Below are 51,780 nucleotides of genomic sequence, written 5' to 3' on the forward strand. Positions count from 1 at the left end.
TTTTATTTATTTATTTGACAGACAGAGATCACAAGTAGGCAGAGAGTCAGGCAGAGAGAGAGGAAGGGAAGCAGGCTCCCTGCTGAGCAGAGAGCCCGATGCAGGGCTTGATCCCAGGACCCTGGGATCATGACCTGAGCTGAAGGCAGTTTCTTAACCCACTGAGCCACCCAGGTGCCCCTGATTTTCATATGTTGAACCATTCTTGCATGCCAGAGATAAATCCCACTTGGTCATGGGGGTAGAATCCTTTTAAATATGCTGCTGAATTCTGTTTGCTTGTGTTTTGTTGAGGATTTTGGCATCAACGTTCATAAGTGATACTACTCTATAGTTTCTTTTCTTGTAGTCTTTGCCTGGCTTTTGCTCAAGGAAATGCTGACCTCATAAAAATGAGTTAATAATTGTTCCCTCATTTTCAATTTTTTGAAAAAGTTTGAAAGTGATTAGTATTAGTACTTTTGATGTTGGGAGAACATTTTTGTAGTTTCCTACAGTTGTAGGTGAAACCATCAGGTGTGGGACTTTTCTTTGTGAAGAGATTGTTTTACTTTTTTATTTTATTATGGATTTTACTTATTTATTTGACAGACAGAGCGAGAGACACAAGCAGGTAGAGCAGCAGAGGGAGAGGGAGAAGCAGGCTCCCCACCAAGCAGGGAGCCCAATGTGGGGCTCGATCCCAGGGCCCTGGGATAATGTCCTGAACTGAAGGCAGTTGCTTAACCAACTGAGCCACCCAGGCGCCCCAGTCAAGAGATTTTTTATTATTCATTCAATTTATTTACTAGTTCTATGTCTACTAAGATTTTCTATTTCTTCATGATTTAGTCTTGGTGGGTTTTGTGTTTCTAAGAATCTGCCCATTTCATCTAGGTTACCCAATTTTTTGATGTACATTTATTCATAGTACTGTCTTATAATCCTTTTTATTTCTGTCACATTTGTTTGAACATTTCCACTTTAATTTCTAATTTTAGTAACCTGTTTTTTTTTTCCTAGCCCATCTAGCTAAAGTTTTGTCAATTACGTTGATTTATCCAAAGAACCAACTTTTGGTTTCACTGATTTCTCTGTTGTTTTTCTCTCCTCTATTTTGTTTTTGTCTGCTCTCATCTTTATTATTTTCTTCCTACTGCTAGCTTTGGGTTTAAGTCTGTTCTTGTTTCTCTGATTCCTTAAGTTGTAAATTTAGGTCATTGACTTGAAATCACTCTTGTTTTTAAATGTTTATTGCTATAAATTTCCTCTAAGACCACTGTCAATGAATTCATTAGTTTTAGTAAGTTGTGCTTTCTTTTTCATTCATCTCTAATTATTTTCTAATTTTCTTCATGATTTTTAACATAGATTCATATTTGATTCATTGGTTGTGTAAAAGTGTGCTGTTTGGACAACAGATTGAGCTTCTGATATTCAAAGTAGGTCCAAAGTTGTTGACCATAATTATAGTCTCTACAAACTTATAGCTTCTAAACATAAAATGAATATTGAAAATATAAACAGAAGAATTCTTTTATAAGCATTCCCTTTATTCTGGAAACACCTGTGAGAAGCAGAGCAGCTTCAAGACTTAAAACAGTTGATTTTTGAGAAGAGAGAACATGGAAGAAATCACAAGCCCCCAGCAAGCTGCTCAGATGGTGATGGTCATGCTTGGTCCTCCTCAGTAAATGTGAACCTTCTAGGTCAGTACAGTAAAAGCAAAGATTAAATATTAAAGCTACATGAATATGTGAAGTGTTTTTAGCTTTCTTTGTACAGCTTCTAAAATCTGAGTTTGTATTAAAATTAAATATATATTTCAATAAAAAATAAAAGTGCATTGTTTGATTTCCACAATTTTGTCAGTTTTCTACTTTTCCTTCCATTATTGATTTCTAGCCATATCCCATTGTGATCAGAGAAGACCTTTTGTATGATATCTTTTTTTTAACTTGGCTTCATGCCTAGTGTGAGGCCCAATGAGGGGTCTGAACTTATGACCCTAAGACCAAGACCTGAGCGAAGATCAAAAGTTGGGCACCCAACTGACTGAACTATCCAGGTATCCCAATATCTATCTTTTAAAATCCCCTGAGACTTGGGGCGCCTGGGTGGCTCAGTGGGTTAAGCCGCTGCCTTCGGCTCAGGTCATGATCTCAGGGTCCTGGGATCGAGTCCCGCATCGGGCTCTCTGCTCAGCAGGGAGCCTGCTTCCCTCTCTCTCTCTCTCTGCCTGCCTCTCCATCTACTTGTGATTTCTCTCTGTCAAATAAATAAATAAATAAAATCTTTAAAAAAAATAAATAAATAAAATAAAATCCCCTGAGACTTAACTAGTAGCCTCAAAGATGGTTCATCCTGGGAAATACCTGGTGTGCACTTGTGAAGAATGTGTGCATGGTTGTTGGTGGATGGGTGTTCTGTATGTCTTTTGGATCTGGTTGGTTTATTGTCTTAAGTCCTGTTTCCTTATTTATCTTTTTTTCTAGTTCTACGTATTATTGTAAGTGAGGTAATCAAATCTCTAAATGTTATTGTAAAACTGGCTATTTCTCCCTTCAATTTTGTCAGTTTTTGCCTTATGTATTTTGATGGTCGTTGTTAACTATGTAAATGTTTATATTTCTTCTAAGTTCTTGCTGTATTAATTTAAAGTCTATTTTGTCTGATATTAGTGTAACCACCCCTATTTCTCCTTTGGTCAGTATTTTCATGGAGTATGTTTTTACATCCCTTCACTTTCAATCTGTTTGTGTTTTTGGATCTCAAGTGAGTCTCTTATAGACAACCTATGGTTAGATTACGTATTTTTCCCATTCTGCCAATCTCTGTTTTTGATTAGAGAGTTTGGTTCATTTATATTTATGATTTTGCTGAAAAGGAAATATTTAGTTCTGTCACTATACTGTTTTCTATGTGCATTATAGTTTTTGGTCATTTGTTCCTGCATTACTGTCTTTTGTGCTTAGTTGATTTTTTATAGTGAAATATTTAAATTCCTTTCCCCTTTCCTTTTGTGTATATTCCATAGCTGTTTTATTTGTGGGACTTATATTTTAAATACCAAAATTTGGGGCACCTGGATGGCTCAGTCATTGGGCATCTGCCTTTGGCTTGGGTCATGGTCCCAGGATCCTAGAATTGATCCCTGTGTTGAGCTCCCTGTTCAGTGGCGAGTCTGCTTCTCCTTCTCCCACTCTCCCTGCTTGTGTTCCCTTTCTTTCTGTCAAATAAATAAATAAAAATCTTTAGAAAAATAATTACCAAAGATACAATAGTCTAATTTGAATTTATATAATTTATATCAGATTAACTTGAAGAACAATAAGACGTCTGTTCCTTTATAGCTCTGTCCCCTTCCCCTTCAATTATCAATGTCACAACATTATACCCTTGTACACTGTGTGCACAGAAACATAAATTAAAATTTCTTTTAAATGAATTATTCTCTTAAATTATGCAGAAAACAAGAATTGGAATTATAAACAAAGTTACAATACTAGCTTTTAAACTAATAATTTCTTAACATGTATTAGTCTCTTAAATCGTGTAGGAAACAAAGTACAATTACAGGGCGCCTGGGTGGCTCAGTGGGTTAAGCCACTGCCTTCAGCTCAGGTCATGATCTCAGGGTCCTGGGATCGAGTCCTGCATCAGGCTCTCTGCTCAGCAGGGAGCCTGCTTCCCTCTCTCTCTCTCTCTCTCTGCCTGCCTCTCCATCTACTTGTGATTTCTCTCTGTCAAATAAATAAATAAAATCTTTAAAAAAAAGTACAATTACAAACCAATGTTACAATACTTTTAAAATTGTTCATGTATTTACTTTTATTGGAGATTTTTTATTTCTCCATATGGCTTCAAGTTACTGTTTAGTGTCCTTTCTTTTCACCCTGCAGGACTCCCTTGAACATTTTCTTCCAGGGCAGGTCTAGGTGGCCATGAAAACTCTTAGCTTTTGTTTATCTGGGAATGTTTTGTTGGATATAGGATTCTTGATTGACAGGGTTGTTCCCCCCTCCCGCCCCACCTCTTAACACTTTGAATATGTTGACCCAATATCTCCTGGCTTCCAAAATTTCTAATGAAAAATCTGCTTATCATCTTATTCAAGAGCTGTGGTTTTTTTTTAAGATTTTATTTATTTATTTGACAGACAGAAATCACAAGTAGAGAGAGAGGCAGGCAGAGAGAGCAGGGGAAGCAGGCTCTCTGCTCAGCAGAGAGCCCAAAGTGGGCTTGATCCCATGACTCCGGGATCATGACCTGAGCCAAAGGCAGAGGCTTTAACCCACTGAGCCACCTGGGACCCTCAAGAGCTGTTTTATGTGATGAGTTGCTTGTCTTTTGCTGCCTTTGAGATTCTCTTTGTCTTTGTCTGCAATGCCCACAATGGGTAGCCTGATCTGCTTGCTATGTCCCATAGGTCCCTTGGGCTCTCTTGGTGTTTTTCATAAAGTTTCTGTTGATACATTTTTTTCCCCTCTAAATGGGCCATACTTTCCAGTTTCTTTGTATGCCTTGAGATTTTCATCTTTTTTTTTTTAAGATTAAGATTTTATTTATTTATTTGACAGAGAGAGATCACAAGTAGGTGGAGAGGCAGGCAGAGAGAGAGAGAGGGGGAAGCAGGCTCCACGCTGAGCAGAGAGCCCGATGTGGGACTCGATCCCAGGACCCTGAGATCATGACCTGAGCTGAAGGCAGCAGCTTAACCCACTGAGCCACCCAGGTGCCCCTGCCTTGAGATTTTCCATTGAACATTGAACCCTGAACATTTGGATTTAATAATGTGGTTTCTCTGGAAATCAAATTCTCCCCCTACCTTAAGGTTTGCTGTTTTTTGTTCTTGTTTTTATTTTGCTTTGATTGTTGTGCTGAGGATCAGTCTGAGGTATAACTTAAGGTCTTCTCAAGTCTTTTTTGAGCCCTTTCCTGGACATGCATGGCCCACTTTCTAATTTTCTCCTCACATGCAGTTGTTCTAAATATCTGGCTCCCAAAAAATGAAAAAGAAAAAGTAAAGTAGTGGGAAGGGAGCTGGCAGTGAATTCCCCTAGAAGTACGTTCAGCCAGAGGGAGAGGGTCTTACTACAATGTGGGTAGGGGCAACAAGCATGGCTGCCTATTTGTCTGAACCTGTGTTATTAGAAGGAGCAATCAGCAGTCAAAGCCCAGATCCCTACTCTTTGCAAGACAGGGTCTTTTTGCCCACACTGGCTTCTGCACACTGTTCGAGAAACAGTTGGACAATTGCCTGTGGTGTGACTGGAGCTGAAAGATGGGTATGGGTAGCTGCTACTGTGCTAAGAGCTGAAGTTGACCTAAAGTAGCTGTAATTTACCTTCCAAGTCTGGAAGTTTCATGCCTCCAAGAGACTCCTGAGTCCAAGATGGTCATTGCATCAGATTGTTTCTGTGACTGCAGCTGTGGTCCAGGTGGGGAGGCAGTTTCTCACTTACATGCACTTCCTACTCTGCTGTCTTCCCAGAATCCTCTCCTTAAAAAGTTTCTTTTTATTTGGGGCTATTTCTTTTGAAGATCCTGTATATAAAATGATGACTCCCTAAAATGTGGGATATATTACCACTTTCAGTGTGGTATTTTTGTTGTAAAGCAGTATTCCTGGAGTGCCTGGGTAGCTCAGTCAGTTTATCATCTGACTCTTGGTTTTGGCTCAAGTCATGATCTCAAGGTTCCAGGATCGAGTCCCACATCAGTCTCTGTGCTCAGCAGAGAGTCTGCTTCTCCCTCTGATAGTGCTCTCTCTCTCTCTCTAATAAATAAAAAAACACAATAACTTTAATAACACAGTTTAGTCACACAGTTAACATGGAACATAGATAATCGATAGCTTTAACACAGAAGGTAGATGGAGCACATCTGAATTTTAATGCTTTCAGTTTCAGTATTTGGTAGCTTCCAGCACTGCCCTAAGACATGTAACTGATTTAACTGTTTGTTTCTTTACCAAAGAAGACACTAGTTGGAACATTTAGATCAAAGAAAATCCATAACAGAAAAAATGTCACTCTTTTTTCTCCAGGCCTTTTAGGAACCAAATCAAATTATAAATCATTCAAAATTCCTATTAAGCAGTGGTGGTTTTTCTGTGTGTAATTGTTTAGAAAACAAACCAAAGAAGAATTCCTTATTACTATGAGAGCATTAACTTGGTACACTTCTATTAGAAATTGGTAGCCTTGAATAGCATTTTGGAGTTCTCTTATACACCCCTGTTTGCCCTGTCTTTTGCCAGCTATTATGGCAAGTGCATTTGGGGGGCCATGCTTGACAACTGAGGCTTAAAGACCCCTTTTAAGAGAGCTCTCTAGCTGAGTAGAGATCCTTCTGTAAAGCTGTCTGTGACTTGAAGCTATACTACAAAGTTATAGTAATTTTAAAAAGTGTATTACTGACATAAAAACAGACACATCGGTCAATGGAACAGAATAGAGAGCCTAGAAATAAACCTCACACATATGGTCAACTAATATTTGATAAAGGAGCCAAGAACATCTAGCAGGGAAAGGATAGTCTCTTCAACAGGTGGTGCTGGGAAAACACACAGAAGAATGAAATTGGACCCCCTTCTCACCACTCACAAAAATTAACTCAAAATGCATCAGTCTTAAGCTTAAAACTGAAACCCTAAAGTTCCTAAAAGGACACAGGGAAGAAACTGCTCCATATTGGTCTTGGCAATGATTTTTTTTTATGACACCAAGAGAACAAACAACAAAAGAAAAAAATCAACAAGTGAGACTACATCAATCTTAAAAGCTTCTGCACAGCAAAATAAGCCATCAACAAAATGAAGACAATCTATAAAATGGAAAAAAAAATTATAAACCAAATATTTGTGGTTAATATCTAAAATCTGTCAAGAACTCATAAACTCAACAAGAACAACAGCAAAACCCTCGAACTATCCAGCTTAAAAATGGGCAGAGAACCTAAATAGACCAGAACTGAATTTTCCCAAAGAAGACACCCAAATAACCAACAGGTCCATGAGTGGGTGCTCAATATCACTAATCACCAGGGAAATGCAAATCAAAAGCATGATGAGATATTGCCTTACACCTGTAAGAATAGCTAAGTATCAGAAAGACAAGAGATGGGGTCCCTGCGTGGCTCAGTGGGTTAAAGCCTCTGTCTTTAGCTCAGTTCATGATCTCAGGGTCCTGGGATCGAGCCCCACATTGGGCTCTCTGCTCAGCACGGATCCTTCTTCCCCCTCTCTCTCTGCCTGCCTCTCTGCCTACTTGCGATCTCTGCCTGTCAAATAAATAAGTAAAATATTTAAAAAGAAAAAAGACAAGAGATAACAAGTGTTGGTGAGGATGTGGGAAAAGGGTGCCCTTTTGCACAGTTGGTGGGATTGTAAACTGGTTCAACCACCACTGAGAACAATATGGAGGTTCCTCAAAAAGTTAAAAGTAGAACTACTATATGATTCAGCAGTCCCACTTGTGGATATGTATCCAAAAGAAATGAAAACAGGATACCAATGAAGCATATATACTCCTGTGTTTAAGGCAGCATTATTCACGATAGTCAAGTTTTGAAATAACCTGTGTCTTTCAATGGATAGATAGAGAAGATGTGGTGTGTATATACACATATACACAATGGATAACTATTCAGCAATGAGAAAAGAGGAAATTCTGCCATTTGCAACAATGGATGGACCTTGAGGACATTAAGCTGAGTAATGTAAGTCAGACAAAGAGAAATACTTCATGATTCATATATCCTGCATGTGGAACCTAAATGAGCTGAAATCATAAGTGGCAAGTAAAATGATGGTTACCAGGGCTTGCAGGGTGGGAGAATGGGAGAGATATAGTTTATTTATTTATTTTTTTAAAAGATTTTATTTATTTATTTGACAGAGAGAGATCACAAGTAGGCAGAGAGGCAGGGAGAGAGAGAGGGGGAAGCAGGCTCCCTGCTGAGCAGAGAGCCCGATGCGGGAGTCGATCCCAGGACCCTGAGATCATGACCTGAGCCAAAGGCAGAGGCTTAACCCACTGAGCCACCCAGGAACCCGAGAGATATAGTTTAAAGGTACTTACTGGAACTAGTAAGCCACTTAGTCCCAGAGACCTAGTACACAGTACAGCGATTATAAACAACAAAAATGTATTGAGCATTAAACTTGCTCAGTGATCAGAACTGAATTGTTCTCAACACTAGAAGAAGTGACAGTTTGTGATCCATGGCTGCATGCCCAACTCTATGACAGCAATTATGTTGTAATGTAAATGTATCAAATCAATACATTGTATACCTTAAATTTACACATAGTGTTGTTTGTGGAATATATCTCAATTTTTTAAAAACTTGGCGGGTTCTGTTACCCTAGAGAAGACTTACTGTCTCTTGGAATGATCAAATGGCATTTCCTTTTGGGAAAGAACATAGAGATAATGATTTATCAACAACTTAGAAGGCAATGTATTAACCTTAAAAATAGAACAATTTTGGGGCGCCTGGGTGGCTCAGTGGGTTAGGCCGCTGCCTTCGGCTCAGGTCGTGATCTCAGGGTCCTGGGATCGAGTCCCGCATCGGGCTCTCTGCTTGGCAGGGAGCCTGCTTCCTTCTCTCTCTCTCTCTCTCTCTCTCTGCCTGCCTCTCAGTGTACTTGTAATTTCTCTCTGTCAAATAAATAAATAAAATCTTTAAAAAAAAAAAAAAAAAAAAAAAATAGAACAATTTTGGAGTGCCTGGGTGGCTCAGTGGGTAGAAGCCTCTGCCTTCGGCTCAGGTCATTGCTGGGTCCATGGTGAAAGGAGCAAGACTGATAGAAAGTGAAGGTCAAGCAAAGCTTTATTTCACGCCAAAAGAATAAAACTGACCAGCCAGGGCCATCTCTTGCAGAGAGGGCAACCCCTCCCTGCCTTACAGACTAACATTTATAGAGCAACGGCCATGTGTTTGGGCCTGGCCACACACACAGGTGGCCAATGAGATTGTAACACACAGAGAAAGCTGCATAGTCATGCTAGGTTCCACACAGGTGGCCAATTGAATTACAATTCACCCCATAGTAGCTATTTGAACTAGCCTATCACCTTAGTCAGAATTGGGGCCCAAAAGGCCGGGCCCCCACTTCTTGGTAGCTAGGGAGACATTATGCGTGCTTTACTGATTGGATGTCTCCACCTGACCCAACTCATCCCTGCATTCAGGCTGTTATCTCCACCTGACCTGACCCGCCCTTGTAGTTGGGCTTTGTTACCTGGGACTGGCTTTCTGGACTTCCTTTTAAGTAAGTTCCTCAGGGGCGGGGGGGGGGGGGGTGAGGGGGGTGAGGGTCAATTTAAGTTTTATTGCATAAACAACAAAATGGCGGTTCAACCGGGTGGGGCCACTCTGGCTGAATAGGCCCTTATAGTCATGATCCCAGAGTGCTGGGATGGAGCCCTGTGTTGGGCTTCCTGCTCAGCAGGCTCTCTGCCTACCTTGATCTCTGTCTGTCAAATAAATAGATAAAAATCTTTTTTTTTTCCAAAAAGGACAATTTTTCTTGCTATTTTCCCTATAAAACTGGGTTTTCTCAGGAATAGCAGAGAACTGCAGTGCAGAGCCAACAACCCACGGCAAAACCATAAGCAAGTCAAGACAATAAGGCAGAGGAGGTCCATTTACAGAAGAAAGAGGAGCTGGGAGGGCTGTTGTAAACAGTAAGCCCACTGGGGTATACAGGGAGTTTAAGGGTAGTGGCAGTCTCTCATTGGCTGGGCTGTGACTCTCTCTCCTTGGCTGGACTGTGTAGTCCCTCATTGGCTGGGCTGTCACTGGGGGAGGAGGAAATCTTCCTTCCTCCTGCTGGGATAGTAAAGTGGTAGCTAACAGCGGGTGTAAGGTGCATGTCTTCCTGTTGGGTCCCTGATTGACTTGGAGTGTAGGGCAGGAGTTTCCCCTGCCCGCCTCCAGACTCCGTTCTAAACCACACTTGGTTTCGATTTCCACAGTACTTTAGTTTTTAAACTCCTGCAAATTGAAAACAAGACAATCTAGGTTAAATAATACAGTTCTCCAAAGCTGCATGTGCTCTTTTCAAGTTCAGTTTTTCTCCTTGAAATACAGAAACAATTTGCTAAACTAGACAGGACTACCACTATTCTGATGAACTGTGATTAGATTTGGGATTAATCATAGTTGGTAGCATCCCTTTTTATTCTTGCTAAGGGTTTAAAAAATGCTAAGATGGTGCACTTTTATTTTTTTTCTTTTTTGCTTCAAATTACTGCCTTTGTATTTCCCAATAAGCTCACTACTGTTTAGTATTTTCTGAAGTCTTTTTAAAAATTTGATTTTATTTTAATCCAATTAATTAACATATAGTGTATTACTAGTGTCAAAGGTAGAGTTCAGTGATTCATCAGTTGCATGTAACACCCAGTGCTCATTATATCACGTGCCCTCTTTAATGTGCATCACTCTGTCACCTCATTTCCCTAGCCCCCTCCCCTCCAGCAACCCTCAGTTTGTTCTCTATGATTAAGAGTCTCTTATGGTTCTCCCTCTTTGATTTCATCATTTCATTTTTGCCTCTCTTCTCCATCCACCTCTGTTTTGTTTCTTAAATTCCACATATGAATGAAATCATGTGATAATTGTCTTATATCACTTAGCATAATACTCTCTAGTTCCATCCATGTCATTGCAAATGGCAAGATTTCATTTTTGATGGCTGAGTCATATTCCATTGTCTTTATGTATATTTATATACCACATCTTTTTTATCTGTTCATCTGTCAGTGGACATCTGGGCATTTTCCATAGTTTGGCTATTGTGGACATTGCTGCTATAAACATTTGGTTTTTTTTGGGTGCACGTGCCCCTTCAGATCACTACATTTGTATCTTTGGGGCAAATACCCAGTAGTGCGATTGCTGGGTCATAGGATACCTCTATTTTTAACTTTTTAAGGAACCTCCACACTATTTTCCAGAGTGGCTGTATCAGTTTGCATTCCCACCAGCACTGTAAGAGGGTTCCCCTTTCTCCACATCTTTGCCAACATTTGTTATTTCTTGACTTATTAATTTAGCCATTCTGACTGGTGTGAAGTGTGCTCACTGTGCTTTTGATTTGTATCTCCCTGATGCCAATCGATGTTGAGCATATTTTCATGTGTCTATTGGCCATTTCTGTGTCTTCTTTGGAGAAATGTTTGTTTATGTCTTCTGCCCATTTCTTAACTGGATTATTTGTTCTTTGGTGTTGAGTTTGATAAGTTCTTTATAGATTTTGGATACTAGCCCTTTATCTGATAAGACATTTGCAAATATCTTCTCCCACAGAATACTGCATTTTTCTAGTCTTACACAAATTTTTTTTTAAAGGATTTATTTCAGAGAGAGAGTGTGTGTGCACTTTTGTGCAAGTTGGGGCAGAGGCAGAGGGAGAAAGAAAATCCCATTAAAACTCCCTGATTGAGCCTTAGGCGGAGCTCCATCTAACAATCCTGAGATCACGACCTGAGCGCAAAACCTAGAGTACCACATTTAAGGGACTGAGCCAGCCAGGCGCCCCTAGTCTTACATCAATTTCATTCCCAATGTCTCCTTAGAGGCATACACCCCACACAGGAATCTGTCTTCCTCCTTCTCACTTTCACACTTCATAGGGGTGGACCTGTCGCATCTATTCACCCACTGGGAGAAAGCGTGATTAGTACTGAGCTGTAAGCACTTTCTGATGATCCTGATGAATTCACCCATGCTGTTGCAACCAGTACAAGGACTTCGGCCGGATCCAGGACAGGAAGCTGCCTCTCACCCCGATGTGCTTCTCTCCTCACCTGCATGGCATATGGGCTGGGCAGAGGTGGGGGCAGAGGGTCGTGGCGGTTCCCCCTCCCACAATAGCGGTCCCGCCTTGTATAGTCTTAGTTGTTTCATACTAAGCTTCAGTTTTAAGTAATTGTTTCGGGAATGAGTGAAAAAGATGAGAAACGGTTTAACTTGAAAGTCTTCTAATTGATATAAAACCTAATTTCATTTCTGCTTTAAAAGGGGGTTGTAAGAGGGTTATTTGGAAAGGCTGGATCGTGAAGTGGTTGGCAAGGAACTGGAGCGCCGCGGTGGATACCGGGCCACGTGCCCCTGGTGGGGAGGGCACACTTGGGGCGCTTTCCGGTCATTCAGTTATACCAAGTCCGCCTTTCCTTCCCGGCGGGGCAGCGGCCACCCCGTCCGTGAGAGGGGAAATCCATGCGGCCTGTAGCTCCGTGCCTCTCCGTGCTCAGCCTCCCCGCCCCGGCGGATGCTCGGAACCTTCCGCACATAAACGCCGGAACTGGCCGGAGCAGCCCGGCGCAGGGCCGGTCCTTCCCCGGCCGCTGGTTCCAGGGGGAGCCGCCGAGCCGGGCTTCCCGCTGATTGGCTGAACAAGAGGACGGCCAGAGATGATTGGTCCTTCCGGATGCCTCTCCGCGCACACGCCGCGCCGCGCCTTCTTCCGCCGCCACTGTCTGGTGGGCAGACGCTATTGGGGCAGACGCGTCCGCCCGCCCCAGCCCGCCCCGCCTCGCCGGAGGGCGCTACGTCACTACCCGGCGAGCCGCGCGCGGCGCTTCCCCCACCCGCTAATGTTTTGGCCGATTCAAGATGGCGGTGCAGGAGTCAGCTGCTCAGCTCTCCATGACCCTGAAGGTGCAGGAGTACCCGACCCTCAAGGTGGGGTCTGCGGTCCGGGCTAGCGACCGCGCTTGGCTGGTGCCCGCGGACCGCGGGGGGGTCGGAGGGGAAGGTGGAGGGGCAGGGTGGGGGCCGGGGCGCGGCCTGGGGCACCGGGCGGGGTCGGGGGGGGGGTTTCTGCGGGGCCGAGCTTCCGGGATCCGGGGGGCTCTGTGCAGCGGGCTCCCGGGTGCCCTGGGGTCTGGGAGTCGGGAGGCCCGCGAGGCCCGCGAGGTCCGCGCTTCCCAGGGTCCGGGGGTCTACAGCGCCGGGTTCTCCGAGATCTGGGGGTGTGTAGGGCCGGCCTCCCCGGGGCCTGGGGGTCTGCGAGGCCGATCCCCTGGGCTTCCCGGCGGCGGCGGGGTCTGGGGGCCAGGCTTTCCGGGATTTGGGGTCCTTCAGGCCGGGCGAGTCGTGGTGTGGGGCCGTCCATTGCCGGCTCTACCTTCGACTTCGTGGCAGGGCGTGGAGCGCGTCTGTCTGGCGCCCCGTTTCGCCCTCCCGAGCCCGATTGTGGCCCCTTCGTCCAAAAGAAAAGAAAAAAAAAAAAAAAGGGAAAAAACAAACGTGAACTGCCCCAGTGACATTTTGCGGTAGGCAGGCTTGTGGTACTGGGGGCTGGGATGGAGACCGGGGTCTGCAGGGTGTGGGGTCGCGGGCGCCCGGCAAGAGTGCCTGACGGTTGGTATTCAGCTGTCCTGATATCAGGAGGTGTTGGTGTATTGACTTACAGTCTCTAATTAGGGAACCTGTAAAGAGAGACCTATCGACCTAATGGGAACCCATCTTGTGGGGCGTCATCAAACCTGAAATACAGCCCTTGCCACTAGGTTCCCAGTTGGGTGACCTTGGATGGCCATTTACCCAAGTCGCCTTCCCTGAGCATGAAGTCTGTGTCTCTAGTAGGAGGGGCCACACTTGCTGCCTACCTAGTTAGCAGAGTATTTGATGGCGATGAGAACAAAGCACCTGGAAACGAATTTCTTAGGAGATCAAGGTCATAACATTCCAGGAGAACCGTGGTTGGGCATCTGTGATTCTGGACTCGTTCCCTGAGAGGCCAGGTAGCTTTTCTCTCCTCCTGGGAGACGCCTGCGTCACCATCCACCTCAGCGGTGGCAGGTGGTGGTGGGTGCGCTGTGGCGGGTTTGAATACTGCCCCACTGTGTTCATCACTGTCGGGGAGACCCCAGGTAGGGGACGCACCTGCTCTGAGTTTGCTGACTCCTATCACACGTAGGTAATGATGGCACCAGAGCCACCCCAGGTGAATCAGGGGACTCTGCTGCCAGTCCTCATTAGGAAAGTCAGACTGCCGTATGCAGTCCTCGCTGGAAAGCAGAAGTGAGGCTTTGTTGCTTTTCATTGACTAGTGGTGGAGCAGTGCTGTTTGTCTGCACCTTGTTTGATCAGGAAGCACAGGGGAACTTTGGCTACTGCACAAGACGCCTGTTGTCTAGGCCCTTTCAGAATTAGGTGGTAGGTGTTCTTGTATTCAACTCCTTAAAAACCCTGTGGCTCGGAGAAGCCATGACATCTGCCACCCAAGGCCCCCAAGCAGACATCATTTGGGTTGATTTCCCCCCACACACATACACCACATGAATAAATGAGGCTTTTGTGGGAGCCACTCATTTCTGGCCTATTGTCTCATTCAGCCTACCCCCAGGCCTGGCACTGGAACTGACAGAACTGTGGCAGTTTGGGACTAGCTGGTGAGTGTAGGCAACACCAGACAGGAAGGGATTTCCCCTCCAAGTTCTCTCCCGTGGTTTCATAATCCTGACTGTGGTTGATTTCTAGAGTTATTAAATAGACTTTGATTAAAAATAATCCTGCAGTTACTTATACAGGTAAAAGAGATACTACAGTGTCAAGTGAGCTTGTGTGGTTAAAAGGAGTTTTACTTCTGCTTTAGAATGATTTAAATGAATTTTTGAAATCGGGGAAGCTACTTCCACCATTTTCCCTCATAGTTTGTCTGGATCACCTGTAATCATCATTGTTGAGAGTTGACATTTTTTTCTAGATATTTTCAGGAGTGATTTCTAGTGGATAAGGAGGAAGTTTCCCTGGGAAACAAGGGTCCCTTGATATAGGAGCATAAGTTAATACTGAATCCCCAGGACACTTGGGAGCTATGCCGGTCACAGTCTTGAGCGCGGTCCAGATACATGAGCCTCGGCGTGGAGCTCTGTGCAGACAGCATAAAGAGGGGAGTGAGGGCCGAGGGCTGGAGTTCTACAGGGTGTGTACTATGCTTCTGGGCTTCAAGGGCACGCTCTCCTGCAGGGTAATGGGAGCCAAGTTCTCATTGCTTTCCTGACAGGCAGTGCCTCCTTGGACACGATGGAGGCAAATCCAGGCAGGTTCCTCATAGCCCCAGGGCTGGTGGCAGGCTCCTGGGTGCCTGTGGCACGGGTCTTACCTCCTGGCACAGTGGGAAGAGAATGGCACCGTCGTGACATAACCGCCCTGCCTGGGTTGAGCTGGATGCCTTCTGTTCACTGAGCCCACAGTCTTGGGGTGGGATGGGCTGGTGTGGGCTTTTGGGCCACATGAGTCTTTGTAGTGGGGGATGTGCATTGTAGGATGTGTAGCAGCACCCTTGGTTTCTGCCCATCCACAGAGTGTCTCCAGACGTTGCCACATGTCCCCTGGAGGACAGAATCGCCCTGATAAGAACCACTGGACTGGATTTTGCTTTGGGGAACTTGTTTTTTATGTTTTTAGAACAGCAGGGAGAATGGGATTTCTGGAAAACACGTTTGTGTTTTGGGCCTAGCTGTGAGTCTTTACCTGTGAGCACCTGGAACTGGAGGCCCTCTTTTAATTAGCTTTTAAAAGTGTTCTCTGGGTGCGCCTGGGTGGCTCAGTTGATGAAGCATCTGCCTTCAGTGATCTGGGGGTCCTAGGATCGAGCCCCATGTTGGGCTCCCTGCTCCCAGAAGCAGACTCTGGGAGTCTGCTTTTCCCTCTCCTGCTCCCCTCTCGTGTTCTCTCACTCTCTCTCTTTCTCAAATAAATAAATAGAATCTTAAAAAAAAGTATCTTATCAAAGTAACATGTTTATTTTTCAAATTATTTTGCTAACCATCCTGTTTATATTTTGGAGTCTTGACTTCTGTTTTTTCCCTCTCAGAGAGTTGAAGTAAAATAGTATCTTAGAGACCTTCTTTGCCAGCGCCCAAATCAGGTGGGGGTCTTCACAGCCCAGGAGAGAGGGTCTGGCGTTGGTCCCTGGGAGACCTGGCTCTGGACCTTCCCTCCCCCAACTCCTCACCTTGAGTCTCACCTGTGCCTCTCTCCGTGCTCTCCCGGGGCCTCTTCTTCTTGGTCCTCCCAGCCTGACCCAGCTATGTAGCCCTCCCAGCTGCCCTCTCTTCACACGTGACAGGCTGGGGGAGGGGGAGCGTGGGGCGTTGTTCCCAGCAGTGTCTGTGGGTGAATTCTCCTGTGTCTCTCAATTCTCTACTGGACTGTTGAAATCTTCTGCTTTTAATTTGGTGAAGTCTTTTTGACCAAATACTGGTCTGCAGTTTCAAAGCCGGGGTTTGTGCCTGTTGTAGAAAGTCTGGGTGCCAATTATATGCCTAAAGTTACAGCTTTTCCAGCTTGGTCTTGGCTGGATGTAGGGGATCATATGTTCTCAAGTTTGAGAAACAGTGGTAAGCATGAACATGTGGTCTGAGGGGACAAAATCCTAAATATGCTGAGTCCAGGAGGGAGGCAGTAGTCTAGGTCCTGATTCTTTTTTACTTTAGATCTTGTGGTTTACAGAGTGAGCTGTTCCCTCTCAGAGGTGGTTGTATTCCGTGAATGACACCACTTTTCTCTCTGGCTCCAGGCTTCTGAGTGTGATGCCCTTCCTCTTCTCAGGCTCCAACTTTGTCAGACCTCCAGAGCTCAGTCTGCTCCTACCCCGAGGGACCTCAGACTGCCTTTGTCTTCCAGGACCCTACCAAAGCCAGAGCACAGTTGAAATGCTTTCCTCTTCCCCTTTGCATTCTCCTGACCTTCTACTCTTGTCTCTTGTGCTGCTGCTCAGATCCTGGGCCACAGACAAGCCGTTGGGGTGGGTGGGCCTTTGGGGACAGGGGCTGCTCCATGTCAGGGTGGGTGCCCGAGTGAGTGCAGGCTGTTTGTGGTAGTCTAAACAAGCTTCACGCCAGGAAAGGAAGGGCTTCCAGCGCCCCACTCTCTGTAGCAGTGGGGTAGGCTGGAGCCAGTTTGAGCCCTCGCCCAGGCAAGCAGCTTCAGCATTGGCCAAGGGACAGCCATGCGACAGATGCTAGCGTGAAGTCTGCAGGTGGGGCTCGCTGGTTCTTCTCCCTCCCAGAGCCACTGCGAGGCACCCCAGAGCTGAGGTTCCAGACTCCAAAGGCCTCATGCTCCTTTGGCTTGTGCTCCTTGCTTGAAGAACCTCTGTGTGCTCAGTGGGCACAGCAGGGGACGCTGGGGTGTCACAGAGAAAAAGATAGGGCTTGGCAAGGGGGAGGCATTAAACAAGTAATCTCAAACATCTCCAACCTTGAACAGGTGGAGTCAGGCCTGTGTGGGGCGGGGGCGGTGGGGGCCCCTAGGGGTTTGGGGGGGGTGGTTTTCAGTGGGCCGCCAGGGCACTTGCGCTTTGGGGCTGTGTCAAGGTCTTGGCTGACCCTAGCACCACTGGCACACAGACCTGTCAGAGCCGTAGGGTTCCGGTGTTCCAGGAGCCGCACACAGGTCTTGACAGTGGGGCCTTGAGGGCCAGGGGTGGGAGGGGCAAGCTGGGAGGAGGCCGGCCACTGTGTGCGTGCGTGCGTGTGCCCTGCTTGGTGCGGACCAAGACACAGCAGAGCTCAGAGCGCCTCTGGTCTTTCTAGGTGTATGTTGTTTTAGAATCTGTATCCCTGGGGGCTATTTGTTTGAAAGCTTTCTGAAAAAAGATTTATTCACTGTTTCAGTAATAACTAAGTGATAGAAAAGAGGTATTATTAGTTTAGCAACCCAGCTATTGAGCTGAATGTGGCTGGAGAAAACCCTCCAGCTGTGCTAATGGCCTCACTGACCCATCCTCCCCCACCCCCATCTATGAACAAGAGTATTGCACAGCTCTGCTTCCTGCTCCTCCTAGCCCACATGGCCCCAGCCTGGCCTCCTCACCCACTTTCCACTTGTGACTGCTGCTGCCCTCCTTGGGTCTGCCCTCCCTTGTGGGGGGCTGCCCCTGCAGTGGTCAGCTGTGCCTGGAGCCTGCCCCTTCTTGCCTGTGGCTCCAGCACATGTATCTCTTCCCTCCCAACTCAGTTTCCCCCTTTCAATGGGTTCCATCAGTACCTGGCTCTGATGGCCCCAGGTCCTTCTCCAGCCACTGTCTCCTATTCCTGCCCCCTCCCGTGTGTCTCCCTGGTTCAAGTCAGAAGTCTGGCCCCTGACATTCCTTGAAAATGTGTTTGTCAAGGTCACAGTCCATTTGACGCTCCTAAGTGGCCAGTTGCCAGGCGGTTGCCTTCTTCACTAGGCCCCCCTGCTGCCATTCTCTTGCTTCTCCCGGCTAGTCTTCTGCCTTCAGGTTACCTCCAGCCTGGGGTTCTTGAGTCTCCGTGGCAGCAACCAGCCCTGGAGAGGTCTCAAGTCCTGCCTCCAGGCAGGCCTGACCCTGAACTCCCGCCTGGATGGTGGGCCACCTGCCAGGCCCCCTTACACGACTGAGCAAGGCTCCCTGCCCCAGAATTCGTGCTTCTTGGCACCCAGCCAGCCCATCTTATGTGAAGACTGTCCTCCTGCCCTTTGTGCAGGGTTTGTTCAAAGGCCCTGGGGTGTTCCTGAGGCCTGTGTTTCCTGCAATCTTTCTGTGATCCGTGATCCCCTTGGTCTCCATGGGTTGCAGGGCTCCAGTCTGCTTGTGGGTGGCAGGCAGGAGGGAGGGGAAGGGGGAAGGTGCCTGCTCCTTCCCGGGGGCCTCCCGGAAATGCCATTCATCATTTTGCTTCTGCTCAGAGGCCAGAGCTTATGATTGGCTCTACCCAGCTTTGGGGGGACCTTAGGAAAGCCTGGTGGGGGGCTTATTGCTGCCCTGGCCCTGAGTGCAGCTGGGGTTTGTGGCCCCTGCTGTGCTCTGTCCCTTCCTCTACTTTATGTTCTTTACAGCTTTAGTCAAAGTCTGATGAAATTGTTCCCAGTCTCTCTCCTTGCTTTTCTGTCAGAGCCCTCATTACATACAACTCCCGCTTCTCAGGGCAAGAAGCTGCGTTCTGCTTCCTCACTCCCAGGCTCTGGCCAGGTTCTCAGTGATCCTCACGGTGTCTGGCAGTGAGCACCCACTTACAGCCCCTCCTCCTTGCAACAGGGCCCTGTTTGGCTCCCAGGTTTGTCCCCGGCTCACAGCCGCCCTCCCCCAGTGTGACCGCGTGCCGTGTTTGTAATCTTGTGCGGTCTCATGAGTCTGAGGACTCTCTGTGCAAACTGGTGACTCCCAGATGGTTAGCTCCCCAGTCCCAGGGCCTAGGATCCAGTAGCCTCGTTGGAATCTCTGCAAGGTCGCTCGGCACATACAGGTCTGAAATCCCTACCTTACATGCCTCCTCCCCAGACCACCTCCCCATCTTCCTTCCTTCCCCATCAGTTTAGAGCCTTGAGCTGTCTGTCCTCACAGCTTACATCCGTGTGTCTTTCCGCTCTAGCTCCAGCATGTGTTCAGAATTGGACTGGCTTACCTTCCTTCTTCCTGCTGCTGTGGTGCTGGCAGTGGGGGTGGGGGAGTTCAGAGCCTTTGCACATCTTTCCTTCTCCCGGAATTCTCTTCCTTCAGGTGTTCCTCTTATTCCATTACCTTCTTGGATCTTGGCTCTGCTGTAACCTCAGTGAGGTCACTTTGTTTCAACTGGGAGCCCTACCATCTCCCTCCTCTCACTCTTTCCTCTTAGCTGTTACTGTCATACTGCATTTTGCTTCTTTGGTTCTAACCCCTGAGATTGTAGGCTTTGTGGAGGGCAGAGAAATATTTCTTCAGTTAAGGAATGAACTGTTAGTTAAATATTACTTTGGCAATTTTGTCCGAACAAGTAAAAGTTGAAACAGAATTAAATGTAGCTTCAAATGGATGAGACATATTAAATATGTCTGTGTATCCAGAGAACAAAAACAAATTGGAAAATTACTAGACTTAATGAGAAAGTTCAACACGATAACTGGGCACATAAAAAATATACAAAAATCGGTCACTTTTCTGGGTCAGCAACAACCAGCTAAAGCACCTCATGGGAAAATACCTGTTCACAATAACCTAACAGCATCAGAAAATACCAAGGGAAGCTTTAGCAGCTAATATGATGGGCACTGCGGGAGACACACAGGGGGTCTCAGGAAAGGCCTAGAGGAGGACCAGCACCAGCAGGGAGTGTTGTGTCTAAACATACTGATGGCTGAAGATGCCATCTGACTTGCTTGTGCTGGAGCCCAGACTTCTTATGTGTAATCAGGGAAACACAGGGAAGGGCGGGGCCATGCCAAGGCCAGTGGCTGGCGTCCCCCTTGCCGACAGCTGCCACTTCCCGTCACTTGCTGCTCAGCAGTGAGGAAGCCTGCTCTGCTGGTGTTACGTACAGAGGTCGACCCTGGTGCCCATCTGTGGGTTGCTGTGTCGTGTTTGGTCAGTGAGCCCATCCCGAGGGTGGACGGCACTTGACCACGGGGAGGCACGGCTGTGGTGCTCCCCCCACATGGAGGTCCACCGCCCATGTGACGCTGTACTGTGTGCGTGCTGGCTGTTGCTTTGCTCAGACCTTCCTTTCTAAGATGGACCAGTGGCATGGACAGATGTCTGCAGGTACCCAGCAGACCATCCTGCGCTGAGGGAGGAGGGCATGGAGGTGCTGCTGGTGCTATTCCCGCGGCGAGCTCTGTCTGCTGCCCTGTGCTGTGAATGGGCTGTGTCATCCTTGCACCTTGAAGCTGGCCAGAAATGTCACTCTTTTGAGAAGCCATTTGAAACTTCATGAGCCTCCCTTGGGGTGTGTGCTGTGCTTGGGAGATAGGTTCCAGGAAGGAGGACGCCTTTGTGATTTGGGAAACTGTCCCATGCCACACATCCGAACACGAGGGGGACTCTTCAGGATGTAGATGTCTGCTGCCGCTCAGGGCTCAATCTAACACTTTACTTTTTGATAAAGATCTTATTTATGTGACAGACACACAGCAAGAGAGGGAACACAGGCAGAGGCAGAGGGAGAAGCAGGCTTCCCATGGAGCAGAGAGCCTGATGTGGAGCTCGACCCCAGGACCCTGGAATCCTGACCTGAGCCAAAGGCAGATACTTAACCAACTGACCAACCCACACGCCCCTTCAGTCTTACACTTTAGAAGATGTTCTTAGCTTTGTGAGAAATAGAAACCTCTTCTGAGGTTTCTTCATTGTGAAAGAAAAAGTCCCATGACATTGGGGAAATCCTTCCTGTGCTGGTAAAAATGGCTGAAAACATTGTGATGACAAACTAAAATGCATTTCTTTGTCTGCAAATACTGTCAGAAAACCCACAGCAAACATTGGAGAAGGTTTGAAGAAACACATACTAAAGCAAATGACACAGTGTAGGAGGATTGCTATAGCGCTGGTGAAAGTACAGATGTTTCATAGAAATCTTACGGTGTTTGCCAGATTCTGTTTCAATTATGAAAACAGGAAGGATTACTTTTTGTGAGTCACTGAAGGGGAAAAATGTACTGAAGGAAATATAATTTAACATCAGCAAACTAAACAGAAATCCCAAGATCTTAAAAGCTACAGTGCAACAAATTACCAAGGAAAAATTAAGTGGATTTAATTAATACAAATTTAAAAGGTTTTTTTTTTAAGATTTTATTTATTTATTTGACAGAGAGAGATCACAAGTAGGCAGAGAGGCAGGCAGAGAGAGAGAGAGGAGGAAGCAGACTCCCTGCTGAGCAGAGAGCCCGATGCGGATGCGGGACTGGATCCCAGGACCCTGAGATCATGACCTGAGCCGAAGGCAGCGGCTTAACCCACTGAGCCACCCAGACGCCCTAATTAATACAAATTTAAATCTCTGGTATACTCAAATAAAATAGAGCCAGAATTTAAAACAAATAACGATTTTAAAAATTCACCAAATGTGACCCATAAAGAGCTGATTCACATTGATGAGAAAGATCCAAGACCTCTTTTCCTCCTTGAGTGTTAGACAGGGAACACAAAGGGAAAATATGTTGGATTGAACCATGTAAAATTGCTGTTTTGTGGATTAAAAGACAATAGCTGAATAGGCTTATAACACGTAAAGAGATTTTTAAAAAAGAAAAGAAAACTTTCCATTAAGAAAAGCCCAGGATCAAGTGGCTTCACTAGTGTATTCTGGTAAATGTTTAAAGAAGAATTAACACTGATTCTTAACAAACTCTTCCCCCAAATAGAAAGGAACATTTCCCAGCTTACTCTGTGATCAGTATTACCCTGATACCAAAACCAGACACAGATATCCAAGAAGACTATAGACCAGTATTTCCCAAGAGTGAATATCGGTGTTAAAATCCTCAACAACACACTAGCAAATTGTGTTTGACAACATAGGAAAAGAATTATGTGCCATGAGTAAATGGGATATGCCCCAGGAATGCAAGGTTGGTTCAAGGTGGAAAAAGCAGTGTAACACACACCACAACAGTATAAAGGACAAAACCCACATGAGCATTTCCATAGACAGAGAAAAAAAGCACTTGACAGAATCCAACACTTTTTCTCATGATAAAAACACTCAACAAGGGGCACCTGGGTGGCTCAGTGGGTTAAAGCCTCTGTCTTTGTCTCAGGTCATGATCCCAGGGTCCTGGGATCGAGCCCCCACATTGGGCTCTGCTCAGTAGGGTTCCCGCTTCCCCCTCTCTCTCTGCCTGCCTCTCTGCCTACTTGTGATCTCTGTCTGTCAAATAAATAAATAAAATCTTAAAAAAAAAAAAAAAAGCTAAAGATAGATCAGTGAGCTAGAACTTAAGATTCCAGATATAAGCCCATACATAGTAACTCTCAGTAAGGGTGCCAGGACAGTTAATAGGGAAGGGAGAGGCTTTTCATCAAATGGTTCCAAGACAACTGGCTATCCACATGGAAAAGAAAGAAGTTGAATCCTTCGCTCACACCGTATACAAGCATTAAGTCAAAATGGATCAAAGAGTTAAATGTAAGAGCTAAGATTCTTAGATATCACACCTAAAGCACAGGAAACCAAAACAAAGTTATAGGTTGGACTTCAAAAGTAAAAAGCCTGTGCTTCCAAGGACAGAATGGAGCAAAATGTTTGCATGTCACACCTGGTAGGAATCTAGTAGTATCCAGAATTTAAGGGAAGAGTTCCTAAGGTTCAATAATGTAAAGACAACCCAATTTTCAAATGAACAAATGATTCAAATCGACTTTTCCAGAGAAGATATAAAATGGCTAATAAGCATTGAGAAGATTCTCAACAATATTACTCATTTATGAGATTCAAGTTGAAAACCACAATGAGATACCACTTTCTGCCCCCTAGAGCCATGAATCAGAAAGATGGCTGGTAGCAGGTGTTGGGAGAGGGTATGGAGGAAGCAAAGCTTTCCTGCAGTGCAGGGCATGTAAAATGGCAAAGACACTATGCAGAGCAGTCTGGTGTTTCTCAAAAAAGCTCAACATAGAGTGGCCTGCCATTTCATTCCTCAGTAGAGCTCCCAAAGAAGCGAAAGGTGTCCACATGAAAACCATGCAGGAGTCTCTGTAGCCTTATTACCCATAATAGCCCAAAATTTGGAAACAGTCAAAATGTCCATCAACATATGAATACGTAAACAAATGCAGTATGTTTGTGTGATGGAATGCCATTCTTCAGCAGTAAAAAGGCATGAAATACACGGTACATTATGGCTGAACTGTGAAAACATTACACTGAAGCCAGCCCAAAGGCCCAAAGGCTATCTGCATCCAAGTGTGTGAAGTGTCTGCGATGAGCAGACCCAGAGAGGTTGTGGATGGTTGTCTGCCTGTGGGGAGCTTTATGGCATCTGAATTATATCTTAATTAAAATTGGTAAAATAATGATGGCCTGTCAGCATTTTTGTACGCTTCAACGTAATAGAGTTACAGAGCACTCATGTATGGGTGCCTTGGTGGCTCAGTTGATTAAGTGTCTGATTCTTGATGTCAGCTCAGGTCTTGATCTCAGGGTCATGAGTTCAAGCCCCGCGTGGAAACTACAGAAATTAAAAAAAAAAAAAAAAAACATCCTGCATGGTGCTGGCCAACCTTGGGAGGGTATCCATGACCTGCTACTCTGCACACATGAGTTAACTTTAAGATTGATCCACAGAATTCCAGTAGGCAGGTCAGAGATGAGACACAGTTTTGATAACTGCTGTCAAATTCCCCTCCCTTCCCCATGCTCCCTGCCAGCCATGTATGGGGTCCAAGTTACCCCCAAACTTCACCATAGGTTTTCTGTAGCTGCACAGCAGCCCCAAGCCCCGTGTGACTATTGAGTGCTTGAAATGTTGTTCGTCCAAATATGTGTTCAACGTGTAAAACAAAATGTGTACTGGCTTTTAAAGATTTAACACAAAGAGAAAAAATAATGCAACATGTCTAATAAATGCAATATTTGGGGTGTATTGTGTATATAAAATACACTAAAATCAGCTTCCTTGCATTCTCTTTAATGTGGTGGAGAGAAAATATTTGAAATGGTGTGCACACACAGCTCACCATTCCACAGACAATCCTGCTGTGGCTTTATCCTTTCCGTTTCTCTTGTCCATTTATGCTCTAGTTCTCTTTCCGTAGCCATCCAGATTTGTAGTGAGTACCAATATTGTGGACTTTCCCTCCCCATATTTGTTCTCTGTCTCCTGTGCTTTTTTTGTGTCTTTTTTCCTTTCCTTCTTGGTAGATTGATAAGGTTTTCTTTGTTCCATTTAATTTCCTCTTTTGGTTTGACAAGCTCACAGCCACACCCGGGTTGTGACAGATCTGAAAGGTCTCCCTAGTGGCAAACCACTCCTCCCCCTGGTGTGCTGGTGTTGGAATGTCACATAAAGGGACCTCACAGCTGCACTGTATGTCTCGCTTTTCCCCTGCCCGTGACTGAACTTCAGTGGCGGCACCCACATCAGTGGGCAGTTTACCATCCCCATGGATGCATGTTTGAGATGGTTCCCATCTTGGGCTTACAAATAAAACCACTACAAGCATTTGTGTACAAGTCTCTCTGTGGTTTCTCTATTTGTTTCTCTTGGAATTGGAATTGCTGAGTGATGTGTTACATGTATGTTTACCACCATAAGCAGCCAGATTCTGTTCCTGAGGGTCATACACACCACTGCCCGCAGTAGCATCCAGGTGTCCTCAGCCTGACTGGCAGGTGCTGGGGAAGTTCTGCTAGCATGCCCTAGTGTCCTGTCTTGGCTCTCCAGAGACACAGAATCATCTTGTACGGGTGGAAAACAGAGAGGGAAGGAGGAGGGGGAGAGAGGTGGAGACTGACTACGCAGAATTGGTTTATGGGATTATAGGGGCTGAAAAGATCTGCAGTGGGCAGCCCCAGGAGAGCTGACAGAAGTCTGCTTTACCCAACCCAGTGTGCAAACGCGATTCTCCAGACATACCCAGAGCCACCTCTCAACCTGTGTCTATACCTTGTGGCCTGGTCAGCTTGACAACACATACCACTAACTCTCACATGTCCCCTTGTGGCTTGAACTTGGATATTTCTGACTAATGATGTTATGTGTCTTTATTATTAGCCCTTTGTATATCTGCTTTTGGGACTTTTTGTTAAAACCTTTTGCCTATTTTTAAAATGGGATTGTCTTCTTGGTCTTGAGTTGTAAGAGATTTTTGTGGTTTGTTTTTATTTTTTTTATTTTTTTGACCTACAGAGATCACAAGTAGGCAGAGAGGCAGGCAGAGAGAGAGGAGGAAGCAGGCTCCCCTGCTGAGCAGAGAGCCCGATGCGGGGCTCGATCTCAGGACCCTGAGATCATGACCTGAGCCACCCAGGCGCCCTGAGTTGTAAGAGTTTTAAATATGTTCTAGATGTAAGTCCTTTGTCAGATTTACATACACTGAATGTTTTCTCCTACTCTTTGCCTTGCCTTTAATAATTTCTTTCAAAGAAAAGTTTTAGTTTAATTAATCTTTCTCTTATAGCTAGTACCTTCTATATCCCTCTGAGAAATCTTTGCTTCTCTTAAGATTGTGAAGGTTTTCTCCTGTGTTCTGTCTAGAATTCTGTAGTTTTAGCTTTGATATTTGGATCCATGGTCATTTAAGAATTTTTGCAGCCCACATGAAGTCCAGGTTGCTGTCCTCCCTCTCCCATGTGGCTGTCTAGTTATGCTCCGCTGTTGCAGAGCGGGTCCTCTCTGCCCCGAGTCGCTGGGCCCCTTGTTGGGATCCTGATCTGGGTTCTCCACCCTCCTCCAGTCCTGGTGTGTTCATTGTAACTTCATGGGAGTTGTGGAAATCAGATACCATTGCTGTGTGTTATTAGCACCATAGGAATATTTTTTATCATGGTAAAGCATAGCATGAACTAGTCATCTCCATTTTTTTTAAAGATTTTATTAATATGGGACGCCTGGGTGGCTCAGTGGGTTAAGCCGCTGCCTTCGGCTCAGGTCATGATCCCAGGGTCCTGGGATCGAGTCCCGCATCGGGCTCCTTGCTTGGCAGGGAGCCTGCCTCTCTCTTCACCTCTGCCTGCCTCTCTGTCTGCTTGTGTGCTTTCTCTCTCTCTCTCTTTCTGACAAATAAATAAAATCTTAAAAAAAAAAAGATTTTATTAATTTATTTGACAGCTTACAAGTAGGCAGAGAGGCAGGCAGAGAGAGAAAGGAGGAAGCAGGCTCCCTGCTGAGCAGAGAGCCAGATGTGGGACTCGATCCCAGGACCCTGGGATCATAACCTGAGCGGAAGGCAGAGGCTTTAACCCACTGAGCCACCCAGGCGCCCCTAGTCGTCTCCATTTTTAAGCGTGCAGCAGTATTAGCCATATGCATATAAGGTCTCTTGAGCTTTTTCGCTTGCACAACTGAAACTTTGTACCTGTTTGTCTTGATCAATTCAAAATGCGGTTGACTGGGTGCTTGTAAACTACAGAAAGTTCTCCCGGGTCCTGGAGGCTGGAAGTCCAAGACGAGAGTGCCAGGATGGTCTGGTTCTGATGAGGCCTCTTCCATGTTGCTGACGGCTGCCTTCTCCTGTGTCACATGTGGTGAAGACAGTGGGCAGTTCATTCAGAAGGATGCTGATCCCAGTCATGAGGGCCGCACTTTGTAACCCAGTCCCCTCCCAAAGCTCCAAACCATACCATTTGGTTGGGGGTAGGTGGGTGCATTATGGGGATGGGGACACATCCGTCTGTTGCACCATTAAATCCCTCTCCTTTTCCCCAGCCCCCCGCAGCCGCCCTCCTTTATTCTGTTTCTGATCATTTGGCTACTCTCGGTGTCTCCTGGGAAAAGAGCCCTACCCTTCAGTGTTTGGTGACTGGCCATTTCACTTGGCGTGATGTCCTGCAGCTCCTCCATGGTGCGGCATGTGGGAGGGTTTCCTTCTTTCTGAGGCTGAATCATATTCCATTGGGTATGTACACGCCATTTTGATAGTCGGTCCCTCCGTCTGTCCATCCGCCCGCAGACACTTGGGTGCCTCCCTATCTCAGCTGCAGGGCCTACTGCTGCCATGATCATGGGTGTGCCAGCATCTCATGGAGACCCTGCTCTCCGTTCCCCAGGGAACATGCCCAGACATGGAACACTGGGCCATGAGCTCATCCTGGATCCTCCACACTGTTTTCCACAGTGGCCGCAGCCCACAGTGCACGGGGCTCCCGTCGGTCCATGGCCTTGCCATGGTTCATCGGTGTCTGCTTCTCTGAGAGCCACCGTCCTGCGGGCTGTGACGTGGGGTCACCCGTGGTTCTGACCCACATTTCCCTGATCCCTGGTGACACTCGGGCCTGTCCTGTGTGGCTCGGCCACTGCACAGGTCCTCTGGAGAGCTGTCCTCTCAGCTCCTCTGCCCACCTTGGGGTTGGCAGGGGTTGGGGGTTCGTGCCTTTCCTCTGGAGCTGGAGCTCTCCACCTGCCCTGGGTGCAGACCCTTTTCAGCCTCGCACTCTGCCTGGGTGCCCTCCTCTTCTGGGGTTACGGCCTCACTATAGATCACTTCCTTTGCTTCGCACGAGTTTTAAATTTGGCTAATCCCATTTGTCTGCTTTTAGTTTTGCCTGTTGCCTGTGCATTTAAGACTACGTTTCTCTTGGACTTAGAGTCACCTTGTCCACTTTCCTTAGGCTATGGATTGGTTTCTTTCCTTCTCATTCGACTCTGTTATTTGCTGGTTTCTTTCCTCGCTGCTTTTTGCTGTATCTTGTTTCCTTTCATTGATTTTGTTGTTTGTCTCACTGAGGGCTCTCTGAGTAATTTTCCTCTCAGAAAAGGGATGTGGGCGCTAAACTTGGCAGTGCCGCATATCTAGAAGTATCTTAATCTTGCCCTTCTGGAATGATAGTTTGGCTGCTTTCAGTATCTTCAGCATTTCAGAAATTCCATTCCTTCATTTGGCCAAAGCCCTTCTTGAAGGAGGCTGTGAAGGAACTGTTGGTGACTGAGCAGCAGGGGACATTTGGGGAAAGGCAGGGGAGGCCCGGACCCCAGGCTGGGTGCCCTGTGGGCAGAACGCTGAGCAGCTTTCCAGGGCCAGCTGCCCGGTGTCCTCAGGACAGAAGCTGGCACGGGAGACTGCTCAGTGCTCCTGGGACATAAATTCTGAGAGCTCCTGGTGGGGGATGGGCCAGACCGGTGAGGGGCACAGGACACATCAGGGTGTGGGCAGCAGAAGATGAGGTCCTGAGAGCTCAGCCCTGTGGAGCTTGTGACCAGATGTGGGGCGGGAGCACCAGGGACAGCTCAGGGGTTCTTGGGTGGAAGGAGTGGCCCCGGAAAGCTCCTGTCCAGGCCATTTGGAGGTCAGACTCAGGAGTGGAGGCTGAGGGGCTTACTCAGGCCCAGGGAAGATGCAGGCCACATGGTGGGAGAGCAAAGTGGGGCTCACAGCCCCCCAGAAGTTTACGAAGTCCTGACTTAGTTTCTTTTATCGAAAGATAGAAGAATTAATGTTGACTATAACCTTATAAGTTGAGCCTAAGTATCGATGATGGACTAAAGATGAGTGTTAGAGTGTTGTCTGCTTCTTTTTGAATAAAAGTTAAAAATGGAGATCCAGGCCTGTAGCGCCTCCTTCAGAGTCTCCTTTTCTCCCCTTGACTCTGAGGGATGAGCGTCATGCCAGGTGCCGTGAGCAGAAGGCAGGACCTGAGACTCCTGGGATTCCCGTGCTGGTGTCCCCTGAGCTTGGGTACGTTGACCACAGGGAGACCTGCTGGATCTTAGGGGCACGGCAGTGTCTAGCTGGTGTGACGGCGCTTACCGGCTGCTCCCATGGCTTTTCAGTTGCCTGGAGCTGGAGGTGTTCCCGTCCCCTGGCTTGTGCTTGGGCCAACAGTGTGTGCAGGTGTATGGCTTTTTCTCTTTTCCTGTGTTGTGATTGTTTTGTTTGTATTTATTGAAACATAGTTTTAACATTTGAATTTAGAATAAAACTTTGAAGCTTTTGTTATCGGGCATCACGGGATTTGTTTCAGTTCACTTTTCAGTAATTCTCTTGATTGTGTTTTATGGAAATATCAGCCAGGTCATATTGGAAACACACAACCCGTCTGGCACGGTTTGCAGGCCCTGGGGTGGGTGGGGCTCTGAGAACAGTCCAAGATTCTGAAAGGAAGGATGCATGCATCAGCATCCCACAGTCCGCCAGCCTCAGGGCCTCCGCCGAGAGCTGCTCTGCTCTTGGTGAGGAGGGTCAAGCACATGCACGCACCTGGGTCTCTGTGCTGTGCTATTAGGAGGGACCTTTGCCTAAACTGAGACTCAAGGCAGGGAGCCCTTCCCTTTGGACATGGAAGACGGGACCTGTGTCTGCGCCTGGCACCTGCTCATGGCTTTACTTTTGTCCATGCACCACAGTGGAAGGCTCTTCAGGGACTGAAATCAGAACAGGCCTGGTTAGGTTGGGGACCTCAGTGCAGGTGATGGTGCATGGGTGTTGCGGGCACTCTGCACCACTCCATGTTAGGGACGGTCCTTTTACTTTGTCTAGAGACTCTCCTGTCTTGCTTGTGTGAGACCATGGCACAGTTGCAGAAAAGCCTGCTAGACCCAGCTGCTGGGGATGAGCCCTCCTCAAGTGGTGGACGTGGTTTGTCTAACAGCATTTTGCCTCTTGAGCCGGGAAGACCCAAGGTGTGGTGGACAGGAATGTTTACCCACTGCCACCGTGTCTGCAGGGCAGCTTGGGGGGTGGCAGCTGGGGCAAGGGCAGTACTGGACCCCTGGCCAGGTCTTGGGGAGGTCCTGCTGCTGGGGCCCCTGGTGTCTAGGTTAGTGTCTAGGTCCCTTAGGTGTCCCTGCTCCTGTCAATCCCAGGTTCCTCCCTGCCATGCATGGCGCCTGGCACCTGGTGGAGTGGCAGTGCAGACTTCTGTGGTGAACTGCTGACTGCCAGGGCGTCCATGCCACATGAGCTGCATTTGACGAGTGAGAAGTACTGGACCTGGAGCCCGAGAAGGTCTGGGAGCAGTGTTGGCAGCCACTGTCTCTCAGTGACACGCCATCCTTCCTGGGTCTTTTGTTGGCTGTTCTATAGGGAGAGGTGGTTTTGTCCCTGGGGGCTGAATAAATGTGGTCTGACTGAGATGACTTCGATGCATACCTGTGGCGACATGCTGACACCCCGACCGTCTGTGCGCTTCCACCTTGTCCTGCGTGGCCTTCCCGGTGTCCCGAGTCTGCGGCACCTGCCGGCCCCATCACAGGCCACTGCGGGTTTTCCATCTGATGGATCTCGTGGTGGTCATCTCCTTCAGCTGTTTGGCCTCCTGGATGAACTTTGGGATTATTTTGTTAGTGTGCCTTTAACAGTTTTCTGGAAAGAAAGGAGCTGCCTCTGGATTTGTGGGGCGGGGAGGGTATGCGTCTTCTCATTAGTGTCCTCATCCAGGAACACAAATGAGCCTCCGTTCACACAGGCTTTTTGTGGGCCTCGGTCAGGGTTAGAGTAGATGTGTCTGTAGAGTGCAAGTAGCCTAGGACTTGTGCCTGCCAAAACACTGTGAAGGGGGTCTGGGCGTCGCACATGTAGGACTGTCACACATCAATTACCGTTCTTCCCCAGGTGCCCTACGAAACACTAAATAAACGCTTTCGGGCTGCTCAGAAAAACATTGATCGAGAAACGAGCCACGTCACCATGGTGGTGGCCGAGCTGGAGAAGACTTTGAGCAGCTGCCCTGCCGTGGACTCTGTGGTCAGCCTTCTGGATGGTGTGGTGGAGAAGCTCAGTGTCCTCAAGAGGAAGGTCAGTGCGGCTTCTGGACCATCCTGCCCACCTGCCTACGTGTGAGCTATAGTGTAGGTCCTACAGCCCAGCATTCTGATGGACCCAGGCTGTCCCCAAAAGGGCTGTCCTCTGCGGGAGCCAGGATGCAGCAGAAACCAGACAGCCGTGCCTTGGGGAGGTAGGCTCTCACAGCCAGAGTGTGAGAGAGGCGAGCCCCTCCATGCTCTCTGTGCTCTGCAGCCTCTTCGGGGCTGGCGTCCGGCTTCTAGTCCTGTGTTCCTGCTCCTGTGTCGCTGGGTTGTCCCAGCTCAGGAGTGTCTCAAGCACAGACAGGAGGCAGATGATTTATTATTTTTAGGCTTTCCCCTCAAAGCTTCATATAGGGTTTCTCATTTCTGGGAGAGGGAGGTAGGGTACACTACCGTGCCTGGGGAACCACCCAAAGAACACAGCAAGATGCTTCATAACATCCTACTGAACATGTCAAAGGGCTTATGGGACAGGAAGGTGATCACCAGAATTGGAGGGCAGGGGCCAAGAGGAGAGAAGGGCAGGACCCATGGCTGCCTTGCTGGCCAGTGTCTGGGGCCAGCTTGGGGGTGGGGGAAGGCCAGGGCTGGTAGTGAGATCTGGTGGCCGTGTATGTCAGGTGGGGGTGCCCCAAGGGTGGCCTCCTATGGCAGAGCATCACAGCCTGTTTCAGAACACTAGGGGAGCCAGGACCCTTCTCTTCAGCCTGAGGTAAGGGGTCCCAGCTGATGGAGCCTCCAGGCACTAGGCACACTAAATGCATTTCCCAGGGGCAGGACACTGTCCGCCAGAGCATCAGGGGTCACAGAGGACCACAAGGTGCATGGGAAGCTGTGGTTGAGGTTTGTTAAAGTGTGGCACGAACAGGAGACTTCACTCAGATTTCAGATGTAGAGATTATCAGGGACTAAACTTGACTATAGCCAAAGATGAAACAGCTGAGGATATTTGCAAGGGCATATAAAGCATAATTGAGAGTTTAAAATAAACCAAATAAAACGTAAATTAAAAGTATAACTGAAATGAAAAACTCAAGTGTTTGCTTATAACACACTTTTTAACATTTAACAGTCAGACAAAGCTAGAGAGGATTTGTGAGCTGGAAGGTAGGTGTGAGGAAATTACCAAGAAATTCTAGCAGCACACAGAACCAAAAACACAGAGCTGTGTAAGAGGGTGGGAAGCCACAGAGACTAGATTGGAGACCATGTTTGACCAAAGTCAAGAGAGGGCACAGGAAGAGTAGCCACGATTCTCAGAATTGATGGAAGTTACCAGTTCAGAGTCCTAAATGGATAAAAAAAGATAAACCTAGAATTTCGCATCATGAAACTGAAAAGAGAGAAAAATCTTAAAAGCAGCTGAAGGAAGAAAACCACTTCCAAAGAAGCAGCAAGTATTCTGGCGGCAGGGGGCTGCTGGAGAGCATGGCGAGCGCTTGAGGGAAACGCAGGCCGACTGGGGCCCTGGGTGCATTTGTGTGTCTGGCTCCTTGGTGGCCCTGATCATGTGTCACCTACTTGGCGGTCAGCTGCCCTCCCAGCCAGAGCTGATAGGGAACGTGTCTGCGGAGCTGTATTCATTTTGAACAGACTTGACGTTGAGGAGAAAAGTATTAGCAAGGATAGAAAGCCACAAAATGCTAACAGATGGCTGAGGTAGTCAGGAAGTGGCAACAAACGTGCAGTCAGGCTTTGGTGGCAGCTCAGCCCCAGACCACAGAGGGCAAGAAGGTGCGGCTCTGAGGGGCAGGTGTTGACTTGCCTCTGGGTGGTGACGGGACAGGGAGGTGCTCCCCTTTGCTGCTTCTGTCCCCCAGCCCCAGGGACACCCCCCGCCCCCCTCTGATGTCTGCCCTATGGTGGCAAGGGCCCTGTGCTGACGTGCCTTTTGCCCACGGCACAGGCAGTGGAGTCTATCCAGGCAGAGGACGAGAGCGCCAAGCTGTGCAAACGGCGGATCGAGCACCTCAAGGAGCACAGCAGCGACCAGCCAGCGGCCGCCAGCATGTGGAAGAGGAAGCGCATGGACCGCATGATGGTGGAGCACCTGCTGCGCTGCGGCTACTACAACACCGCCGTGAAGCTGGCACGCCAGAGCGGCATTGAGGTGGGCATGCACGGGCCCCCGCCATCCCAGTCTGGGCACCAGGGCCAGTGTGTTGCACACTCCGGCAGCAGCCTGCGGCAGGGGGTCATCCCCACTCTGTACCCGTCCTTTGGTACTGTTCGCGGCGTCCCACCCACCTGTCTGCAGCGGTTTCCACAGTTCAGGCATAGAGACAGGCTGTCAGTGCCCATGCAGGCCAGGCTCTGTGGAGCTTCGGGAGCAAGGCTGCTCAGCAGTGGTAAAGGCGTCCAGTGCCCTCACCCCATGCCAGCACTTCTCAGACTCCTGTGCACCTCTGTCTGTTGTCTAGCCTGTGTGCTGCCCTTCTGTCATCGGGCCATTGCATCTCCCTGGCCCACCGGTCTCCACTCTGCACCCAGTAGTCCCTTGGTCCTGCTCCTCCTACCCTCTTCCTTCCCTGCCCAGCATGGCCATTGTATACCTGATGGACGGGCTCTGTGGTCCTTGTGTTTGTCTGGCACCACCGGTGCCTCTGCATGGTCACGTGGGTGCTCGCAGATAGCCTGCACTCCTTTCCCTGCCCCTGTGGGCAGAGTGTGGCCAGGTGCTCCTAGCCTCAGGAACATGGGCTTTGAAGGGGAGAGAGGCAGGTGGTCCAACAGGATTGTTTACAGGGGTGCACAGGGCAAAGGGGCAGGATGGCTGGTGATTTTCAGAAGGCTGGTTGGGGTCGACTTGCAGAGATGAAGGGAGGGTCCTGGGACAGGCCTGGGAGCTTTCCGGTACTGGAGTGTGGGGGGTCTGAGCACATGCAGAACTCGTAGAGTGAGGCTTCCCCTCAACTGAGATGGGTGTGGGTTGGGGGTGTTGAGTTGGAAGCACTGCTCTAATAGGCTCTCTCTGGTTCCTCTGTGAGTCACGATGATGGCGGTGGTACGACCTTGGACATTCGCTAAAGGATCCCTGTGAGATTTACATGTGGAATGCCCAGCTCCACAGCTGTAGGTAGAATTAAGGTTGCTTCCAGAAGCAAGCTTAGGCCCTTGGGGTGGGGGGAGGTCTTCTGACAAGATGGGGTGCTGTCACCAACCAAGAGGTTGATGTACCAGGGTTCATTCACATTTAAAACTTCTGTTTGTCAAAAGATGCCATGGAGGGAGAGCTTATCAGGTCAGCCCAGATAGGGGCTGTGTGTCGCACACGGAGCCGTGGTCTTAGAAGAGAGTCCTACCCTGCTGGTGTCCTGGTGTGTCTGTCTGCATTTGAAATCAGTGGTGGCACCTCATGGGGGCGACCCTGATTATCTGGCATGATTTCTAGCTTGCCTCCAGTCACCCGGTTTAACACTTCTGGTGTGGGTCCCACACCCCAGGGTCCATGGACATCCAGGACAGCCATCAGCAGAAGAGAAAGATGGCAAAGACCCAAACCCTGAGGCCGTGTGGACCAAAGACACAGGTGGACCCTGAGGTGCTGGCAGGAGAGGCCATCTCTCAGAATTTAGAGGAAAACTGAAAACCAGAGATGGGAAATAGGAAAGATGACCCTCATGTAGGTGGCCCAGTGTTTTCCTGCAGGGAGGCTTTAGAAAAGAGAAGAAAATGCCAGAGAGATGGCCAAAGCAATGGTTCATGAGAACAGCTGAGCTCTGAGATGATGTGAGGCTGCGGTGCTCAGCGCTTATTGTCAGAGCTCATGTCAGGAGGGTTAGGGGTCAGGGGGCAAGGAAGCAGGGCAGAGCAGTGTCTCTCTGGATCTGCCCCTGTCTGACCTTGCTGCCTCGACAGGCCTGCAGTCAGGGTGTGGGGCCTGAGGCCGAGTGAGGCTGGGGATCCATCTGTTGGTTCCGGAAGACTTGGGCGACCTGGCCCAGACTGCCCACGGCTGGGCTGCTGTACTGAGCTGGCGAGCCCCTAGGTCATCTGCAGGGCGCTGACCCTGACGGCGGCACACTGCTTGCCCTTCAGGTTGGGGGCTCTTCTGCCCTGGACTGGCTATGTCTTTTCCCCAGCGAGATGCCCGGGCAGTGCCTGTGCTGGCCCTGACGCCACCCACCGGCCCTCGGCCCTCACTGCTCCTTCTCAGAATCTCAAATACATCTTCAGAGGGAAAAAACAAAACAAGATGAGGGTATGGGTTGCCAGGGTTCCCAGGGCTGATTGTGAAGGTGTGTAACAGGGTCAGGCTGCTGCTAGGGTCAGGGGCGAGGTTGTGGATTGGGCCTTTGGTTTGGGAGACTATCCAAATGATTTGCGGGCCTGCCCCTCATCCTGGCCCAGGGAAGCTGGAGAAGCTGGCTGAGCTGGCCGGTGGGCTGTGCTTGGACACAGGGTGGGAGCTCAGGAGCTGGCTGGGTGGGGTGTGCTGGGGGATGGGGGAGCATCTGCAGACTTGGGCCTGGGGTCCTGACGTCCGGTGTTCTGAGTGCGCACTGCTTCCTTCCCCTAAGGACTTAGTGAACATCGAGATGTTCCTGACGGCCAAAGAAGTGGAAGAGTCCCTGGAGAGGCGGGAGACGGCCACCTGTCTGGCCTGGTGTCACGACAACAAATCCCGGCTGCGCAAGATGAAGGTGTGCAGGAGCCCGGGTGCGGCTGTGGGAGGGACCACTCAGGATGGGGCTGGGGGCATGGCACAGGGGCGGGGCAGACACCTGCCTGCAGCCCACTGGCCTGCACCTGTTGACTCAGAGTTCTGTGCTTCTGGTTTGGGGGGGTGGTTTGTGGGGTTTGGTGTAGCTTTGGGGTTACTTTTGGTTGTGATGTTTGGGTTTTAGGTAAAATCCCTAAAAAGTGTACCCCGTTCTGCATTATGGTTTGGACAAGTGTTCTGAGCATGGGGTTCTGAAGGAGCAAGGTGCCGCCTGCCTGCGTGTGCTCAGCTTGTTAGCGGCTGCAGGTCCTTCCCACCCCCGACCCCTTAGTCACCGAGGCAGGAAAGCCCGGTCCGCCTGCAGGGGTGCAGCGTTCCAGGCTGGGCTCCTCTCTGGTACAGCTTTTCTTGAGACCCACAAGCAGCTTCCAGAGTGGACCCTTAATCATAACTTAGAGACCCAAAACATGCTTACTGACAGGTGTTGTCCCCGGAGCTTGCAGAAATGTTTAACTTCTATTAACCTTCCCCTGCCTCCGTTAGAAAAACTGTTTGTTTTCTGTTTTCTAAACTGAGCGCCTTTAACCTCTCCCCGGTTGAGCTTGTCATGTGCACATAGTCACCAGCCAAGGGTGACGCTCTCTGCCACTCAGGGCCGCCAAAGCGAGCACGACGCGAAGACGGGACGGAAAAGTAGAGTGGCCAGTGGTCCCCCTAAAGAGAGTGAGGATCTTGGTATGGAAACCATAAAAGGAAAGCCAGAATTGGTATGTAACACTTGCCCTGCTCTCCTGCTCCAGCCCCCAAGCTGTGCCGCACGGTGGGAACCAGGTCCGAAGGGACGTAGCTCCCCATCCTGACAGGTGGTTTCTGCAAGCCCTGCTACGTCCAGTCAACGCTGCTGCTTGGCGAGGGCACCGCCGCATAGCCGGGTCCCAGCGGGGAGGGCGGGCGGCCGTATCCGCGACGGCGGGCTCCCGTCACTGGAACATTTAACTGCAGAGAGCGTAAACAGCCGTTCCCAAGTGCTCCGGGAAGACCAGCTAATGACCCGAAAACAGGCTTCTTCTGCAGTGTCAGCTGAGCAGAGTAGGCCCAGACAGTGTGCGCATGTGTGTGTACACGTGTGAGCGCACACGCAGGCGGGGGAGGGGACAGATGCGTGGGGGGGGGCCATGCCTGACGACCATGGATCCCTCACATCAGTTGTGAGACTCTAGGCAAGAAAAGGAACTTTGAGACCCAAGTTTCACATAGCTGGAAAATACTTCTAAAGTGGTGGGCGCCTGTCTGTTGAGTTGACTCCCATCTCCAGACACCTAAGGACAGCGGAAGCCACAACATGGGTGCTGCGTCTAGGAAGCTGACGGAGTCATAAATGTGCATGCGCCAGGCCCTCCTGGCTCGCACGGGAAGGACCTGTTCAGCCCCCCGTGCTTGGTGTGATGACCTGGAATCGTGGTATTTCACATTCGAGTCTGAGCACCTGGGTTTCGGTACACATGTGTTTGTCCGTTAGCGGACTGTTTGGAAGGTGACCTACCAGAAAAGAGCTGTACGGTAGTAGAACATGTTTAAACGTGTGAGTCGCAGGGAGTTGACCATGACCTTGTCTGTCTGGGATGCCCACCTGGTGGCCCCCTCCTGCCGGTAGAGCTGCTGGCATCCTCGAGCACAGCAGTGGTAACTGTCAGGTGCCCTGTGGAGGCAGGCAGGGCCCCTCTCGTTGTCTTCACCCCTCGGCCTCTGCTGGTCATAGCTGGGGCTGGTTTGTGCTGCCACCCAGCACATAGCATCGGCTCCATCCAGTTGGGGGTCAGGACAGATTGCCACGTTGGTGCAGAGGGCAGGAGAGGAGGGGGCCAGGGAACACACTCAGGCCCCAAGCTCCTGTGGTGTGGATGTGTTGGGCACCACGTAGGTAGCTCTCTGCACCTTTGCCTCTGACGGCCTGGTGGGCCCCCAAGGAAGTCACACCAGCCAGTGCTCCACCCTGGTGTCCGTGGAACTGGGGTGGGGGCTTGGAGGACTCCATCCCTGGGGCCTGGCTAAGAGGCTTCATCAGAATGCCAGAGCGCATGCTTGGAGGCTCGGGTGGGAGCAGTCCACATGATTGGTAAACTTGGTAAGCGCTGGACATTTGGGGTTGACTGACGGACTTTCCTCATAGACCATCCATGTCATCTCATGACCCAGGTGCCGTGGAAGGCAAAATGGTAAATGAGCGGAGAACGCAGAGATTTTTCTCTTGTTCTGTTAATTCCATGTATTTTGCTTCTGGTTGGAAATACTGAGTGTTTTCCTAAAACCATATTGAAGATATGTGAGTTTAAATTAGCATCTTTGTTAAATAATCCAGTTTTTCATCTTAGGTTATAAAAGTTAATTTCTCCTGCCTTCCCCCGACCCCAGCCAACCGGAGGGACATTGCAGAGTTAGCCCTCGGGCTTCTGCTGGTGGTGCCCCCTGGTAGCGTCCCCTCAGAACCACACGTGCTATGTTTGTACTGACGCCTATCAGACACGCGACTGAGGGGCGTGGCAGTGCTGCTTCTAGCAGTTGACGTCCCAGACTTCGTGCCCTCTGCAAACCCTGCACCTTCCATCTTTTGCTCTGACAGCCCCCACCAGCCCTGTGCTCCTCCTGGTCCCACCTGCCCTCCCCAGGGCCTTTGGACTGGCTCTTCCTCTGCCTAGAAGGTTCCCCCCAGGCGTCCCTACAGACTGTCCCCACCTCAGCCTGGTGTCCCTGCTCTGGGACCGGGCTTCTCTCACTGGCTCTGTGCACATTGCTTTGCTCTCTTCTGTGAGGCGCCACCTCCCAGTCTCTCCTCCTCTTCTCCCACCAGGCATCAGAGCCTCTGAACCGGAACTGGCCTCCCTCTCCCAGAGCAGGTCAGGGTGGACAATGCCACACAGGGTTCTGGGGGCACGTCCCCATGCTTTTACTTTATCACCGCGAGACCAAATCCATACAGCTGCTTTGTCCTTGGAAAGGGGGTGGAAACTTGTGTTCTAGGGCTCACGTGCTTCCCACTGGAAGTCCTGTCTCACACCCTCCGAACTGCTGAGGGTCTGCGGCCTCCTCACAGGGACGTGGGGTGAAGCCTGGCAGCCTGCCTGCACCTGTGCCTGCCTGTCCTGTTGTCCCGAAGCCTGGCCAGTGGGTAACCACTCAGGGCCAGCGGTCCGTGCGTTCAGTGCTGCTCCCACTGTGCCAGGAACGCTGGGCCCACGTGCTGTCAGAGCCAGGAAAGTTTCGACAGCAGGCGGAAATTACAGTCTTGGTACCAGACCCACCTCCCCGGGGGCTTTGAGCTTGCTTGGCGGGGTGTGCAGTGTCCAGCAGGTCTGGCAGGGTCAGCCTGTGAGTGTGGCTCTGTGGCAACCCTCCCCAAGCCTGGTCTTGTCTTTACTCCCAGAGTTGCCTGGAGTTCAGCCTAAGGATTCAGGAGTTCATTGAGCTCATCCGGCAGAATAAGAGACTCGACGCCGTGAGGTATGTAGAGAGGGGCCTCCTGGGCTCTGGGGAATGAAGTGTGGAGGGTCAGGTCTGCCCTGACCGGCTGGGCCCTGCCTGTGAACAGTAGGGTGCTAATGACTGGCACCCAGGCTCTGTTCTGTCCAGGCAGCATGAGGCCGACTTAGCACGTGGGCTCAGGGCCCTTGGTTCTGAGGCTGTTTCCACCCGCCCCAGAATAGTGCTGGCCATTGGGTGGGCACAAGGGAGCCTTTGGGCAGGAGGCTGGTCTGCAGGTATGGGAGCCTGGGCTCCACCAGGGGCAGGCAGTGCAGGGAGGCCTGGGTCAAGCCCAATCTGTGCAGCCCGGGCAGGGAGGGGCTGTTCCTTTGGGGTGGCAGGTGGGCTCTCAGAGTCAGAAAGGGAGTTGTTGAGGCACTGCGAGAGCTGGGATGCCTCTGGGTCCTCCCAGGATTGTGTCGTCAGGGTTTGGGTTCACGTACACCAGGGTCACTTGGAAGGGCTTGGGTCACTGCCTCTTGGTGTTTTCTGAATGGGATTCTGTGCTTGGTACCTCAAGCCTCATCCCCCTCCCTGTCCACTTCAGGAGAGGGACCCTCGCCTCACCTCGCTGTGGCAGACCCTGGCCCAGGTCACATGAGGTGGGGCTTACTTGGTACTGAGGCTCTGGCAGATGGGGAGCTCTGATTCTTTAAGATAGAAAGGCAAACTCAGACAAATCTGGAATGTTTCATAGACACGCTAGGAAGCACTTCAGTCAGGCCGAAGGGAGCCAGCTTGACGAGGTCCGCCAGGTGATGGGCATGCTGGCCTTCCCCCCAGACACACACATCTCACCCTACAAGGTAAGCCGTGCCTGTGGGCTCTCAGGGTTGGGGAGGGCCTGGGCATGGGACCGCACACCACACGCACTTTCCCCCTCTCGCTCCTGCCTTGCCAGTGGGAGGCTTGGGTCAGAACCACACATGAGGGGTCTCAGCCTGGAGATGTTTCACGTCTGGGTGCCTCACCTGTCGCCTTCCCCATTTGCCCCGTGTTCTGCCTCATCTCCATTGTCTTTCCACTGCTCCTCTTGGCCTTGGAGGTCCACGTGGGGTCTGGGCCGGTGTGGTCACATAGCATTACTAGCCAGCTTGCTCAGCATTGCAAGGGTAGCGTGTCTGGCCTCTTGAAACCAGGTGATGCCCATCTGGAACCCTCAGGACAGCCCTGGGAATCTCTGATCTGCCTTTAGGGTCCTCTTGTCTTGAGAGATGTTACGTGTTTGCAGCTGAACTGCTCACAGTGGTGTCCTGGAGAACCTAGGAATTCAGACAGCCTTCCCACTTTCCTTCTGGCTCCTCCCCATGCTGGCCCCTTGGCCATCAGCCCTTGGTCACACCCCCATGGGTGTCCTTAGGCTTGCTTGGATATGCCCTTTGTGTTCTCTCTGGAGCAGCTTTCTCATTTTTTGCAACATGGATGGAAGTTTCCAAATCATCAAGTTCTGATTTCTTTAGATGAGTTTATCCCTGTGTCAGTTTTCTGTTCACACGTTTTAAAGGTAAATGTTTCCAGAGAAGCCAGGCTCCCCGCAACCCCGTTGGCTCCCCACCCCCCTCCCCTGACCCTGCACTTTGCTTGGAGGCGTGGCCATCACGTTCCCAGGTCCCTTGCACACAAGCACTGCCTTCCCTAGAAGCCACTGTGCTCTCTGCCACCTGTGCCAGCCCTGCTTGGGACCCTGTTGCTGCTGCCCATGGAGACCGGGGCTCTCCCAGCTGTGCCCACATGTATAGGTGTTTGTTGCTCAGTTCCTCCCACAGTTTTCTGTCTTCGTCTGTCTGGGCTCCGTGACAGAATTCCAGAGTCTCGGGTCGGAAAGCCTGAGATCAGGGTACTGGCCTGATTGGGGGGTGGCTCTTCCTCCTGTATGTTCTTAGAAGGAAACTAGTTTCTGAATATGCCTCCCTCAGCACTCTGTGGGCCTGGAAGTCCACCTGCCGACACCCTCAGCAGACGCTCAGCCATGTGCTGTCCCCCGACTGCCAGCCTGTTCCTGGGGAATGAAATAAACTGCCTTCCCTGTGGGCTGGACCAGGCTTGTTCCCTGAGCCCTGATGATGGGCTCTTTCCAAGGCCCTGGCTGCCCCATGCAGTTTCATGGGCAGACAGCCCCCGGTGGCTGGAGTGCTCGGCCATCCACAAGGCAGTGGCAGCATCTCCCCCACGACTGGACTCACGTGGCTCGGAGGTATGGGGAGTGTCCCATAATCAAGCCTCAGGTCACGGGCTCTGCAGGAATGAGACTGAGCTTTAACTTACAGTCTCTTCTGTCTCTCTCCCCTGCCCTGGAGAAGCTTTGAGAGAAGGCAGAGAGGGCCTGCCCTGGAGGGTGAGATGTCCACTCTGGGAGCATGAGGCAGGTGCCATACCCGCCTGCGGGCTGGAGGGCTGACCCTCAGGGAGGCATCAGGGCAGTGTGAAGAGAAGCCACACAATCGCTGCAGAGTCCAGGCCGGCGGGGGACAGGCAGACACAGCCCACTGATGCATGGCCTCGTAACTGGACACGGACGGCATGCCTGAGGAAGACCAGCGTGCACACAGAGGGGATGGCCTGGGGGGCACGGGACTCCAGAGGGCAGTGCTGGGGCAGGGCCATGCCCTGCCATGCTGAGGGCACAGAGGCCTTGCCCCCTGTGGCAGGCAGTCACAGGTGTGTCTCGGGTTCCCACGAGGAGCAAGGCGATGTGCTCTAGTTAGGGAGAGGTGGCCACACCAGAGGCCCAAGGCCAAGGGTCTCGGGGTGGGGGTTGCAGAGCCTCTGGACTATGACCTTGGTCCACTGTGGACTTTGTTACAATAATAATGACATTAAAGACGTGTTTTTATAACATTGGAGTTGAGCGTACTGTCTGCCCGTAGAGCCCCTGCTGAATGGGTGCCCGCATCTCCTCCCTCATCGTGGGGCCTGACCCCTGTGCATGACATGCAGGGTTTCAGTCTTGCTGGCATATGCCCTCCCTTGCTGTTCTTGGTGACTCAGAACCTGGGAAGCTCTGGGGACACACATTAACCAGGCTTCCTGTTCTGTTGTATGACTCCATCTGTGACATGGGGGTGACTCCTGGCCCAAGAAGTTTCTTTCTGGAGTGAGATTTTGCCCCTGAGACCTCAGTGCTGTCCTTCGGCCCACTGTATCCCCTTCCTGCCACGAGGCCACAGCCCCCCCCCCTTATCATTCGTGTCCATGCAGACTTGGGAGTCCAAGCTGGCGGGCGCGGGTTGATAAGGGCAGGCCAGGAAGGCTTTGTCACTCGCTGTTGGGGTTGATGGCCCTGTGCCGTCCCCAGCGCGGCTCTGCCCCATCTCTTGCAGGACCTGCTGGACCCGGCCCGGTGGCGCATGCTGATCCAGCAGTTCCGCTACGACAACTACCGGCTGCACCAGCTGGGCAACAACTCTGTGTTCACCCTGACGCTGCAGGCCGGCCTCTCGGCCATAAAGACACCGTATCCTTCTGGCGGGCGAGGGCACCCGCAGGCTTGGCCCTCCTTAGCCTGGGCTCCACATCTGGGGCCTTCTGTCCTCCAGTGAGCAGGCAGGCACCACACCCTTCCCAACATGAGGCCTTTGCTTGTGGTTTGTGTGGTGGGTGCTTGGTCCCAGGCGGTCAGGGGTGGTGGTCGTGGGGCAACTCTGCCCCCAGCCTCTTCAGTGTTCACTCATTCCCAGACACCATCCGGCGCTGCTCACAGGCTGCAAGGCTGGTGTTGGTGTACCTTCTGGCAGCTGGGTCTGGCTGCCATTCTGAAGGCTCCCGTGTGATTCCTGAGAATCTCCTCGAGCTTCTCTTGGTCTGAGCCCTGGCCATCCCTGGCCCAGTGTCTTGTTTGAAAACATGTTTGGCATAGCGGTCATTCCCCTGCCACCAGAGAGCAGTGGGATTGTGACCCCAGTGCCCAAGTGTCCCTCTCGAATGTGGCATGTGGGCCCCTTGGGACCCAGGGCTGTTGGCTTTCGTGGCCATCTGTGTGATGGGACCACAGTGTTGTGGGCACTGGCCACGGGCTCTGGTGCCTGAGAAGGGGCAGGTGCACAGGGGTGTGGGGCAGTAGGGTTCTTGGGCTGGGCTGGTGCAGCCTTAGTGAGGCCATTTTCCTGCTTGATGCAGTGTTTGCTCTGTCTTGAGAGCTCCAGGCTTGATTCCTGCCTGGCAGCTGGGGTGGCCTCAGCATGCCCAGTGCCCCCCACCCTTCCTTAACCATTGCGCAGACAGTGCTACAAGGAGGACGGCAGCTCCAAGAGCCCCGACTGCCCCGTGTGCAGCCGTTCCCTGAACAAGCTGGCACAGCCCCTGCCCATGGCCCATTGCGCCAACTCCCGCCTGGTCTGCAAGATCTCTGGTGACGTGATGAATGAGAACAACCCGCCCATGATGCTGCCCAATGGCTATGTCTACGGCTACAACGTGAGGGGCAACAACATGCAGGGACAGCGGAGCGGGGCGGGACATACGGGGGCGGTGGTGGATCTGGCAGACCTAACGGTCTCTGCCAGCTGCCTGCTGTCTGCGCTGGGTGCAGTCCCTGGGTATGGGTCCCCGTGTGCAGGCGGCTTGGCCCCACGCTGCCCCTGGAGAGCCAGACTGGTGGTCAAGAAGCTGCAGGATCAGGGTTCACAGACAGGCAGGCCTCCCGGAGGCAGCGTGCGGAGAGAAGCTGAGCCCTCCTGCAGCGGTGGGTGGGTGGGTGGGTGCCCTGGAGAGGTTTGGCCTTTATGTCCGCACGTTCATGTGCCCCCTGCCCCTGTTGTGTTTCAGTCTCTGCTGTCCATCCGTCAAGATGACAAAGTCGTTTGTCCGAGGACCAAAGAAGTGTTCCACTTCTCCCAAGCCGAGAAGGTGTACATCATGTAGGCCGGGCGCCCCGTGCGCCCCCGCCCACCTGCGTTTCTGTTTCTTGCGACCAAAGATCAGTGAGCGAAGCTGGGCACTCCTAGAAGGGTGGATTTGGGTCCGCACATCCGTGCTGGGGGACAGCCTTCTGCTGGTAGGACTCCAGAGTGCACCTGAGGCACCTGATGCCCTCCCCTTTCAGAGAGATCTACCCGCCGCCTTCGGCCGCTTGGGAAACAGGAGTCGGTTCTCCCGCGCCCCCGCCCCCGCCCCTCCCGCCACCCTGCCCCCACGGCCATCCTCGGCAAGGGGGCCCAAGGGGCTGCACCTGTGCTGCCGTGGGGGCAGTCTTACGGTGTGCTAGGTTCAATGTCACGTCATTCGTGCCGCCTTATTTCCTGCTTGAGAATGTATTCACGTGGAAATCCACTGGACCGAGTTCTGCAGAGGCCTTGCTGATGGCTCCGTAACTGTAGATCTAATGCTGTTGTTACAGAAACTAGCAGTCAGTCCGAGTAACCACCGATGACTTTTCAAATCAAACGACCCATTGTAGTTTACACGAAACCACACTGTAGAGGGTTGTATTTAGCGCTTATTTTTGCATGTCAATGTTGATTAGCTAATAAACTGTAAATGTAAAACCTGTTAATAAAAGGGTTTTCTATTTCTTATGTCTGTGTGAGGTGGAAGCTGCTGTGCGTTCTGACACCCTCGCTTGTGTCTGCTTGCCCCAGGCCTCCCCTTGTCTGCAGCCACGCAACAGGGTGGCTCCTGGGGTCCCCACACGGGCCCCATCCCAGAGTCCTGCTGCAGCTGCTGGAGGATGCTGTGCTCTGCTTTGGTGGAAGTGAGTGCAGCTGGACCCTCTGAGTGGGGTTTTCCCAACTCGCCAGCGCCTGTTGGCCTCTTGCTGCCCATGGGCACCTGGTGCACCTGTGGCTGAGCCCCCAAGCAGAGCACAGGGTGGATGCAGGGAAGCAGCAGCTCCTTCCCACCATGCCCTCCAGCCCTGCCGCCCTGGCCCCCTGGCCTCCCTCTGGTCATCACCTGAGCCACCCCCCCCCATTTCCTTCTCAAAGTCGTGAGGACATTGGTATGTGTGCATGTGCGTGTAGCCACACACCCCACGCCTGCCCTCCGGGTCCCTTCTAGTCCATTCTGGTGACCACACACATGGGGAGAGCTACTCGGCCAGGAGAGTGGTGGGGGCAGCCACAGGGTGAGTGGAACACAGCGATTGGTCCTAGCTACACTGGAGAAGTTTGAGCTGTTTGCAGATGAAGCTGCCACAAATGCATTCACGTGTGACTTGCTGGACGCCCACGTTGTGAGTGGAGGTCAATAGACAATGACAGTGACGGTCAGCTGGCCAGAGCACTTAAAGCCTCCCGTTTCCCGCCTCCTCCACCCCCGCCTGCTCTGCATTCTTGCCAGCCTCAGCCCTGCGCATCTTAGATCCAGGACATGCCAGTGGCTGACAGCTCTTCGCTCGTGGTAGGCTTTAACCAGCATAGTAGTCGTAGCCATTGGAACACACGGGTTCTCCATAAACAGTGTGATGAGTTTTGATAAATGGACCAGGTATAAGCTGCAAGCCCGGGAGTCTTCCCAGACAGCCACACACCGCTGCACAGTCACCACTGGGACTTGATCAGCACAGCTGCTGTTAGTCTTGCCCTCGGATACATCAGAACACAGGCCATGTGGTCCTTTGTGCCTGACTTGGTTCAGCAGATGCCTCAGGTGCATCCACATGGCTGAGTGTGTCTGTGGCCCTCCTCCACCGCTGAGCAGTAGTCCACTCCACGTGCACCACAAGCTGCGTGTTCTCTCGGTGGACATTGTGTCCAGCTTCTAGTTACTATAAGTCAAGCTGCCGTGAATATGGCAGGAACAGTTCTTCGTGGACATTGTTTTCATTTCCCTTAAGTCAATGTCTGGAAGTAGAAGGAGTCATGCCAGTGCTGTACCTTTAATTTCACAACTGCCAAGGCTTTTCCCAAAGTGCCAGTAACGGTTGTACATGTCTGTTGGCAGTATGGGGGCGTTCAAGTTTGTCCGCATCAAGTTTGGCAGTGTTTGGTGGCGTCATTCTTCCCGTTAGTGGCTCAGGTGAGTAATCCCTGTGGGCTTATGTGCATTTATTTCCCTGATGGCTGCAGATGCTGAGCTCCTGCCGATGTGGTGAGTGGCTGTTAGTCCTGTATCTGTTTAAGTCTTCTGCCCATTCTTTATTGGATAACCCTTTTTTTTTCTTTGTAGGAATGCATTCCATATTGGGGGCACAGATCCTTTGTCTGATACATGTATTTGCACTTGGTTGCCTGTTATTTGACCACCAGAGGTTTTACGTTTAGTAAAGTTCAGTTAACTTTTTCTTTTGTGGCTCATAACTTCTGTTCTGAGAAAATTTGCCCATTTTTTTTTTAAGATTTTATGTATTTATTTGACAGAGAGAAATCACAAGTAGACAGAGAGGCAGGCAGAGAGAGAGAGAGGGAAGCAGGTTCCCCGCCGAGCAGAGAGCCCGATGCGGGACTCGATCCAGGACCCTGAGATCATGACCTGAGCCGAAGGCAGCGGCTTAATCCACTGAGCCACCCAGGTGCCCCAAATTTGCCCATTCTTAGGTCCCAACCATATTCTCCCCTGTATTCTAGAAGATTGTTTTAGCTTTTTAGGTTTGTAACCCATTGCAATGAACTTGTGTATGGAGTGAGGAAGAGGCTAAGGACCATTTACCCCCATGTGTTCATCTAGTCGTTACAACATCATATATTGAACATCATATGTTGAAGGCTTTTTTGTCTCCATAAGATAATGCGAAGTCCCCAGGCTGTTGTTCTCTCGGTTTATTTCTGGATGTTCTCCTCTGCGTAGTTGCCTTAGGGTTGTCCTCACCCCAACACCCAGCATCTGGATCACTGCAGCTTTAAAGTACAAATGAGCCCCTTTTGTTCTATGTAGTTTCTACTTTTTCAAAATTGTTTTGACTGCATTTCCACCTAAGTCTTGGAATCAGCTTATAAGAGTACTCTAAACAAAGCCTGCTGGGATTTTAACTAGAATAGCGTTGAATCTTTAGATCAGTCTGGGAACTGCCTTAGTCTGTTCAGGTTGCCCTAACAACACCACAGACTGGGGTGCTTGAACAACAGAAAAACATTTTCTTACAGTTTTGAACACCAGAGTCAATCCAGTTGCCAGAGTCAATCTTCCTGGCTCACAGACGGCCTTCCCTTTGTGTGCATGGAAAGACAGCCCTGCCTACTGTGAGGACACTGGTCCTGTTGGATGAGGACCCATCTCATAACTTCTGTGAACTTTTGCCTCCAAATATAGTCAGCACCGGGGGGGGGGGCAGGGCTTCAACATGAGTTTGGGTGAGGAGGGCAGTTCAGCCCACAGCAGGGACTTAAAAATCATGACTATATTGAGGCCACCAGCCTGTGAATACGGTGTTCTCTGTATCCAGACCTCACCTGCATTACAGTTCTCATCATTTTACTGCTATTGTCGGTGAGATTTTTAAATTTGACTTCCCAACCATTCTAGAGTGGTAACATACAGACATGTCACTGATTTCGTATATTGATCTTGTATCCTATGACCCTCCTAAGCTCATTTGTTCTGGTAGTTTTTTGATATGTTATGAAGCATTTTCTGTGTACCCATTGTAATCTCTACAAATAAAGACCATTTGCCTGTTCTTGTGCAATCTCTATGCCTGGCATTTCTTTTTCTCCCCTTATTGTATGGGTAAATCCTCCAGGACAGTGTGAACTAGGAGGGTAAGAACAGAGTCCTGGTCTTGTTCTGATCTCAGGAAAGCATCCTCTCCCATCATGAAGAACCACGTCTGCTCTAGGTTTTCACAAGGTGCAATTATCAGGTTGAGGAAGTTCACTCCTCCTTCCTGAGTTACCATTATGAGGGCATGTTGAATTTTGTCAAATGTTCTTTTCTTCATCTAATGAAATTACCATAAGGCTCTTCTCCTTTGTTCTGATAAGGGTGACACAGAGAACTAGATTAGCTTTGAGCAGTTGAATTTCAGTTCCTGAGATAAACCTCTGGTGCTCGTGGTGTGGGTCTTAATGTGGTGCTGGATCTGACTTGCTAGTACTTGGCTGAGCAACATACTCTATTGTTTGTTTTGTTTTTTTTAACATCTGTAGGTTCTGTAGTGATGGCCCCTCTCATTCCTGAAACTGGTCATTTGTTTCTTTTCTCTTGAAGTCTACTTAGAGGCTTATCAATTTTATGGATCATTTCAAAGAACCACCTTTTGGTCTTTGATTTTTTCCCCTATTGTTTGCCTGTTCTCTGTGTACCTGATTTCTGTTCTTTAGTGTTTTCCTCTTCCTGCTTATTTTAGGTTTAATTGTCCTTTTTCTAGCTTCTTAAGGGGAATATTAGATTACTGCTTTGGGGCCTTTCCTTTCTAATATAAACATCCCATACATTTTAATGTTGTTTTCATTTTCATGCAGTTCAAACTATTTTATAATTTCCATTATGATTTTTTTTCTCTTTGACCCACAGGTTACAGAAGCCTGTTAGATAATTTTCAAATACTTGCAGACTTTCCAGATATTTTTTTTTAAAGATTTTATTTATCAGAGAGAGAGAAGGGGAGAGAGCAAGCACAGGCAGACAGAATGGCAGGCAGAGGCAGAGGGAGAAGCAGGCTCCCTGCCGAGCAAGGACTCGATCCCAGGACGCTGGAATCATGACCTGAGCCGAAGGCAGCTGCTTAACCAACTGAGCCACTCAGGCGTCCCCAGATATTTTTTGTTATTAAGTTTTCATGTAATTGTTAGAAAATCTTGTCCAGATGGTTTCAATCCTTTTAAATTTATAGAGGTTTGTTTTATGTCTGCCTTGGTAAGTGTTCCATGTGCACTTAAAGAGAACATCTGCCTGCTGTCGGGGGCGTGTCCTGCAAGTGCAAGCCAAGTCAAATTTGTGACGGGCAGCCAGTCTCTGCTATCCTTACTGATCTCCCTGCTTGTACTTAAAAGTTTACAAGTGAATTTGTCTATGTCCTCTTTACATCTATGGGCTTTTGCTTCATGTATCTGGAATCTGTTACTAAGCACAAACACCCTCCCTGGTAACAGCTCTTGTTATAAAGTCCACCTGGTGGGGTGTCTGGGTGGCTCCGTGGGTTAAAGCCTCTGCCTTCGGCTCGGGTCATGATCCCAGGGTCCTGGGATCGAGTCCCACATCAGGATCTCTGCTTAGCGGAGAGCCTGCTTCCTTCTCTCTCTCTGCCTGTCTCTCTGCCTACTTGTGATCTCTGTCTGTCAAATAAAGTCCACCTTGTCCTGGCCCAGCCACTCTGGCCCTCCCGTTGAGTGTTTGTATGTTAGTTCTTTCTTGATCCTTTTGCTTCCAACCCAAGTCTTAAATTTGAAGTCTGTTTCTTGTAGAGAGCATACATGTGGGTCTTTTTAATCCAACTGGACAATCACTGCCTTTCAATTGAGCAAGTGTCTAGACTACTGATATTTAACGTGATTATTATTGCTGGATTTGTTACTCTTTTTCCATTTGTCCGGTTTGTCTTCTGTTATTTTTTCTGTCTTTACCTTCTATCTAAATTTAGACTAAAAGTTATTTTGTCTCCATTGACTTCTTAGCTGTATGTCTGTAGTTGCTCTAGTTCAGTATACCTCTTTAACTGACCACAAGTGCCTTCAAATATGATAAGAATCAGAAACTTACTGCCTCTCTCCTGCCCTTTGTACCCCACTGTGGCCACGTATTTACTTCTACAGACATTCTGTATTCCGTACCTTGCAATACCTTTTTATGCTTTCAGCAACCAATGATTTAGAAAAGAAATTTAAAACAAAATAGATATATTTACCCATGTTTGCCAATTACAGCACTCTTCACTGCTTCTATAGATCTAAGTTTGCATCTGCTAGCATTTTCCTCATTTAAAGAATTTACTCTATGCTTCCATGCAGACCTGCTGGCAATGAATTCACTCAGCTTTTCTTGGTCTGAAAGTGTTCTATTTCAATCTAATTCAGGTTGGGAAGGATAATTCAAGGCATATACAATCCAGGTTGACAATTTTTTTAGTTTTTTCTTTTAGTATGTTAAAGATTTTATGCCAAGGGTGCCTGAGTGGTTCAGTCATTAAGCATCTCCCTTTGGCTCAGGTCATGATCCCAGGGTCTTGGGATTAAGCCCTGCATCCGGCTCCCTGCTCAGTGGGAAATCTCCTTCTCCCTCTCCCACTCCCCTTGCTTGTGTTCTCTCTCATGCTGTGTCTGTCAAATAAATAAATAATAAAATAAAAGAAAAATTTCGTGCCATTGTCTTCAAGCTTATGGTGTTGTGACCAAGAAGTCTGCTGTTCCCTTTCTTATCTTTGTAACTATTTGTATAATGAGTTTTCTCTTCCACTGCTTTTCATCACTGCCTTTCCATGTTGTGGTCCTGCCGTGCCTTGGATGGGTTTGTGTGTGTCCTGCTGGGTTTCCTCATCTCTAAAGTCCTGGTTGGTTCCTCTACAATATCCTTTAGATCTCAACACATTCATTTGGGCTAATTCTATTTATTCAGCATTCAATATTGAGCAGGTACTCTGTGCCTGACCTCATGAAACAAAATAAAGACCCCAGTTCTCATGGACTGTATGTTTTAAGGGCAAAAAGAAAAAAAAAAATTATGAGCCTTGTGTGATGGAGTCTGAGCACTGCAGAATGAAGTGGAGCTGCCTAAGGAGAGGGCATGAAGAGGCTGATTACAAGGCTGGCGAGGGTGGGCTGGGAGCAGCCTTCCAGGTAGGAGAGTGGGCTCTGTGGAGGCCTGACTGCTGGAGGGAGGCAGCAGAGCTGGAGATGTGGGCAGTGGGTGGCACTGACAGTTTCTTCCTGGCTGCTGTGAGATAAGTGGACTCTACAGGTGTGAGGCCAGCTGCTGGCCTGCAAGGGTCCCCCAGTGGGTTGTACATGGGGTGCCAGCAGCCCCCAGGTCACTGGCCTGAGCACGTGGAAGTACAAACATCCCATCACTTGAGCTGAGGCAAGCAGGCAGATGTGACTGAGCCACACAAACATCACAGGCCACTGGGTGGACACAGGGGTCAGAGGAGAAAGAGGTGCAGGGCAAATGCACAGCTCTTTTGGGGAGTCCTGCTGCACAAAGCACCACAATCCTAACAGGCTTAGGGGGGTTAGGTGGATGCAGAGCAGGGTTCTGTTGGGACGAAGAGAAATTGCATGCTTATGTGCTGATGGGAACAGCTGGGAGACCAGAAAGGCCAACCCACACCTCAGGAGATGCAGGGAGGCTGCCAAGCTGGAGGCTGCTCAGAGCAACCTCCAGGCCTGGGATCAGGCGCACAGAAAGGACGAGTCAGCATGCTTCCCACTTTCCTCTTCTCTTTCCATAACTGCATTATTGAGCGACAGCTGCCATATCATGACTGCCTCTCTGGACACATCCAGGTTGATGCTTTAGTGTGCTGACTGCCACACTCCCCACCAGCAGCCATTAATCTATCCCCACGCATCTGCCTTCCCCAAACATTTTGTGTCAATGGAACCCCGCAATATCAGGGCCTTTTAAGGTTCATCCGTGTTATCGAGGGTGTCTGTGTTTTCCTC

General features: G+C 49.7%; 1 protein-coding gene across 2 annotated transcripts; it reads left to right on the plus strand.

Moving 5' to 3' along the window:
• Positions 1-12,534: 12,534 nt before the first annotated feature.
• Positions 12,535-44,823, plus strand: MAEA (macrophage erythroblast attacher, E3 ubiquitin ligase). 2 transcript variants are annotated; one of them, XM_004772317.3, is made up of 10 exons: positions 12,535-12,678; positions 30,935-31,117; positions 33,035-33,238; positions 35,649-35,771; positions 36,445-36,558; positions 39,213-39,289; positions 40,008-40,116; positions 42,631-42,764; positions 43,528-43,723; positions 44,075-44,823. In XM_004772317.3, the coding sequence occupies exons 1-10, from the start codon at positions 12,610-12,612 to the stop codon at positions 44,168-44,170; spliced, it is 1,305 nt and encodes a 434-aa protein (XP_004772374.1). In that variant the 5' UTR covers positions 12,535-12,609; the 3' UTR covers positions 44,171-44,823. The 2 variants fall into 2 exon arrangements, with proteins under 2 accessions (XP_004772374.1, XP_004772375.1); XM_004772318.3 differs by lacking the exon at positions 36,445-36,558.
• The last annotated feature ends 6,957 nt before the right edge of the window (positions 44,824-51,780 follow it).

Source organism: Mustela putorius, unplaced genomic scaffold (assembly GCF_011764305.1).
Source record: "Mustela putorius furo isolate JIRA1106 unplaced genomic scaffold, ASM1176430v1.1 tig00000083_pilon_pilon_pilon, whole genome shotgun sequence".
Classification (NCBI taxonomy): domain Eukaryota; kingdom Metazoa; phylum Chordata; class Mammalia; order Carnivora; family Mustelidae; genus Mustela; species Mustela putorius.

What these genes read in the sequence shown, in the direction of transcription:
- MAEA (XM_004772317.3), top strand. Translation starts at nt 12,610, where the DNA reads ATGGCGGTGCAGGAGTCAGCTGCTCAGCTCTCCATGACCCTGAAGGTG. An exon ending in CTCTCGGCCATAAAGACACC is followed by an intron (nt 42,765 to 43,527) that starts GTATCCTTCTGG and finishes ACCATTGCGCAG; the next exon opens with ACAGTGCTACAAGGAGGACG. An exon ending in GCTATGTCTACGGCTACAAC is followed by an intron (nt 43,724 to 44,074) that starts GTGAGGGGCAAC and finishes GTTGTGTTTCAG; the next exon opens with TCTCTGCTGTCCATCCGTCA.